This window comes from Urtica dioica, chromosome 2, assembly GCF_054948205.1.
Source record: "Urtica dioica subsp. dioica isolate 48M chromosome 2, U.dioica_male_clone48M_v1_H2, whole genome shotgun sequence".
Classification (NCBI taxonomy): Eukaryota; Viridiplantae; Streptophyta; class Magnoliopsida; order Rosales; family Urticaceae; genus Urtica; species Urtica dioica.
Genome location: NC_142757.1, coordinates 29,785,563 through 29,856,060, shown reverse-complemented (window position 1 = coordinate 29,856,060; position 70,498 = coordinate 29,785,563). Strand labels below are relative to the sequence as shown.

General features: G+C 41.4%; 6 protein-coding genes across 6 annotated transcripts; 2 read left to right on the top strand and 4 right to left on the bottom strand.

Moving 5' to 3' along the window:
* Positions 1-29,079: 29,079 nt before the first annotated feature.
* LOC149404288 (uncharacterized) lies at positions 29,080-31,951 on the top strand. The gene is made up of 9 exons (XM_089602827.1): positions 29,080-29,289; positions 29,370-29,452; positions 29,528-29,672; positions 29,748-29,808; positions 29,998-30,134; positions 30,467-30,542; positions 30,691-30,749; positions 31,235-31,289; positions 31,659-31,951. The coding sequence occupies exons 1-9, from the start codon at positions 29,227-29,229 to the stop codon at positions 31,700-31,702; spliced, it is 723 nt and encodes a 240-aa protein (XP_089458953.1). The 5' UTR covers positions 29,080-29,226; the 3' UTR covers positions 31,703-31,951.
* An 84-nt stretch (positions 31,952-32,035) lies between these two features.
* On the bottom strand, positions 32,036-34,060 carry LOC149404287 (putative ADP-ribosylation factor GTPase-activating protein AGD6). Its single transcript, XM_089602804.1, has 3 exons — positions 33,200-34,060; positions 33,054-33,122; positions 32,036-32,764 (listed from the first exon to the last, which is right to left on the bottom strand). The coding sequence occupies exons 1-3, from the start codon at positions 33,935-33,937 to the stop codon at positions 32,303-32,305; spliced, it is 1,269 nt and encodes a 422-aa protein (XP_089458930.1). The 5' UTR covers positions 33,938-34,060; the 3' UTR covers positions 32,036-32,302.
* Positions 34,061-34,833: 773 nt separating this feature from the next.
* On the top strand, positions 34,834-37,052 carry LOC149404286 (NAD(P)-binding Rossmann-fold superfamily protein). Its single transcript, XM_089602816.1, has 8 exons — positions 34,834-35,386; positions 35,608-35,839; positions 35,911-35,990; positions 36,076-36,229; positions 36,325-36,403; positions 36,492-36,576; positions 36,665-36,711; positions 36,808-37,052. Exons 1-8 carry the CDS (start codon positions 35,269-35,271, stop codon positions 36,979-36,981), a joined length of 969 nt encoding a protein of 322 aa, XP_089458942.1. The 5' UTR covers positions 34,834-35,268; the 3' UTR covers positions 36,982-37,052.
* Positions 37,053-37,176: 124 nt separating this feature from the next.
* LOC149404285 (uncharacterized) lies at positions 37,177-37,579 on the bottom strand. The gene has a single exon (XM_089602836.1). It carries the CDS (start codon positions 37,532-37,534, stop codon positions 37,184-37,186), a length of 351 nt encoding a protein of 116 aa, XP_089458962.1. The 5' UTR covers positions 37,535-37,579; the 3' UTR covers positions 37,177-37,183.
* Positions 37,580-37,728: 149 nt separating this feature from the next.
* Positions 37,729-40,793, bottom strand: LOC149404284 (Major facilitator superfamily protein). Its single transcript, XM_089602793.1, has 8 exons — positions 40,239-40,793; positions 40,092-40,155; positions 39,204-39,317; positions 38,825-39,078; positions 38,663-38,753; positions 38,474-38,586; positions 38,262-38,388; positions 37,729-38,184 (listed from the first exon to the last, which is right to left on the bottom strand). Exons 1-8 carry the CDS (start codon positions 40,559-40,561, stop codon positions 37,990-37,992), a joined length of 1,281 nt encoding a protein of 426 aa, XP_089458919.1. The 5' UTR covers positions 40,562-40,793; the 3' UTR covers positions 37,729-37,989.
* Positions 40,794-40,904: 111 nt separating this feature from the next.
* On the bottom strand, positions 40,905-45,931 carry LOC149404283 (Adaptin family protein). Its single transcript, XM_089602786.1, has 7 exons — positions 44,279-45,931; positions 44,082-44,213; positions 43,924-43,980; positions 43,729-43,845; positions 43,475-43,552; positions 42,277-42,420; positions 40,905-42,192 (listed from the first exon to the last, which is right to left on the bottom strand). The coding sequence occupies exons 1-7, from the start codon at positions 45,584-45,586 to the stop codon at positions 41,233-41,235; spliced, it is 2,796 nt and encodes a 931-aa protein (XP_089458912.1). The 5' UTR covers positions 45,587-45,931; the 3' UTR covers positions 40,905-41,232.
* Between the last annotated feature and the right edge of the window lie 24,567 nt (positions 45,932-70,498).

Genomic DNA, 70,498 nt, shown 5'->3' with positions numbered 1-70,498 from the left:
ACTTGATCAAACAATAAATAAACAATTCTACCATAAATATTTATTTAATTCTGCGAATACCCGTTTTCCAGAATTAATGCTGTCAATCATAATTACAGCAAGTGAGATGAATAATGATAAATATTATTATATGAATGTTCTTATCCGTCTTTATCAGAGCCGAATCGGGGACTATAGACCTAGTAATAGAAGCTTAACAAATCCGATGAAAACCACGAAATAGTCCTTTCCCTTTTTCATCGATTCGTCTAATCTTGGTCAAATACTCCACTTTGTAAGCCAAAACTGAACTATCCTTTATACTAGAATTATATTTACTCATCCTGACGAGTGTCCACTGATATAGTCAGTTCGTGATCACGATCCTCCAGGTTCAACCCATATCGAGAGAAGTCAATTTATTCCGTTATACCTCCCTTGATACATATCAGCCCTAAGCATTGTTGCTTCCCTAGCGAAAGATTCTTTCGAACGTTACTTACTTCGAAAGTGCGCGCATTCTATCGGTTTTGGAATCAACCCTTAGGTGAGAGAACATTAACCTTTTTTCAGGAAGGCTGGATTCCGTATCTGTAAATCATTTCCCACTCGAATTATGCTCTGAGAAGACTCCCAAGACATGAGCTGTGATTAGCATGAATAGCCTTTTAGCGAATGAGTCAAAGAGCTCAGTAACATAACCCAGTGTCCATGATCACTTCAAGATTTAGATCAAGTCTCACTGTGACCATCATAGCGGCCTCGGTTAGTGTGTCGTAACGGTCCTTAAACGACACATCTACACCAAGACCTGTCGAAGTCGTACACTTACCACAAGTGTAGAATGTTCCCACATATAGTGATCAGCCTTCACCTATATGTTTCACATATATGACTTAAGATATAGTTTTCCAGGCGTATATCAGTCATCGACCATGTTTTAGCACACCGCCCGAACTCAGGTGCCCAACACGTGACTCAGTTAGATACGGAAGCTATGGAATAATGAATGTTTAATAAATCTCAATAAATAAGAAATACCGCTTTCAATTCAAATAGATAATAAATGTCAAATTTTATTTTATTAATAATTTCAACGAGAATTTACATAAGTATCTTCTCGTGGGCAAGAATTCCTAACAATCTCCCACTTTGACCTAGAGAAGATATGGTAGGTATCTAAGGCCCATTCCTCCCACGTGTTTCACAAACACATGTTCAGATAGTCCCTTTGTCATTGGATCCGCAATGTTGTCCAACGTCGAGATCTTCATGACTACCACGTCTCCTCTACGAACTATTTCTCTTATAAGGTGGTATTTTTGCTCTATATGCTTTCCTCTTTTATGGCTGCGAGGTTCCTTCGAGTTTGCGATGGTTCCAGTGTTATCACAGTGGAGTTGCACAGGCTCGTTCATGTTAGGAACTACCTCCAGTTCGGCTAAGAAATTCTTAAGCCAAACAGCCTCTTTGGCTACCTTGGAAGCTGTAATATATTCAGCTTCCATAGTAGAGTCTGCGATACTAGATTGCTTAACGCTTCTCTAGACAATCGCTCCTCCATTGAGAGTGAACGCTGACCCAGACGTTGACTTCAACATGTCACGGTCTGCCTGAAAATCAAAGTCAGTGTATCCTTGTATCACCAAGTCATTACTTGTGTATACAAGCATCATGTCTCTAGTTCTCTTAAGATATTTTAGGATATGCTTAACAGCTACCCAATGTTCTTGACCAGGGTTTGACTGGTATCTACTAACAACTCCCACTGGATAGCATATGTCGGGTGTAGTACATAACATGGCATACATCAGACTCCCAACTGCTGAGGCATATGGAACTCGACTCATATCCTCCACTTCTTGCGGTGTCTTAGGACACTGCTCTTTCGACAGGAACTTTCCTGAACGAATTGGCAACAACACCCCATGGGTATTTTGCATCGAGAAGCGAGAAAGTACCTTATCTATATAAGTACCTTGAGATAGAGCTAGTAGTTTGTTCTTCCTATCACGAATGATTTGGATTCCTAGAACAAAGGCAGCATACTCCAAATCCTTCATTTGGAATTACTTTGCCAGCCACTCCTTTATGTCAGACATTACTTTAATATCGCTTCCTATAAGGAGGATATGGTCTACATAAAGGACTAAGAAAACAACTACTTTCTTCGAGTACTTGTAAACACAAGGCTCAGAAAGGTTTTGTTCTAAACCATAAGTCTTGATCACCTCATCAAACATTTGCAAACCTTGTGTTGTTGACCCTTTTCTATGAATCCGTCTGGTTGAGCCATATAGATTTCTTCTTCCAGATAGCCATTCAAGAATGCCGTCTTTACGTCCATTTTCCGAATCACATAATCGTAATGAGCGGCAATGGCCATGAGAATTTTGACGGATTTAAACATGGCTACAGAAGAGAAGGTTTCGTCGTAGTCGATTCCTTCTCTTTGGGTAAAACACTTAGCCACAATCTAGCCTTAAACTTTTCAACTTGTCCATCAGCTCATTTCTTCCTCTTATAGATCCACTTGCACCCAATCGGTCTAATTTGTTCGGGTGCATCTACAAGAGTCCAGACTGAGTTCGAGTGTATAGATTCTATCTCTAGATCCATGGCTTCTAGCCATTTTTCTTTGTCCAAGTCGACCATGGCGTTATTAAATGACACGGGGTCGTCGTCGTTCGCATCCAAGGCAACGACGTTTGCTTCAAAACCAAGATATCGGTCGGGCTCTCTAGAGACCCTCCCACTACGATGAGGCAGTGTAGCACTTGGACCAACGTTTGTGTTTTCTTCTTCATCTCCCACTCTCACAACAATTGTAGGTGGAGATGGATTCCCTTGGACGTTAGTCTTCGGGGTTGGTCTAACAGTTTCCTCGAGTATAATTGTACTTCGAGGTTTATGACTTTTAACATAATCATCTTTAAGAAAAGTAGCATGAGTTGAAACGAATGTTTTCCTATCAATAGGATCATAAAAAATACCTCCTTTTGTCCCTTCTGGATAACCAACAAAGAAACAAACGTTTGTTCTTGGTTTCAGCTTGCTCGATTTCTTTTTTAAAGCGGGACAACCCCAAATACGGAACTGACGCAAACCTTCAGGTGCTCCATTCCATAGTACTTTGGGTGTTTCGGATACAGATTTTGAAGGAACTTGATTTAAGATATATATGGCAGTCTTCAATGCATAACCCCAAAAAGATGTTGAAAGTGAAGAGTAACTAATCATGGATCTTACCATGTCTATTAGAGTTATATTTCTCCTTTCAGCAACCCCATTTTGTTGAGGGTTACCAGGAACCGATAATTGCGACTCAATCCCATGCTCAAGCAAGTAATCGGTGAACTCAGTGTCTAAGAACTCGCCTCCCCGATCCGATCGAAAGGTCTTAATAGTCTTACCCAATTGGTTTTCAACACAAGTATGAAATTCTTTGAACTTACTAAAAGTTTCAGATTTTCGTTGCATTGGGTAAATGAAACCATATCTAGAATAGTCGTCAATAAATGTGACGAAGTATTCATAACCGCCTCTCGCAGCTTCACTCATTGGTCCACAGACGTCAGAGTGAACAAGTTGCAGAGGTTCGGTGGCTCTTAATCCTTTTCCACCAAAAGATCGCTTGGTCATTTTTCCTTCAATACAGGATTCACAAACAGGCAGAGTTCCCACTTGAAGGTGTTTCAACGGCCCAAGCCTTGAAAGCCTCTCTAGCCTCTTTAAATTTATATGACCAAGTCTTAAGTGCCATAAATAGGTTTGTTCATCACTAGACAGTTTAATTTTCTTATTAGATGTGGGTTTAGCTACTTTAAACATTTCAGCATTAAATGAACATTTAATTTCAGGAGTTAATACATATAAACCATTATATAATAAGGCATCACATATTAATCTTCCATCTAAAGAAACACTCATAGTTTTCTCATTCACAAATAAAAAAAAATTTGTTTAAGTAATTCAGAAACTGAAATTAGGTTTCTACAGAACCCAGGAATAAAATAAACGGAATCTAATATCAAATATTTATCTCCCAATCGGAGTTGAACTATTCCTAAAGCTTTAGCCGTGACGGACTCTACGTTCCCCACTCTAAGCTGTAGTTCGTCTCCCTTCAGTTCCTTCCACGAGTCAAACACATGTAAGGTTGTACAAACATGACTAGTTGTCCCCGAATCAATTATCCAGGACGAGAGAGAATCTCCAGCATATAATGCTTCTAATACATGTAAGTGAGTGAACGATACATTACCTTCACACGACTCAGGGCTGATGTCATCATCATCAGGAATCACTATAAGTGATGGCTTTTCCATTACGAGAACATTCTCTAATGGTAAATCTTCTGGTGAAGGTGGACGAGGCTATGGTGCCAAACTCGGTTGCACCTGATGGTAAACATACTCTATCAAACCATCACGCCAAGAAAGAAGTTCGTTTTGAAACTTCGTCACCTTATAATCCGGGCAAAAACCACGAAAGTAAGTGACAAAGTCGGCGTATTCCTCGGCGAGTGAACTCAGAATGGTTTCAACCCGAGTTGCCTCATCAATCTTTGTGCCCCCGAGGCGGCTTGATTCATCCAATCCGACATGTTTCTCATATAGAGAACTGCGCATTCACCAGACTTCATTTTGTTATCCATAATATACTTCAAGAGATTATAATTCGAAGTCATGCTGAAATTAATAAAATACAAGTACATAAATTACTATTGAAAAGGAAAAACATTCATCATATTAATTTAGGAAATAAAAACATAATGCATAAGCACGGGGAAAAATACTAAAGATTTAAAAGACCCGGTTTTTTATATTCCAAGGTAATTCGACTAATAGTCACAGTCCGTTTCACTCTGGTGACGTAACGGAGTGCACCTAGGGAAAATGAGAACCATCTCAGATTAGTGAACAATCACAGTACATGTACCTTCATAACTATGCTCACTAACTACAATTTTAATAGGAATCGTTGGCCACATGAGCAACCACCGGTTGGTTCATGCATGAGTCGACCCTACATTTCAGTGAAAGAAATCTAGCCCATACGCACTAGCGAAACTAGTACACGCAGAGATCAACCCTCCCACCTATCGTCAGAGACACAACCTTGGTATTGGAATCAGAAAAGCCCTTCCGAATGGAACTGACCACCATGTTTAGAAAACCGCCGGTCACGAGGGGATCTTTCATCCTCACGGTGTTGTGTCAATGTTGGAGGCCTAAGACTCAATATACTTTTAGTATTTTAATTTCCTAGCATTTACTTTAATCTAGGTGATACACTCGTGTTTACTAAATCACATTAAAAGCTCGAGTGATTCTAAGCTACCCTTAAAAACAATAAGTTTCGATATAGCTTAGTGATTAGGAATTTTGTGACATTGTAATCTTGATTATCCTAATAGTATTCCTTCACGGAAAAGCTCCCAGTAAAGAAGGTGAGACACTAGGTCTTCTTAAGTACCTTCTCAGCTTAGCCTCTTATCGGCTTGGTGACAAAGCTCTCCGATCCGTTCAACTCATTCATTAATTAACTATCCTAATCCAATTAGACAATTTTAATGAATGAAAGCCCATGCCCACCAATTAAAATACGATACATGATCTAATTTATAGCATACAAGCATGGCATAGTAATTAAAAAAAAACAAGCAAGAGCATGCAAGAATGGTTTGATTCGGATTGATCGTTTCCTATTTGATTCTATAAAGTAAATCAAGATGAGCCCAATCATATTGGCCCATGGATTCAATTGGGCCCATTCTTATGTCCTTTAGAAAAATAAATCAATATCAAATTATTTAATTTTTCTAATTTTTTTTAATGAGTGGGCTTGTGGGCCCACTAGGGTTTCCGGGCTGAGGCCCGGATGAATCCTCTAATCTTGACCTAGGTCAAGATTAGACTTGAGGCTCCACCGGACCCCCGCCGCCACGAGGGCACGGCCCGGCACGAAGAGGACGGCCAAGACTTGTCACAAAATTTTGTGACAAGTTTTCTTGTGGCATAGTCGTTGAGGCTTTCTTCGTCCGTCATGCTTCTTCGTTGTGTGTCCGTCTCGTCTCTCGCCGACCGTTGTGGTCAAGAACGTCGCACCATCGGATTACAACAATAATAATAATAAAAGATTTACAAAAAATCCTATACCCTTTGAATTTCGGATGTACAAAAAACTAGAAAAGCGAGAATAAAAAATTCTACGATCAACCACAAATCACAATTCACATAATCATATATTGAATTGCATGAACTTCATATCAAAATATAAATTCATTCAAACCATATGAAATTTAATCACATGAACGAATCAATTAATTAAGTAAATCGACTACCTCTGATACCACTTGTTGGGGATGATTCTCCCATATAACCATATTAATGCGGTAAAGTAATTAATTACGCTAATCACGAGCTAATTAATTCATATTGATTATATGACAAGATCTAGATTTACGTTAATTAATTTTATACGAGAGCATATATGTCAAGCAACCGATTTAAGAGTAAACGAATACTTACATTGATTTTCGGCTCAACTACAGAACGCTCCTAAACCAATTGCGTACTCCTTGCGTCGTCTTAGTGAAGGACTCGAGGAGGACACCTTAGTCTTCTGAAACGTAATCTCCGAGACGAATAAGAAAGATGAGTGGGCACTGTCTTTATCTCACTAGATCACGAAACTAGGTGTTTCGAGATCTCGCTCTTATTTTACTAAGAATGGAAACGAATTTCCGAGGGGAAGGAGAGGTAGAACTGCACGGCCAAGGGAGGCTAGAATGCACGAATTTTTTTCACAAATTAATTGCCTTTTTTTTTGCCTTCCCATGAACCCCTATTTATAGTAGTAAAATGAGATATTCATGGAACCTTCCAGAATATATTATTTTCTTTTATTGTGTTCACGCTAGATGATTTAATCTAGGCCATTGGATCTCAACAAGTGAATCCTACTTTCTCTCATCCATCAGATCAATATCTATGGGATATTATTCTCTATTTAAATAGAGAATATTTTATTTAGTGAGATAATAAAGGAGAATATATTATTTCCCTTTAAATATATTCTCATATATTCTCCTAAATACTTTCCTTTAAATAGGGAGAGAATAAAAGACAATATCTTATATTATTCTCTCTCCTTTATTTAAACAACTAAAGAGAAAATATTGGTAAATACCAATTTGAAATTTTCGAACTTGATGGCACACGGCCAATGTGATTTGCGCAACTCCCTAGTGCCAAAACCCTAATTCGACTTTCCATGTGTGCAAGGCCCAATTGCTTAAAACTCAATTAATCATTTATTTACTTGGTCCAACAATAAACAAATAATTAATAATTGTTTATTTACTTGATCAAACAATAAATAAACAATTCTACCATAAATATTTATTTAATTCTGCGAATACCCGTTTTCCAGAATTAATGCTGTCAATCATAATTACAGCAAGTGAGATGAATAATGATAAATATTATTATATGAATGTTCTTATCCGCCTTTATCAGAGCCGAATCGGGGACTATAGACCTAGTAATAGAAGCTTAACAAATCCGATGAAAACCACGAAATAGTCCTTTCCCTTTTTCATCGATTCGTCTAATCTTGGTCAAATACTCCACTTTGTAAGCCAAAACTGAACTATCCTTTATACTAGAATTATATTTACTCATCCTGACGAGTGTCCACTGATATAGTCAGTTCGTGATCACGATCCTCCAGGTTCAACCCGTATCGAGAGAAGTCAATTTATTCCGTTATACCTCCCTTGATACATATCAGCCCTAAGCATTGTTGCTTCCCTAGCGAAAGATTCTTTCGAACGTTACTTACTTCGAAAGTGCGCGCAATCTATCGGTTCTGGAATCAACCCTTAGGTGAGAGAACATTAACCTTCTTTCAGGAAGGTTGGATTCCGTATCTGTAAATCATTTCCCACTCGAATTATGCTCTGAGAAGACTCCCAAGACATAAGCGTTGATTAGCATGAATAGCCTTTTAGCGAATGAGTCAAAGAGCTCAGTAACATAACCCAGTGTCCATGATCACTTCAAGATTTAGATCAAGTCTCACTGTGACCATCATAGCGGCCTCGATTAGTGTGTCGTAACGGTCCTTAAACGACACATCTACACTAAGACCTGTCCAAGTCGTACACTTACCACAAGTGTAGAATGCTCCCACATAGTGATCAGCCTTCACCTATGTGTTCCACATATATGACTTAAGATATAGTTTTCCAGGCGTATATCAGTCATCGACCATGTTTTAGCATACCCTCGAACTCAGGTGCCCAGCACGTGACTCAGTTAGATACGGAGGCTATGGAATAATGAATGTTTAATAAATCTCAATAAATAAGAAATAACGCTTTCAATTCAAATAGATAATAAATGTCAAATTTTATTTTATTAATAATTTCAACGAGAATTTACATAAATATCTTCTCGTGGGCAAGAATTCCTAACACAACCAATGCCAATGCCACATACCTAACATAAAAAGACCCGCAGAAGAGTTGTCCTCCATCTCGGCGCCATACCCATTCATGAAATGGTCTATGGACATCGTGGGACCAATGCCGGCCGCCCTTGGTGGACTAAGATTTTTATTAATCTTAACAGATTATTTTTCGAAATGGGTCGAAGCAGACGCCTTTGTCTTGATAAGAGATGTCAACGTCATGGCATTCATTTGGAAAAATATAATATGTCGACATGGAACTCTCCACGAGATCATAATGGAGAACGGGTCACAGTTCATATAAAAGAATTCATAAATTTTTGCTTCCACAATAACATCAAGGTGAAAATGTCAACACCCCGATACCCTCAGGGAAATGGACACGCGGAAGCTGCAAATAAGACCATAGTAGATTCCATAAGAAAAAGGCTCGATGCTAAGAAAGGACGGTGGGCAGAAGAGCTACCGGGCGTGCTATGGGCTTACCGAACTAGTCCGCGAAGGCCGACAGGGGAAACCCCATTTTCCCTGGTCCATGGAGTCGAATCTGTCATCCCAATCGAACACTAGGTGCAAACCCTTAGGGTGATGCACGCGCCTGAGGATGAGCCAAAAAATGATGAGTCAGTATGCGACACCTTAGATCTTGTAGAGGAAAAGCGGGATTCGACCCCAGCACGGCTATCCCACTATAGGCAATCAATTGCCAGATTCTATAATAAAGACGTTAACACGAGAAGATTTGATGTAGGAGACTTGGTCCTCCGAAAAGTCTTCCAAAACACTGCCGAGGCAAACGCCGGAAAGCTTGGGGCGAAATGGGAAGGCCCCTATAGGGTCACCAAAGTAGCACACCTCGGCGTCTATGAACTTGAAACACTTAACGGAATCCCGGTTTTAAGATCATGGAATGTCTAGAACCTTAAAAAGCACTATTGTTAAAACCAGTAAGAATCGAACTACGTCCGACTTGATTCCTGCATAAGGGTACGTAGGCAGCCTTCTTTTACAAAGGCACAGTCCTATACTTCTTAGAACCCCCCGACCCTCATTTTCCCCAAAAAATGGATCGGGAAAGAAGAAGAAATATAAAAAGATATTTCTGAGCTACGGAGCTCGCATCTCGGCCAACAACAACCTCGGACTAGGCCAACAATGCAAATACCTCACGACGTCTGTGGCGAGATCCGACATATCACAGCATCATCTAAATTAGAGGCCGCACTCCGAAAAGTCGACTGTTGTCAATGGTGCCCACAAGAAGAGTTGTAGTCTTTATTTTGTACATTTGATGTAATAAAGTCTCACGAAGACTCTTGCTTGTAATTGCTTATTCATTAATAAAAAGTTGAAACGTTCATTCATTCTTCCTTGTATGTTTGAAGCTTTATGATAAAACATTAGTCTTTAGTCCATAAACAAACTTAACAACTTACGAAGAGACAAATGTAGATTTGCATGAACAAACTCTTCGTAGTTTTCTTAAAACGATATATTCGCAATCTAAGGGTCAAAGGACTATTGACCTCAGTACGATTGTTAGGAGAATCTATGATGTCTGGTTATGGGGCATTGAGAGTTGGAGACTCTATAGTTCTTCTAGGTATCTTCCGAAGGTACTGAATTGACCAGTGCACTTCTAGAGACAAGATAAGAATAAACCATTTAACCTCTTATGTCTCGAAGTCACTACGTATGAATTGCATCATGCTTACTTTAATCCTGAAATGAGACATGCCATTTCACAGCTTACGTATTCTCATTTGAGAAAGTCAGAGTTCGGACTCACTTTGTGATTCCGAACAGGACCTATTGGTGAAGTACTAAGTTGTGAAGATGTCATGAGTAACTTTGTGAAGTTCTCATAGATATGGAATTCATGTACAAGATTGCTGAAATGCAATGTATATCACCTCATGCTTTGTTCCTTGTAGTGTGAATAAATGAACTGGCCAGTGTCCAAATTGAGTCTTGACTCTCTTGGATGAAACAATGTGACTTGTTACCTCCTCGTCAATACATTGTTTCTGACTTATTCACAAGCGACAAAGGAGTTGAGGAAATAACAGCTAGAAGGGTAAAATGTTAATTTCGTAAATCCCGACTAGCTGATGATATTCATGAAGGGTAAACATAGATAATATTCAGTGGATCCGCTCATCATAATTTGGTTGAATTCTTGAGTAGAAAATAAATTCATTTGAACCGAGAGATTTTCAGTGTCAACTCTTTAGTGGAGTCAGTTGACATTAAGCTAAACTTGGAAAAAGGTTTGTGAACTTTTGAGTCCAAGTATTTAGCTCAAGCTTTGTTCATTTGGATCCATGAGGTCACTGTCATGAATCACATCGAGTAGGAATAGTTAAACTAGAAGCTAAGTCAAAACAAGAACGAGACAAGTTTTACGAAATGAATGTAAATAAATTTTTTGACAAGGTCATTTAATGACATGTATCACTCGGCCAATATTAGTCTTATTGGGCCTTGTGGATTAATTTCATTTAATAAGAATTTTATTGAAAATTCTTAATGGACCATTTTCATGTTGTCATGAACAAATAAAGGAGCTTCTAGAAGCCCTTTCTAGAAACCATATGGGCGCCTACTACCCAAGAGAAAGAGAGAATATTTTGTGCATAAATGTATCGAGATACTTGCCAAAAGAAAAAAGAGGAAACAAATTTGCATGTGGATGCATTAGGGAAATCGGCCAACCTAGAGAAGGAACAAAATAGGAAACAAATCAAGGCTTCTAGAAGGCTTGTTTGGCCGTGTGTCTCAAGCGGGAAAGGAGGGATATTGTGCTCATGAATATGTGATATTCTATAGAAGAGGAAACTACCTTATTGAAGGTGAGACCTCTCCTATAAATATAGGAGCCTCATTTCCTCACATTTGATTCATCCAAGTTTTAGAGATTTGAGAGCTTCTCTCTCTAGACTTGGCCGACTCCTCTCTCTCTCTCTCTTTCTATTCAATTTCGTTTTTGGTTTTGGCACCTAGGTCCTCATTTGACCTAGTGTTTAGCTCTTCGACTTTAAGACTTGTTCTTAAGTCGTAGTGTTTAAAAGTGCCCACACACTAATTCCTTTTTCTCTCGAGTGATTTAGTGATAGAAACTTTCGTGGTTGCTCGAGTTGCCGAGGAAGGAAGAGAGACGTGCTGCGAGGGGAGACGAAGGTTGCAACCTTTTCCACAAGCTTCTCAACGTTCAAGCTTCTAAAAGGTTAGTAATCTTTAATGCTCATATTAGTTTTTATTTACATGTGCTTGCTCTTTGTCTAGGTTAGTAAAATGATTTTACTTGTTAAAAGAAATTTTTTAAAATTCCGCCGCTTACCGAAGCGTTAAACTTTTTCTTAAACCCTAGATCAATTCCAACAAATGGTATCAGAGCTATGGTCAAAGATATGCATGTACATGTATTTAAAATTATGAGCTTGAAAATCGTTTTCGAAAGTTTACTAATTTTGTGACAAGTTAGAAGTGTTTTCTTAGATGTTTTTTTAATTTATTGCTCTTGCCTTTAAATTATAAATCATGTTGATTTTCTATGAGTTTGGGATGATATTAAAAGACATTAGAATCAGTTCTAAATTTTTTTAATTTTTTATATTAAAAAAACGTGGTTTTAATTTTGAGAAAATTTCGAGTAAATTTTGTGACTAGTTATATTGTCTTGCTAGTTTCTTTTATTTACTTGAATCGTTTTATGCTTGTTGTTATTTCTTTTATACCATGTTATTACCTTGCTAATAAAACACAAATAAAAGCTTTAACAACTTCCTAAAACGTTCCGTTACACTAGATTCTTTTTCGCACCTAAAAAGACCGAACTTTAATTATTTATTTTTCTTCGAGCTGGAGTAAAACCTGCTGTAAAAGTGGCATAACTCTCTACTCGGAAATCGAAATTTAATTATTCTTGAATCAAATTAAAGGTATGTCTGTTCTCTTTCCAATTCCACCGGTTTTGGGTCAAAAAAACATCGGAGCCGCCAGATATGGCGATTTTACTCCGAGGTGCGCGGCTTTTCCGAAAGTCCAGTTTTTTTTAGAAATCCGGATTTTCAGCCCCACTACCTTGAGTTATAGAACTCTAATGAGAAAATTTTCTTGAGAAAAAATGTTTTTCATAAGATTATAAACATGATGTGAAAGATTAAAATATTTTGATTTTTGATAGTTTATTGAAATTGTATTTTTACAAAACTAGTTTGAATTTTGAAAAACCGTTTTCGCTTTCAAACTTGAAAAATATTTTGTCATCCAAATCAAATAAGTTTTCAAAATGTTTTCAAAACTATATCTATATCACATATGTTCAAAATCTATATGCTCTTGAAAATTTAAGTGAAGGTCTCCTTGTAGACAAGCCGAAAAAATAAAAAGATGTGTAATCTCAAACTTTCAAGTGTTCGAGTGAGTTGAAGTTCACACTTCCCTCATGCACTTTCCCGAAATAGAAAATAGGAAAAGATCCGAGTATGTCCCTTATGCCTTTATGCACTAACACTGCTCTGAACATGAAGATCTAGGATTCTTTTCTAGTTGTCCGCTCTATCGCTCTATAACTAGGAAAACCGTTTCCGAACTTATAAGAGTCGATGTACCAACTCCAAAAACTAAGTGAGAGAGTTATACTTGTTGTTTGTAACCCACGATCCCCAACACTAATGAAAGAAGCAATTAACGTGAGCCGCTCTTGCGACCCTCTCTTAAATGGGAGTACTCTAAGGCGTTTTTGCTTCGATCATTGCTCAATGAGCTACATTCGAGAGTGATACGATGAAGGCAAGGCCTCCCCTTGGGGGATTGTTTTTCAAAGTTGACCTTTTGGACTAAGTGGTTGGTTGCACACTTAGACTCAATCCCCAATAATCCTCCCTTGAGGCTCTGCGAAAGGATGTGAGTGATCAAACCAATTTAAAAGGTGGCTAGTCAAAATTGGTGTATTGAGATCTTGGCTAAGCATTAATGATGTGTCATTTACTTATAAATGGAGATTTTTTGCGGCCTTCTCTTGAGGGAGTAAATTATCATTTGGTTTATAACACCTTTGGATTTTATCAAGTCTCAAATAAAACTTAAATCCTAAAACAAAGACTAGTCGTAAACTTGTTTCAACTTTTATAGGCAATATGTCTCTCAACCCTCTCTCAACAATTCTTTCCTCGAATAAACTCGAAGGCGACAATTACATCGACTGGAAACGTAACCTCGACATAGTCCTTACTGTCGACAAGCACAAATGGGTTCTCACCACCCCCTGTCCTCAAGCGAATGAAGATTCGACCCAAGAGGAAAAAGACGCCCTGCAGGCCTGGCTCCGAACCGATGAGATTGCGAGGTGCTATATTTTAGCATCTATGAACAATGTGTTGCAACAACAACATCGTGACTACGAGACTGCCACCGATATGCTCTACAATCTCCATGAGATGTTTGGAGGGCAAAGACGTCAAGCTAGGCAACAAGCGGTCCGACAGTTTATGAACTGTCGCATGAAGGCTGGGACTCCCGTTAGAGATCATATGATGCTGATCATTAGCTATCTAAACGAAATGGAGATCCTAGGATCTGAGATTGATGGGGAGACTAAAATAGACATGATCTTGGAAACTCTCCCCGAGTCTTTTGATACCTTCAAGCTGAATTACTCCATGAACAAGCAAGAGTACATTGTTACCGAGCTTATGAAGGAACTTCAAACCGCTGAGGGACTCACTATGAAAAAGAGGGCTCAAGGAGAGGTACATGCTACTGCCTCCACCTCTGGATCTAAGAAGAGACCTCGCAAGGCCGAGAAGAAGAACCAACCTAAGGTTCAAATGAAGAAGAAGGCGCCAAAGGCTTCGAAGGTGGACAAGTCCAACGACAAGTGCCACCACTGCAATGACCCTGGTCACTGGCGTAGGAACTGTCCTGCCTACCTCAAAACCAAAGTAAAAGGTATTGTACTTATTACTGAAGCTTGTTTAGTAGCTGATAATGTATCATCGTGGATTATTGACTCCGCTGCTACTAACCATATTTGTTGCTCCCTAACTGGTTTTAGGAAAAGCAAAAGCTTAGAGGATGGCGACTTCTGCTTCAAGTGGGGTGATGGGAGCGTGGTGTCTGCGAAGGCTGTGGGATCCGTGACGCTATCTTTTGAAGATCGCACTTTAAATTTGAATAATGTTTATTATGTTCCTTCCTTTGGGAAAAACCTAATATCTGTTGCTCAACTTTTCGAGCAAGATTATTATTTAAAGTTTATAAAGAATGGAATTCGTATTTCTTTTTCAAATTCTTTTGTCACTGATGCATGTATGAAGAATGGTCTTTTTACATTTATCCCACTCAACCTTCGATTTTAGACATCGAAATAGATAATGATCTAATTAGGGAGCCAAAGAGGATCAAACTTTCTGAATCCTCCGATCTAACAAAATCAACATACCTATGGCACTTAAGACTTGGTCATATCAGTCTAGATAGGATTAAGAGACTTGTGAGGGACGGTCCACTCCAAGCCTCTGCAATAGGTTCACTACCTACTTGTGAATCCTACATAGAAGGAAAAATGACTAAGCGACCTTTCTCTGATAAGGGTCGAAGAGCCACTGAGTTGTTGGAACTAGTACATTCTGATGTATGTGGTCCGCTCAGCCAACAGGCACGTGGAGGATACGAATACTTTGTTACCTTCACCGATGATTACTCGCGATATGGTTTTGTCTATTCGCTCAAACACAAATCCGAGACCTTTAACGTATTTAAGGTCTTTACGACTTTAGTGGAAAAGCAAACTGGCAAAGTGATCAAAACACTTCAATCTGATCGAGGTGGTGAGTATATGTGTGGGGAGTTCGATGACTTTCTTAAAGAAAAAGGTATCGCTTCTCAGCTTACCGCACCTGGCACACCTCAACAAAACAGAGTGTCAAAGAGAAGAAACCGAACTCTTATGGAGATGGTTAGATCAATGATGAGTTACTCATCACTCCCTATTTCCTTTTGGGGATATGCCCTCAAAACAGCCGCTTACATTCTGAACCAAGTTCCGTCTAAAACAGTTCCTGGTACTCCTTATGAACGATGGACTGGCCGTAAAGTAAATCTTGGCCGCATCAAAGTTTAGCGATGCCCCGCACACGTGCTAAGTCAAAAGACTAGCAAGTTGGCTAGTAGCTTAGAATTGTGTCTCTTTGTTGGATATCCAAAGGAAACCAAAGGTTTTAATTTATATAGTCCCGAGGAAGACAAGACTTTTGTTAGCACGAATGCTCGTTTCCTTGAGGAGGACTTAATGAAGGATGCAAAACCTAGAAGCAAAATTGTGCTTGAAAAAAAGTTGGGTGAGGAAGCTTCTACCTCATCTGTAAGAACTGTTCTTACCCCAACTGAAACACAACCTAACTCTTCAGAATCTCGTCAAGTAATACTTCGACGTAGTGGGAGGGCTACTCAAAAGCCTGACAGGTACATTTCCTATGGAGACTCTCTCGTAGCCGTCTCTGACATGGATGATCCTGTTTCCTATAGCCAAGCGATGGCTTGTTCTGAATCAAACCTTTGGCTTGACGCCATGAAAGTTGAGATGCACTCGATGTATGTCAACAAAGTCTGGAAACTTGTGTTGGAATCGATCTAGGGTTTGAGAAAATAATTAACGCTTCGGTAAGCGGCGGAATTTTAAAAATTTTCTTTTACAAGTAAAACAGTTTTTACTAACCTTGACAAGTGCAAGTACATGTAATTAAAAACCAATATGAGCTAGAAGTTTACTAACCTTTCTTGAAGCTTGAACTTTGAAGAAGCTTGTGGAAAGTTTGCAACGCTCGTCTCCCCTCGCAGCACGTCTCTCTTTCTTTCCTCGGCACCTCGAGCAACCACGAAAGTTTCTATCACTAAATCACTCGAAAAGAAGGAATCAGTGAGTGGGCACTTTTAAACACTACGACTTAAGAACGAGTCTCGAAGTCGCAGAGCTAAACACTAGGTCTAATGAGGACCTAGGTGCCAACACAAGAAAAAATCGAAAATAAACTAGAGAGAGAGAGGATTTTCGGCCAAAGTTCTAGAGAGAGAGTCTCTCAAATCTCTTAAACTTGGATGAATGAAATGTGAGGAAATGAGGCTCCTATTTATAGGAGAGGTCTCACCTTCAATAAGGTAGTTTCCTCTTCTATAGAATATCACATATTCATGAGCAATTTCCTCTTTTTTCCCTTTGAGACACTCGGCCAACTCAAGGCTTCTAGAAGCCTTGATTTGTTTCCTATTTTGTTCAAGGCCTTGCCTTGTCTCTCACTTGGCCGATTCCCACTTTCCTCTTGGAGGAAATTTGTTTCCTCTTTTTCTTTTGGCAAGTATCTAAATACATTTATGCACAAAATAAACTCTCTTTCTCTTAGGTATTTGGGCGCCCATTCTCATCTAGAAGGAGCTTCTAGAAGCTTCTTCATTTGTTCATGACAACATGAGAAAAGCCCATTAAGAATTTTCAATAATATTCTTATGAAATGAAATTAATTCACAAGGCCCAATAATCAAGTTATGGCCGAGTGACATTAAGTCATCAAATGAACTTGTCAAAAAATTTATTGACATTCATTTCATCATATGTCTCAAAAGACAAAAATACCTTTTTGACTATTTTCGTTCTTGTTTTGACTTAGCTTCCAGTTTAACTATTCCTATCGATGTGATTCGTGACAGTGACCTCATGGACCCAAATGAACAAAGCTTGAGCTAAAAACTTGGACTCAAAATTTCACAAACCTTTTCCAAGTTTAGCTTAATGCCAACTGACTCCACTAAAGAGCTGACACTGAAAATCTCTCGGTTCAAATGAATTTGTTTTCTACTCAAGAATTCGACCTAATTATGATGAGCAGATCCACTGAATATTATCTATGTTTACCCTTCATGAATGTCATCAGCTAGTCGGGATTTACTAAATTACCATTTGACCCTTCTAGTTGTTATTTCCTCAACTCCTTTGTCGCTTGTGAATAAGTTAGAAACAATGTATTGACGAGGAGCTAACAAGTCACATTGTTTCATCCAAAAGAGTCAGGACTCAATTTGGACACTGGCCAGTTCATTTATTCACACTCCAAGGAACAAAGCATGAGGTGACATACATTGCATTTCAACAATCTTGTACATGAATTCCATATCTATGAGAACTTCACAAAGTTACTCATGACAGACTCACAACTTAGTACTTCACCAATAGGCCTTGTTCGGAATCACATAGTGAGTCCGAACTTTGAATTTCTCAAATGAGAATACTAAGGTGTGAAATGGCATGTCTCATTTCAGGATTAAGGTAAGCATGATGCAATTCATACATAGTGACTTCGAGACATAAGAGGTTAAATGGTTTGTTCTTATATTGTCTCTAGAACTGCACTGGTCAATTCAGTACCTTCGGAAGATACCTAGAAGAACTATAGAGTCCCAAACTCTCAATGCCTCATAACCAGACATCATAGATTCTTCTAACAATCATACTGAGGTCAATAGTCCTTTGACCCTAAGATTGCGAATATATCGTTTTAAGCAAACTACGAAGAGTTTGTTCATGCAAATCTACATTTGTCTCTTCGTAAGTTGTTTAGTTTGTTTATGGACTAAAAGACTAAGGTTTTATCATAAAGTTTCAAACAAAGAAAGAATGAATGAACGTTTCAACTTTATTAATGAATAGATAGGCAATTACAAGCAAGAGTCTTCATGAGACTTTATTACATCAAATGTACAAAATAAAGACTACTACTCTTCTTGTGGGCACCATTGACAACAAACTCCCACTTGACTCAAAGAAGGTGTGTGTAGTCCTTCATGCCTAATCCCTCACGATGTTGGTCGAAGACCTTGTTCCCTAGGGCCTTGGTGAATGGATCTACGAGGTTGTCCACCGTTGAGATCTTCTTCACTTCCACGTCTTCGCGCTGCACGATCTCTCGAATCAAATGGTATTTCCTCTCAATATGCTTAGAGCGCTTATGGCTTTTAGGTTCCTTTGAGTTAGCGACAGCCCCACTATTATCACAATAAAGGGTCATGGGCTCGTCGACGTTTGGAACAACTTCCAAATACTTAAGGAACTTTCTAAGCCATACAGCCTCTTTGGATGCTTCACAAGCAGCCACATATTCTGCTTCCATTGTGGAGTCAGCAATGCAAGATTGCTTAATACTTCTCCACACAACAGCTCCACCATTAAGGATGAACACAGATCCCGAAGTGGATTTCTTGGAATCCTTATCCGCTTGAAAATCGGAGTCGGTATATCCCGTCATAGTCAGGTCAGTACCTGAGTATGTAAGCATCAAGTTCCTAGTTCTTTGAAGATACTTAAGAACATGCTTAACAGCAATCCAGTGCTTGGGTCCAGGGTTGGATTGGAAACGGCTAACTACGCCAATGGCGAAACAGATGTCAGGTCTAGTGCAAAGCATAGCATACATGAGGCTTCCTACGGCAGAGGCGTAAGGAATCTTCCTCATGTCTTCAATCTCTTGTGCAGTCTTGGGAGACTGGTCCTTAGAGAGTGAAACTCCATGCCTAAAGGGTGTTTGACCCCTCTTGCAGTCTTGCATCGAGAAGCGATCCATCACCTTATCAATATAAGATGCTTGAGAGAGCGACAGGGTCCGGTTTTTCCTATCTCGAAAGATTTGGATTCCCAAAATGTACGCGGCTTCTCCTAGATCCTTCATATCGAATTGCTTTGCTAGCCAGACCTTAACCTCAGATAACTTACCCACGTCATTACCAATGAGTAGTATATCATCGACATATAGTACCAGAAACACAACTTTACCTTCGTGTATTAACTTGTAAACACAAGGCTCATCTATTGACTGTTCAAAGCCAAAGCTCTTTACAGTTTCATCGAATCTAATATTCCATGACCTAGATGCTTGCTTTAGTCCATAAATGGATTTAAGCAACTCACAAACCTTGGTCTCTTGACCTTTATCCACGAAACCGTCTGGAGACCAAGGTTTGTGAGTTACTTAAGTCCATTTATGGACTAAAGCAAGCATCTAGGTCATGGAATATTAGATTCGATGAAACTGTGAAAAGCTTCGGCTTTGAATAGTCAATAGATGAGCCTTGTGTTTACAAGCTAATACACGAAGGCAAAGTTGTGTTCCTGGTACTATATGTCGATGATATACTACTCATAGGTAACGATGTGGGTAAATTATCTGAGGTTAAGGTCTGCCTAGCAAAGCAATTCGACATGAAGGATCTAGGAGAAGCCGCGTACATTCTGGGGATCCAAATCTTTCGAGATAGGAAAAACCGGACCCTGTCGCTCTCTCAAGTATCTTATATTGATAAGGTGATGGATCGCTTCTCGATGCAAGACTCCAAGAAGGGCCAAACACCCTTTAGGCATGGAGTCTCACTCTCTAAGGACCAGTCTCCCAAGACTGCACAAGGGATTGAAGATATGAGGAAAATTCCTTACGCCTCTGCCGTAGGAAGCCTTATGTATGCTATGCTTTGCACTAGACCTGACATCTTTTTTGCCGTTGGCGTAGTTAGCCGTTTCCAATCCAACCCTGGACCCGAGCACTGGATTGCTGTTAAGCATGTTCTTAAGTATCTTCGAAGAACTAGGAACTTGATGCTTACATACTCAGGTACTGACCTGACTATGACGGGATATACTGACTCCGATTTTCAAGCGGATAAGGATTCCAGGAAATCCACTTCGGGATCTGTGTTAATCCTTAATGGTGGAGCTGTTGTGTGGAGGAGTATTAAGCAATCTTGCATTGCTGACTCCACAATGGAAGCAGAATATGTGGCTGCTCGTGAAGCATCCAAAGAGGCTGTATGGCTTAGAAAATTCCTTAAGTATTTGGAAGTTGTTCCAAACGTCGACGAGCCCATGACCCTTTATTGTGATAATAGTGGGGCTGTCGCTAACTCAAAGGAACCTCGAAGCCATAAGCGCTCTAAACATATTGAGAGGAAATACCATTTGATTCGAGAGATCGTGCAGCCCGGAGACGTGGAAGTGAAGAAGATCTCAACGGTGGACAACCTAGCAGATCCATTCACAAAGGCCCTAGCGAACAAGGTCTTCGACCAACATCGAGAGGGATTAGGCATGAAAGACTACACACATCTTCTTTGAGTCAAGTGGGAGTTTGTTGTCAATGGTGCCCACAAGAAGAGTTGTAATCTATATGTTCTACATTTGATGTAATAAAGTCTCATGAAGACTCTTGCTTGTAATTGCTTATTCATTAATAAAAAGTTGAAACGTTCATTCAATCTTCCTTGTTTGAAGCTTTATGATAAAACCTTAGTCTTTAGTCCATAAACAAGCTAAACAACTTACGAAGAGACAAATGTAGATTTGCATGAACAAACTCTTCGTAGTTTGCTTAAAACGATATATTCACAATCTAAGGGTCAAATGACTATTGACCTCAGTATGATTGTTAGAAGAATCTATGATGTCTGGTTATGAGGCATTGAGAGTTGGAGACTCTATAGTTCTTCTAGGTATCTTCCGAAGGTACTGAATTGACCAGTGCACTTCTAGAGACAAGATAAGAACAAACCATTTAACCTTTTATGTCTCAAAGTCACTACGTATGAATTGCATCGTGCTTACCTTAATCCTGAAATGAGACATGCCATTTCACAGCTTACGTATTCTCATTTGAGAAAGTCAGAGTTCGGACTCACTATGTGATTTCGAACAGGACCTATTGGTGAAATACTAAGTTGTGAAGATGTCATGAGTAACTTTGTGAAGTTCTCATAGATATGGAATTCATGTACAAGATTGCTAAAATGCAATGTATATCACCTCATGCTTTGTTCCTTGGAGTGTGAATAAATGAACTGGCCAGTGTCCAAATTGAGTCTTGACTCACTTGGATGAAACAATGTGACTTGTTAGCTTCTCGTCAATACATTGTTTCTGACTTATTCACAAGCGACAAAGGAGTTGAGGAAATAACAGCTAGAAGGGTAAAATGGTAATTTCGTAAATCCCGATTAGCTGATGATATTCATGAAGGGTAAGCATAGATAATATTCAGTGGATCCGCTCATCATAATTTGGTTGAATTCTTGAGTAGAAAATAAATTCATTTGAACCGAGAGATTTTCAGTGTCAACTCTTTAGTGGAGTTAGTTGACATTAAGCTAAACTTGGAAAAGGTTTGTGAACTTTTGAGTCCAAGTATTTAGCTCAAGCTTTGTTCATTTGGATCCATGAGGTCACTGTCACGAATCACATCGAGTAGGAATAGTTAAACTAGAAGCTAAGTCAAAACAAGAACGAGACAAGTTTTACGAAAATTGTCAAAATGGTATTTTTGTCTTTTGAGACATAGGATGAAATGAATGTCAATAAATTTTTTGACAAGGTCATTTAATGACATGTATCACTCGGCCAATATTAGTCTTATTGGGCCTTGTGGATTAATTTCATTTCGTAAGAATTTTATTGAAAATTCTTAATGGACCATTTTCATGTTGTCATGAACAAATAAAGGAGCTTCTAGAAGCCCTTTCTAGAAACCATATGGGTGCCTACTATCCAAGAGAAAGAGAGAATATTTTGTGCATAAATGTATCAAGATACTTGCCAAAAGAAAAAGAGGAAAAAAATTTGCATGTGGATGCATTTGGGAAATCGGCCAACCTAGAGAAGGAACAAAATAGGAAACAAATCAAGGCTTCTAGAAGGCTTGTTTGGCCATGTGTCTCAAGTGGGAAAGGAGGGATATTGTGCTCATGAATATGTGATATTCTATAGAAGAGGAAACTACCTTATTGAAGATGAGACTTCTCCTATAAATATAGGAGCCTCATTTCCTCACATTTGATTCATCCAAGTTTTAGAGATTTGAGAGCTTCTCTCTCTAGACTTGGCCGACTCCTCTCTCTCTTTCTATTCAATTTCGTTTTTGGTTTTGGCACCTAGGTCCTCATTTGACCTAGTGTTTAGCTCTTCGACTTTAAGACTTGTTCTTAAGTCGTAGTGTTTAAAAGTGCCCACACACTAATTCCTTTTTCTCTCGAGTGATTTAGGTGATAGAAACTTTCGTGGTTGCTCGAGTCGCCGAGGAAGGAAGAGAGACGTGCTGCGAGGGGAGACGAAGGTTGCAACCTTTTCCACAAGCTTCTCAACGTTCAAGCTTCTAAAAGGTTAGTAATCTTTAATGCTCATATTAGTTTTTATTTACATGTGCTTGCTCTTTGTCTAGGTTAGTAAAATGGTTTTACTTGTTAAAAGAAAATTTTTAAAATTCCGCCGCTTACCGAAGCGTTAAACTTTTTCTTAAACCCTAGATCAATTCCAACATCGACCTCATCCAAAAATCTTAAGGGAAACCTTTTAGATCTCTGACGATCTAAAAGACTTAACATAATCTTGATTAAATTCATTTGCGGACTTCGGCTTCAAATCTAAGGGGAAACATTTCGGACCAGTGGCAACCCGAATGACTTGACAGATTTTGAACGTAGAGCCATTACAAAACCTCAGCCTAATGGAAACTTTTTAGATTTCTGACGATCTAAAAGACTTAGCGAATTCTTTGAAATCTTTAAGGGAAACATTTTAGATCAAATACGAGCTATCTAAAATACTTAACGGATTTTGCAAGTCCAGTTATCTCAGGGGCGAACTAAATAATACTGTGAACACATTCGGATCGGTTGGACGGACTGAATGACACAAAATATAAACATTCATGCATGCAAAAGAAAATTTGGCGATCTAAAAGAGTTGGCAGATCTTAAGAAATGAAATTGCATTGCATAAAATAAAAATAATAATAATCCAAATAAAATAGGGGTACCGAAGCCCCCTATAATTGTCTAAAAAAAAAAAAAACTTCGCCCAGCGGGCCCCAAAAATAAAGTAAACATTTTATTGAAAACTAAAGAAAACAAAAAGAAAAATGGATTTCTTGCTGACGACTGGAGAAGGCTTAAGCTTGATCTCGGGGTTCGACTGGAGTAGGCGTGAACGTCGCCACCTCTTCGTTCCCCTCCGGGATGGAGTTGAGGACCTCATCAGTTCGATCGAGCATCGAACCATGCTCATTGATGGTTGCGGTCTCAACTTCGGTCACGGAGGTGTCGGTAGGAGATCAGTCCGAGTACGGGGTGAACAAGATGTCCTCGACCTCAGGAACGGCGATGGCCGCATAATCGGCCTCATACTAGACGATGTCATCCTCAGTATCCTTCATCTTGACCGCCCAATCTGAGATCTTGCTTTTTAAGGCCTCCGAGATCAATTCCTTGTTCCCCCGGCACTGTTCGAGTTTCTTTAGGATGAGGACGGCCTCATCCATCTTCTCCTTCTGCACACGATGCTTAAGTATCTGTTCTCGATACTTTAGCAAAGTCGCCTTCTTCGCTGCATGAACAGCCCGGTCACAATCCGTCTTCGCTGCCCTCTTCGACCCGGCGAGCTCTTCAAGAGCATCTTTCAGCTCTTTGTCCCGGGCCGCCAGATCGGCTAACAACTTCTCCTTCTCCCTTTGGAGGCCGTCAGAACGAGCTGTCCATCCCTTGATCTTTTCCTTCTTGTCATTGAGGTCAACGTATAAGAATTGGACTTTGCCAATGAGGCGTTCAATCTTACCGTTCGACCTCTCCAAAGGAGTGTCCTTGGCAATGAGATCGTCATGAAGGACGACGAACTTGTCGTTCATCTCCTTGAGCTCAGCCTGTGTGGACTCCGTCCCTCGTTGAACCTCGGCCAACTGAGCCCGCTCAGCCCTAGCATCACGGATGCCTTTTCATAACGAAAAACACCTCGGTTCAGCTGGGTAGAAAGCTGAAACACAATGAAATTTTCGTCAGCTCGATTGACAGATAATTCGAAAACCGGAAATCTCACCAAGTATATCAGATCGACTGCTAAAAAAAATAATATATATACGAATAGACACTTACCCCGGTGATGGCTGAAGCCATCATCCTGTACCAGTCCGTCTCGACGAGCTCAGGTACTTTTGGGAGCCCCATGTCGGGGCAGGTCAGCTGACGAAGAAACCCCGCCGAAGAATAGATATCATCGCACAACATGTGATCTTGCGCGTAGTGGAAGTTGATGATATGTTTCTTCTTCCGGGATGCAGACGGGGCGGCATCAGCTCGGCCTCCAGACTTCGATTTCGATGAGGACCTGCTTCCTTCTGCGGCGCCTTGCCCTTGTCGGCCCGAGCCTCCATGGCCACGGGGCTTCAAGGGCGGGTTCTTCTTCGTCCCTGCCGACGAGGTCAGGGGCTTGATCTTTCTTCTTCCTCTTCTCCCCTTCTCCAGGGGCTCCGCCATCAGTGATTCGATTCACTGGCATCTTTCTCTTCTTGGGTACCGTCACGACCTCGGCTCCTTCTGAGGCACGGCCTTCCTCGACCCCAGGGGCTTCGGCTTCCTAGACGCCCGTCGGAGCAACTTCGGTCGTCTCGGGTACCTCGTCAGTAGGCACCATGACGACCGAGATCTTGGACGTCAGAGGAACCCCGGTCACTTCGACCTCAGGATCATTGACGGGTGCCGACGGGGCTGGGGTCGAAGTCGAGGCAGTACCCCCCTTCTTGTTCTTTCTCACTTCACGAGCGCTGACCGGGGTGTTCATATTATCCCCTACGTCTAATTACAAATAAAAAAATAATAATAAAAACTTCAGAAAAAATAGCACGTATGCAATTGACTGTAAGAAGGAGGACGTAGTCGACGTTCGTCGAACTAACCTTCTTCGAAATCTTCTAAGATAGCCGGTGGGCAAGGCCAAAGTTTGGCCGAAATGAATCTGTAAGAAGTAAAGTTCGACCACTCTACTTCACCCTCCTGAAATATCGAGAGCTTCTCGGCGAACTCTACTCCTTGAGAAGGCGCCCTGATCTTTTCTGAAAAATAAAATAGATAAATGTTAGTTTATCTCGCTTACCCATAAAAAAATAAATAAAAGAATAAAATAAATTTCTGTGCATACTCGGCGAGCTCGCTCACTTCGACGAGAAAGAACGAGCTCGATCCCCGAGGGAGTGCTCAAAATTTATCTTTCGAAGGTAGGCCCAAGATCACTCCCTTGCCTACAGCCCTCGAAAGATAGAAACACTTTGGATCGTGTTTCGAATTTGCCTTAACAACACAAAGACGGACTAAATCCATCAGTGTGAGTTCGACTTTTTCTTCATGGGCCACAACTATTAGACCCATTACTATCCTAACGAAATTTGGGCACATCTGGGGTAGTGTCAACCCTAGAGTCTGGACGAAGTCGAATAAAAGAGGGTGAATAGGAAATCCTAGCCCGCATTTCTCTAGCCAAATTTCGTATATGCAACAAAAGCCCTCCACGATGGTATCGGCAGTAGCTCCGGGAGGGGGAAGAAGAATTTTAATTTCTGGGGGGATTTGGTATTTTTCGCGAATTCCCCTGAGGTCGGCCGAGGTCACGGCAGAGGGAAGAAGGATGTCCTCGTTTCCAAAGGGCTAAGACCCTGAAGGGCGAAGTCCTGAGCTCGACATCTAATTCTGAAGTTTCCTAAGGGCGAAGTGTTTAAAGATATGAACTCGTTTGAGTTCGCTAGTCGAGCTGAGATTGAGAAATAGCCGAAGTCTAAGCAAATTCAAAGAACTTAGAGAGAGAACTCAAGCTCGAAATAAAGAGAGAAGTTCAAAAGAGAGAATTACCTTTTAACCGCAGATGATGAGAATATAAATGAGAACAAGTGACTCTTCGACGCGCTTATTTTTACATTTCATTATTAACCAAAAATCTTGAAAAAATCTAATGATTTAGGAAAATGAATAAAATCAAATCGAAGATATTTCCTTGATATCTGCAAAGATATCAATAGACGCCCCAACTTTTCGACTTCGACTTACGAAGTGCAACCATCTCTCGCCACATGTGGAGAGAAGCACTTCCGCGCAATGCCACGTGTCACAAAATATTTGATTTCCCCCTTAAATTCGAGGTGGTTCGAATTTTCCGCGGTAAATATTTTCAAAATATTTGGGGGCTAATTGTGGGGGTATAAAAATTCAATTATTTAAATATTTATCTCGGATGAGCTTTGGCCCGACCAAAGCCCAGTATCCATTTGAAGATCGGCCCACGGAATCAATTATGGGCCTAGTTCGATCTCGACAGATCGGTCCAAGTCGAATAACACTTTCCAGCTCTTTGAAGGACTCCAGCTCGATCACGTCCACCTGGCTAGAAGAGGCGACCTCGCCGCGAAGACCGGAACTGAGACGACTTCACCCTTGACGAGGAGAACAGATCAAGAAGCACGTGTCTTCAGTGAAGAAGCTCCGCCTCGTCTATACATAGAAGATAAGATGTCGATTCGCGAAAAGAAGATTACGATTTTTTTTATCTATCAATCATTATTCATCACGCTTGCATCATTTTCAGTGTTGAGTTCGCCTTCGTGAGCTCGTCACTTCGCCCCCCCTTTGTAATTCAGTTTCACGATCAATAAAGTTATTCTTATTTCCTTCTTATTTTATCATTCTCATTTCTATATCGTTTCTTATACGACGTCTTCTGAAACCCTCATTAAATAAAAATCAAATATAAATATATTATTATTTGTGATTATTGATCGACCCAGAATTCGACATCAACAAGTATCATCCTACAAAATGAACCGGAGCTGCACTAACTGTACTATTAGAATTATATGTAGTCAATCATTAAACCTCCATTGATACACTCATTACGTACATGACTACTGATCTTCTAGGTTCCCTTGAAAAGAGAGTTGTGTAATACTATTATACCATTCGCATGCTATATTTTAGCTTCAAGTAAAATTGATTGAAAAAGAGAAAAGAAAACCATATTATGCAATTATTAATTGGATATAGAATTAACCTTTAGGTTAATGAACATTACATCTCATTTGGGGAGCTAGATTTCGTATATGTGAGTCTCATTCTATAATGATAATACCTCGAACTCCCAACTCAAAACTATATATGCCCTAATTAACTTTACTCATTAGAATTAAACAAATTAGACAATACTCATTATAATTAAATTTGAACCGTACTCATTAGACTTATTGATTAAGAAAACATGTAGATTTGTTTATTAAAATTATGGATAATTTTATTTTAATATGTACATTTCGCAAGATAAGCAAAAATTTGTTTTTATTTAGGATAGCGAGTTATAAAGTTATGTGTTGAGAAAATTAATCTGAACAAACAAAGCTAAACTAACCCGATTATTATTTTTTTGTTTGGTTTGATATTAGCTTTTAGTCGAGTTGATTTGGTTTTCAAATAAAGAATTAGTTATATCGATTCGGATTGATAGCACATGAAAAATCAATTAATCGCACACGATTACACCCCTAATAAAAGGTTAGCCCACCTAGACTAAATAACCTTTTGCAAATAAATGCCCATGCAAAATTTGGATTAGTTCAGCACTCAAATCATGATGACTAAAAAAATCTTCTTAAAAAGCTCTCAATATATCTCAAAGACTTCCTTGAACTTGTACGCGGCTAGTTTGCAATGAATTTGAATCGATGAGCTTGAACTGGTTGGCTCCTCCACTTCGAGAGTAACCACAAGAGAATACGAATAAAGGTGTACACGAGCTCATAAAAACCGATCGAGGAATAGAACTGGCTGGCTCCTCCACTTCCAAATTCGCACGTTTTTAATACATTTTTGATGGATGATTTCTTTATTTTGGTGAGTTTTGTGATGAAGAATTCGATCTTCATGTTCTTCGCAAGAGAGAAATTCTAAAGAGGAAATGATTTTTTGGTTTAAATTTTATTTTAACGTGATTTTGTGCTGAATGAGATATTAGGCATTTAAATTTAACAATTAATAGGAGAGAGAGAGCGAGAGAATTTATTTGAAAAGAAGATCCCAAAATAAACATATTAATTTGTTCTTTCATTTTTAATTTTTAATTTGAAAATAGAAAAATAAAATAGCAAAATCGGAAGTAATAAATTGGTTCAACTGCTACATCATAAGAATTGTCTATTTAAACAAAAATATTTGACTATTTTACATTTTCAAGTTTTTTTAATGGTAGCTTTGCTACCGGTGGGCCTCCATTTTAGAGGTCGTGTGAAATTACCAACTAGTCTATACTAGATAAAGTTTCAAATGTCATTTTCGATGCCGCTTCGAATCTGCTAATTTACGGAAAATCGACACGCCGACGAAAAACTGAATGAAAAATGTGAAAAATGGCAATATGTCGTTTTCCATGGAAAACCGAATGAAAATAATCTTACCTAATAAGTTAAATATATATATATATATATATATATATATATCTCTCTTTTAATTTTTAAACAAAAAATTTATGCTAATTATATTTTATAATCTTCAATATCCAATTGTTTTTGCCCCAATATCATATCAAATACTCTTGTTAATTTCAATCTCAATATATTCATACCCAATATATATATATATATATATATATATATAGTTGTATAAATATGTATATATATCTGTATAATTTATATATGACATTTTTATAACTTAATTCATAATATTTATTATTTTATTTGATTTATATATTAAAATTTTATATTTACACAAGTTGTCCTGGACTTAAAAACCGAGAATCGGGTAAATTTCTCAAGAGAGAGCAAAATATCTCCATTTTCAAAATTCCCTTGAAATAGCACCAAAAGACGAAGGTTTTGGTATATTCGCCGCAGCTGCTCAATAATTAATTATTTATGTTTTTTGGTAGAATCGGAGTAAAGCGAAATGAGCTCCGGCGCTGGCATGGCATCTACCCCCCAGAAGTCCGAGTCGACCTTTAGAAAAACGGTGATACTCTTTAAATACAATCTCACTCGCTCGCCAACGGTTTGTTTGTTTGTAATGATCTTCTTATTTCTTCTCGTTAGATAACATTGTTGGATTGGTGGTTGGTGAAGAGCCAAGACGGCAACAAGACCGGTATCTCGGTCTCAGGCATCACCTCGGCGCAGTAGGTTTTTTTTTTGGGTTCGGCATCTTGCTTTTATGGTTTCAAATAATGGCGATTGTGGGTCTGTTCGAACAGGAAGCAAGTCGTGAGAGTGTTCTCGTCCGCGCCCATAGCCAAGAGGTTCGATGTGTTTACGCTCGAGACCGACGACGGAGTGAGCGTCATCCTCAAGGGCGTTATCAACACCCAGAAGTCCATTGACAATGGCTTCCCAAAACAGGCATGTCCATTCTCTCTTCTCTCTCTCTCTCTCTCTCGCTCGCTCTCTATATCTGAGTGATATTTCTGGCCGCAGGTTGTGAAGAAGTTCTGTTTGGGGTTCCCTGAAAACTGGCAGCAATATGCACTTGAAACCAGTACTTCCTTACTCTGCCTTTCTATAAATAAATGTTAAACCTTCGTTCATTCACATGTCTCAAAAGGCCGAGGTTGACCTTCTCGTTTCACAGCTGGAATCCCCAGCCTCCGGTCCTTTGCAAATTGTCATTCACATGTGAGTTTGTTCTCTTAGTTCACCCTTTTTGTGTTTTGCTCATTACTTACAGACGTGCCACAAGGTGATGCCAAACAGAAAAGTACAGTTGGGAAAAGACCAGAGAGGAAATCTACTGGAACTGTGCGTCAAAACAATCCCAACACACCTCGTAACAAAATAAAGAAGAAAATCATCTTCGAGGAACAAGTAAGGAAGTTGGTCTACACTTGCTATTCCTTATATTCTTTTGGATTGATCGGTTATGTTCTTTTAACTATGTAATTTGTGTTTCTATCCTGTGTTGCATACAAAATATCTGCATACTTTCACATCATTTACGCGCGTCTTGGTCTTTGTTTAGTGAGTTAACTATTTCCTTGATTACATATTCATGCCTTTCTCTTGACTGAGATGTGTTGGAGATGTTACTGAAGTCTCGGGATCATCAAATAAGAAGTTTTCTCAGAAATTCAAGACCTTGGAATAGCATTTCTTCATAGCATGTATTATTTGTCATTTGATGTTTTGTTTTACTCTAGGGAACATCGAGATCTCAGCAACCAGAAAAGTATGTACTTTCACCTGAAAGTTTGAGTGTTGGAAGATCGAGATCTGGTGAGACTTTCCCCACCTCATTATTCTCAGTACCTTGCATATCTCTCTAGAAATTCTTTCGTTAAATGTTGAAAGGGTTTATTATTATTATTATTTAATATTTTTTACATATAATTATGCTGACACTTGCTACTTATATGTGTTGTAGGGCGAATACTGCTGCCTACTTTAGAATTCTGGCGGAATCAGATCCCAGTTTATGAAATGGTCAGTGTGGTAACTGTTTTTTTTTTTTTTTTTGGATTCACAAGTTGCTTAGCTTTCCTGTCATACACTAAAAAAACAAAATGTTAGGATTTTTATGTATCTTCTATTTCAATACATGACAATTGTTATTCTTACGACATCTTGTGTTTATCTTGCTCCATGGCTGTTTTGTGTTTTGAGTGTGCTGTGCTTGAATTTGGAACGATATTGTCATTCTAGAGTATAGGCTGTGACCGAGCTCTTTGATGAGCCTGTTCGTGAGTATTTTCAATCTGAATATCTGGGAACTCAAATATCAATTTTATGCTTAAAGCTCGGGTTGTTTACACCCTAAGTATAGGGCGCCATATTAAGTTTTGTGTTGCATTTACTCTCTGTCAAACTTAAATTAAACTATTTATGATTATGTTTTTACCTTTTTGTTTGATCCGTAGGGGATGGGGGTATATAATATAATGTTTTGTTTTGTTATTATGGTAATTCAGGATCGTACTGTTTCTGGCATATGGGAAGAGCGATCTGTGCCTGTCCCGGAGAGAGGTTTGCACATTGTTATATTTTGTATAGAGCCAGTCGTTTATAATTATGTTAATAGTTTTCCAGTAACATTCTAACTTGCATTTTATGTTAAAAAAATACAAGTTCCAATCTTTTTTAGGAGTTGAAGTGAAGCAACCAAGTAGTTTAGCATCTTGAATATCCATAAGCATGTCATCTTACCTCCTCAACTGCGTCTATATTCCCTTGAATTTTTAGCTATTTCCACTTAACTTTAAGCTCACTTTATCAATACTAGTTCATACTATTTCTTTTGGTTAAAATGAAGAATGAACACTAATGTACCCTTTATGTTGTCTGCTCGAGATTAAAACATATTTTACATGCTTAACCTTTTGTCTCTATTGTAAGGGAGTCGATCTGAACCTCGGAAAAGGCGCCGGCAAGGAAGGTGAATTCAGGTTCTGCTTTTGCCTCTAGGCCATTTTGGAGTTAGTTTTGGTACATCATACAGTAAAAAGAGTAGTCTTGAGATCGGTAATTATCTTGTAGTATCACCTTAAAAAAAAAAAAAAATTATCTCGTAGTAGACGATCTGTATTTATTGATACTAGACATGGTCAGCTGTTTTTGGAAACCGTGATTGCATATGTACAAATGAAGCTTTACAGCTTTTTTATGAATCAACTGATTAATTTATGTTCCGTGCTTGTATATGCTCCTTGATAGAATTTGAAGCGGAAAATATGGCCAATTGATGGATCCGTACTAATACAGGCTTGCGCATATAGAATAAATATGTAACCATATGATATCAAATTAAAAAAAAAACAAAAAAACACTTTCAGCTTCATGACAAGCAGTTCTAATTTGAATCGCCTTGTTGACACAAACATGGAATAAAATATCTTGAAACAGACACGCCAAAGTTGATGCAGAATAGGTTACATTTTAATAAATAAGAAAAAACAAAAAACAAGAATGGAATATACTATCTTGAGAGAAAAAAGTTTAGATTTGTAATAGGTGGAGAAAAATGAGGTAGCCCTGTGACCTCAGTGAAATCCGCCGCCGGTCCATGCAGAATCGGACTTGGAAACAGGCTTGGAGGCATCGGAAGAAGCAGACTGGTAGAAGCCATCGTCAAACCCATCGTCCCACCCGGCCCAACCATCATCGGCCTTGTTGTTCTTGGTCTTGTTGTGGGACACTGGTTCTTCCTTGTTGCGCTCGTCCTTTTGGTCCCAATCATCCCACGAGGTGGAGGAGGAGGAAGTCTGATCCTTGGTGCTGTTGAATTGTTGGTAATAGCCGGCGTTGCCATTGCTGTTGTAGGTATTGTTGTTGCTGCTGTTGTTGTTGCTGTTTGATTCTTTGGTGAACTCTTCGACTTTCTGGGAGGCCATAGCCATGACACCTTTCATGAGTCCCCAGGTCTTGTGTCCGATTTCAGTGGTCTTCGTGGTCACCACGTTCACCGTCTCGTTCACCTTGTGATCGTACCCTCCCTCTTTAACCTAACACATGGTCATCACAGACACCAACATTCCATTCTTCTCTTACTTTAGTTACTATCTAGTTAATTGATGTCTAGAACCCGGCAAGTGTTCATAGCAAGGAAACAATGAAACCGAAATCCAAAGGAACTCGCATCGGTAGAGGATGGATTCTATATTCGATATTCCACATGTACACTAGCTTTAATTTTTTTAATTTTCATGGTATTTGAGTCATCCAAACAAAAAAAACAAGAGAAAAATATTTCAATCTTCCAAGCAAAAGAAAATCCCAAAAGTAGAGGCTTACCTTTGACGAGATCTCGGCTTGGACCACATTGGCGGCCTGCTGTGCAGCCAGAGACAGTCTCCCAAACCCCTGCAAAAGCCACCCAAACACAAAAAACATTAGATATCAACCAGCCATGTAATCGATCGATCAATTCATCCATTCACCTGAGACACGACGGACATGACATCGCCGCCGTTCCTCTGGGGAGCAGAGGCGGCGTTGGAGGGGGCAGGGGTAGAGCCGAAGCCGACGTACTTGCCTCCCTGGGAGGGGGGCAGGCCCTCGGGGCGGGACTGATTCTCGGCCTGCCTCCGTGCGAAGAAGCTGTCCTTGCTGGCGGCGGAAGCCTCGAGGTCGGCGCGCGTGAACATGTCCTCGGTGGACTTGGAGCGCGCCGGGGCGCCTCCGCCGACGCCGCGCACGTTCCCGGCGGACTGGTTGCGGCGAATGTCGGCGGCGGGCGGGGCGTCCCAGGAGTCCCACCCGGAGGCGGAGGCGGAGGCGGAGGGGGGCTTCTGATCCTTGACTACGGGCGGGTCCCGCCAGGGCCTGCCGTCGGCGAGGGCCTGGATGCGGTCGCGGTAGACGGAGGCGGCGGAGGAGTTGTACTTGGAGACGATGTCGGTGGTCTTGGGGACGCCGTACTGAGCGAAGAAGGCGTTGAGGCGGTCGTTGCCGCCGGACTCCATCTTGCGGATCTGGATGTCGGACCAGGAGTCCATGGTGACGGAGCGGACGAAGGAGATGTGGACTCCCAGGCCGCGGTGCTTCCCCGAGCACTCCAGGCACATGAACACGCCGTACGACACCGACGCCCACTGCGGGTTCTTCTGCGCGCAATCCACGCAGATCTTGTTCCCCGTCTGCGCCTGCAGCTCCCGAAGCCGCCGCGACGCCGCCATCCAATCAGATCCGATCCCGATCCGATCGCTTCCGCTTTAATATGAACACCCCCAAATTCAACCCCTGCGCTCTCTGTCTGGCGTTTTTTTTTTCTTTTTCATTACTTGTAAAAATTACTATTTATATTATATTTTTATAAAAATAAATTAATTTGGGCCAGGTGCTTTCCGCTCCCATCTCTCGTCCACAAGTCATCCATGTAAAAAAAGGATTAAGCCCACTACCACGTAAGAGAAAGTGAATAGAAACCAGAGCCCAGAAGCCCAATAATACGCATTTGGGGGTACAGCCCAATAACCACTTGGGCACTAAAAGCGTAGGATTGTGTCCTCAGGATCCAATTCGGATTCAGATGTGACTCATTGTAGTGGAGTATAATAGGCTCATGACCAGCTGAGAATTTTCAACGTCATATCACTTCAACGCATTTATAAGCGAAATTGACACACAGGGACTACTCGACTTTCCTTGTCCTAAAAAATAGTACCAATTTATTGTAAGATAAAATGGACAAGGACTTGTACGGTTGGGAGGAGTAAATGAACATGCTTTCTGATCTCTCTCTTCCTTACCCTACCTACGTAATACTGTCATTATGACGAAGCTTCATGTACGACAAGGGATGGATAACTTATATGGAATGGGTCGTCTACGATATGCGCGCACCTTAAAAACTATATACCAATTTAATTAACAAGAATAAATCTAGGGAAATAAAATTTATGTGCATAAAAAAGACAGCTGTAACTTTTCTTCCACCTTTAGTTAGTTATTTATTTATTTGTTCTTTTTATTTTATTTTTTATATTTGTACATATAAATCTACATATGGTCAGAATCAGGAGGAGTAGATTTATCCACTACAAACAAAAATACTACAATAATTGTCCCACGATTTACATTAGATATTGAGCATAACAAGTGCAGAGCACGTTGAATATTCAGGCGGGATTATCATCAACTACAAACGACACTACTACAAATTGTGGAGAAAAAATTAGGTGAATATTTATGAAACAAACTAAAGAAGGAGAACGTAACATGCGGGGTTCGGCTAAAGAGGCAAAAAATAGTTAAGTTGACATTAGGTAATAATACTACTACTACAAATCTAGGTCACTTGGGTTCATGAATGCATGAAAGTTGAGGAGAGCATTTATAAGTAGCGCGTGGTGGGAGAACCAAGTAGTTGAGTGGTCGTTGAGCTTTATTAAACCTCACCTTTTCACAACCGTGTAGAAGTATTCTCTGATAGTCTGATTATATATTACTCTGCCTCGCTCTCATTGGCTCACGTAAGAATATACGAAAAAGAAAGAGAAGGAGCAATATGAGCATTTATTCACTTATCACCGGAAAAGCCGGCCCGAGCGGCTTTGGATCCGCCTCTACCGCCGACCAAGTAACCCAAGGAATCGAGGCCTCGAATCTCACCGTCATTGTCACTGGTCATACTTCCCATATTATATATTTTCTCATATCTATGTAAATTATATATGGATAATAGCACTACTGACAAGAGCTTTTGTTTAGCGCTGACTTCAGTTTGTGGTAGTTCTAGGAATAGTAAAGAAGCTGGTGATACATATTTGGATATGGTGTGGCCCGCCATATATATAACCTGGTTGGTTTGTAAATATAAAAGGTTAGAGGTGTGTGTTGGTGACAGGCGGTGGCAGCGGGATCGGGCTCGAGACGTCCAGGGTTTTGGCTGTACGAGGAGCCCATGTGGTGATCGCCGCCAGAAACACCGACGCCGCGAATGAAGCGAAACAGCTCATCCTCAAAGACGCCCCGAACGCCCGTCTCAACGTCCTCAGCCTCGACTTGTCCTCCATCAACTCCGTCACACACTTCGTCCGCAGCTTCAACGCTCTCTCCCTCCCTCTCAACATCCTAATGTAACAAACATCACCAAAACGATACCTCTCTCTCTCATATCTTAATATCCTCTATTGCTTTTGCACTTCAGAAACAATGCCGGAGTTATGTTCTGCCCTTTCAAGCTTTCCGAGGATGGGATAGAGATGCAGTTTGCCACAAACCACCTTGGTAAGTAAGATCTACCTAGCTAGGCTGTTTTCTCTTTCACCATCTCGATCTCAATGGAGCGATGAATGTTGTTTGTTTTTGCAAGGTCATTTCCATTTGACGAACCTCCTCCTCGAGAAAATGAAGGAGACGGCAAGAAGCAGCGGTATCGAAGGCAGGATCGTGAATCTATCGTCCATAGCTCACGTCCACACTTACGACCAAGGAATCCGGTTCGATAAGATAAATGACTGGAAGAGGTATACATATACCTATATACATAGTACATACAACAAGGGTAGGCTATAGGTTTGTGATGTTTGACCAACTGGTGTACTTTGGCTGAGCCTCGCAGCTATTCTGACAAGAGGGCGTATGGGCAGTCCAAACTAGCAAACATATTACACGCCAACGAGCTGTCACGGAGATTGCGGGTAATGTTTGAAAAAAGAATTATAAGTAGTTGTGGTCTTGTTGAGTGATCAAGAGGGGATATGTGTGTTGATTGTTTAGTCTTCTCAGGAAGAGGGTGTGAACATAACGGTGAACTCGGTCCACCCAGGACTCATTATGACGCCTCTCATGAGGCACTCGCCTCTTCTCATGAGTACGTTGTTGCTTTAATTTTTTTTTTCTCTCTCTTCACGTGTTATGTATGTAGCTGTACTCACATCACACACGCGTGATTCAAGCAGAAACATTAAAGTTCTTCACTTGTATCCTGTGGAAGAACGTGGCTCAGGTAATTTAACTTGTTAGTTATTAGAACTGACTATGGAACTGGCAAGCGTTCCTTCCAGTTAAATTGATTGATCGAAAGTTGATTGTGGTGTATCAGGGAGCGGCAACAACGTGCTACGTGGCGCTCCACCCGAAGCTCAAGGGTACAACCGGAAAGTACTTCCTGGATTGCAACGAGTTCGAGGCAAGCTCACTGGCCAGAGACCAAACACTGGCCTCCAAACTCTGGGACTCCAGCAACAAGCTCGTCAACGCCGCTTCTCGTTCCTAGTTCTCTTTGTTTCGTAGCCAAGGGGAATCGACTGAAACATGCTCACCCTTTCTGTTTGTGTTTTTCAAAATATACTCCATCTTATTTCTCTCTACGTGTAACATGAATGAAGGATACAAGACAAACAATAGATGACTAATATCAATGAAATGATTCCAATTCCCTCTAATGTTAGTAATAAGCAGAGCAAAGTGTATAAAATTCAGAGAGGCAGATCGTCCGCCCACAAGGAGACAGCACGGACCAAACACGCAGAGGCGGCGACAACGAGAGCGGCGAAGATGGGAGGGACTATGAGATCGATGTTGGAGGCGGCGAAGCGATGGGCCGGGAAGCAGAGGATCTCTGCCGGGATGTCGAGTGGGAGTCTGATCGAGAGGTCGGGATATTTGCACGGAGACGAGGAGTGTGGCGAGATTGCGGAGACGAAAGCTGCTTCGGGGGAGAAAGACGCCACCGCCACCGCCACGGTGAGGACCGCCGTCCACCCGGCCGCGTACGCCATCAACGGCCACCGACACGACACAAATGACACCACATCCATCAACGCCATGTTCGTTTGGAGAAGAAAACCAAACCCCCCTTAAATAACACACATAATCGCAGCATTACCTAATCTCAACGACTCCCAAGACAGTCTTATGTTTCAGTTTTAGTTTAGGTGTACTAACACGGTTTGACTCCTGACCCCACCAGATTAGCTGACCAAATTCGATTGCATCTCGTAGCGCATGACGTCAAGTAGTATCCTCGCAATCTTATAAAAACGTTTATTAACACAAACAAATGTGCTCTTCCATGTGAGGCGTGACTCAAAGGGCCACTTCGTCAGGACACCATCACCACCGCCCGCCCACACATGGAAACAAGTCAAATTTAAATTGTATTTATTTCTGGGACCACCCATGGATCCAAGCAGGAAAACGACTGATGTTAATATGGGAAATACTTTACAGCAAGCAACGTGGCATCAACAGTTTTGTATGATGTGGTTTTGGGATCACAATATCACATCACGGATTGGGTGCGTGACGAAAACGCCTTCTCCGACACAAGAGAGAGAAAAAGAAAAGACGCGTATGAGACGCACAGCCCAGCAATCATAATCAACACCATTGCCTGCAACGAGATGTTTGGAGTGAGAAAGAAGACGAGCGCTATTGCCGCGCTCTGCCACACTTTCAGCTGCGCAAACGCTCCTTCCTGCTCCCAGTCCCAACACACATCATTACTTTGTCGAAATCTTGAATATCGCATTTCATTGGCATTGCATTACATACCGTGTCCTGCTTGAAGAGCATCCCAAGTAAGGCGTTGAGCTGTGTGTTAAGAACCCCATCGCCGATGCCCAATAGAGCTGCCATCACAAATGGGTATAAAACACCCACTCCTGCTCCGCTAGTACCGCTGCATAACGAAGTTGTTGTCCGACATTATAAATCAATTCCATTTGTATTATTGAGACTTATGCCAAGAAAAATATTTAGTAAACCTGTATTTTAGGAGAATCCAGAGGAATACAATAGCTTGAGCAAAAACACCGCCAGAAACTATGAGCGTGATGGACTCGAGACCAGAGGTGAGCCGACCGGCAGCCAGTGAAAACTGCGAGACAAAATACAAAAGTTGAGGGCATAATTCTTTTTATGATGATAATGTGAAGTTCTGGGAAAGTGCTTACAATGGCATCAGTGGCCCCATAGAGAGCCATAGTAGCTCCAACACCAGAAACACCCAGAGAGGGAGTTACGATGTACTTGGTGAACTCGGCCCTGCAAACAAGACATGGTTTTTTAGACCTGAGGGTAATGATGTGGAGTCGTGTGAGCGTGGAAGCAGCTACCAGACAAACGCTTGTTGCAGACCAGAATATGCGATGAGAGGGACAATGAAGAGCATTCGGACATTAAGGAGCGGAGCGAAAAGGGAGGTTGAGAGGGAAGAGGAGCGTTGTTGCGAGTGGTCGTGTTGTTGTTTATGCAAGAAGCACATGAGGATGGTACCCAAAGTCATGCTGCAAAGAAACACCACAAACAGCAACGTGGTTTGAGTGTGTGTGCCTCTAAGCAGTGCAAGTGAGATGAGGTTGCCCACGACCTGCGTCCCAAATAATCAAAACAGCGAGTGAATGCATGAGAGAGAAAGAGAGAGAGAGAGAGAGAGAGAGAGAGAGAGAGAGAGAGAGAGAGAGAGAGAGAGAGAGAGAGAGAATTGGGAGTTACCTGGTGAGAGGCAAAGACGGCCCAAAACTCGCCGTTGAAGCGGCCAATGACGGTTGTTTCGGGCAAGTGGTGGTGTTGTGCATGAGCACGGGCGGTGGAGGTCAGATATGTTCCCTGAAAGATGGTCCTCACTTAGTCCCTCTCTTTTGGAACTCGAAAATGCATGAAAAAGAATATTAAATCATTTTCCTTATGGATAATGTATAACTAAATGCTGAATTTTCGGAGTTTCATTCTCCGCCTGTATTTTATTTCTAAATTTTCAATCTAAATGTTTTCTTTTTAATTTTCTGCACAACCCCAAATATTTGAAATCCTCTTCTCTGCCGAGGAGGCGGACCTCATCCTAAAATCCCAACCTCGATGCTGAAGACTGTTGTGATGGTGAATACTTGGTCAAAAGTGGATACCCCTCGGCCTCGATAGAAAATTCCAGACCGCTTCCACTAGATCCCCCCACGTACAAACTGGTGGAAACTATTTTGGAGCCTCCAAATCCCGCTGAAGATCAAGAATTTTCTTAAAAAAACCAGCCACGGTTGGATCCTGACAAGAAAATACATGGCCGCACGGAGTAAACCAGAAACTCCAGCGCACTCTCTCAGGAATTTGCATAACTTCGACTACCTCTTCCTCTTCTCCATCCTATCTTGGTTCGGACAGGCGTACCACAACAAAGTCATCCACCTGATCGAAGACCTCTCAAAAGCCACCCAACCCCAACGAAGCTCTAGTCATAGTCAACGTCAACGCTGTCCTAAACGAACCCAGAAATCGTAGCAGCTCACCTTCTTGCAAAACTTGATCTAAAATATAATTAACAAGTAATTTGGACTGACAATATCTGTACAAGCAAGGGTTCGTGATTGAGTGGATGATGTGACGCACCTGGGCAACCCATATTATAGAAGCGGCAAAGCCCATGTAGAGAGAGGCGGGGATCATAGTATACCTGGCAGGCATTAAGCATGGTGATGGTGACGGTGATGGTGATGGTGATGGTGGAATTGTAAGGCCAAGGTAAAAGGCACTGACCATGAGGGGACGAGGTTGGCGGCGATGAAGAGCCAATAGCCCGTGGTGCCGAGAAGCAAGGCATTCTTGGAGCCGAGAAAGCGGACGACAAAGGAGGCGAAGAAGGAGAAGAGCATGAAAGAGACGTAGAGGACGCCGAGGGAGGTCGTCCCCAAGCCCGCCTCGCTGTTCACACTGCTCTCCAGATTCTGGGCAGCTCCGTACGCCAGGAACACCAGCAGGAATGCCGCGCACAGTATGTGGACGTCTCTTCTTCTCCCTCTCCCAGCCTCCCACCCACCCTCCTCCGCCACCAGCGGACAATCCGATTCTTCTACAAGCATTCTTCCTCTTCTTCCTTCTTTCTCAATCAACCAATTTCTCTTCTCTACGACTTTTTATATCACCTCTCTACTCTTGACTTTCACGAATACCTCATTTGTTAATTAAAAAAATATGAGAAGACACGACATCATGCCTGTACACCATGCGTCTCTATTTTGTACACCCAATAAAACGAGTCATTCATTTCAAAGTTGGTACTGCTCTCGTCCATAAGACATATGTTGCTATATAATTAGCTTTGGTAGTCCGAACATAACACACCATTTGCTTAAAATATGTTTACCATAAGATGTACTCGTGCCGTGCCCTTGTGATTTTCTGATGCAGGTTGTTCACAGAGTGTAACGAAAAATAGTCATTTATTATTAATACATTTCTGACTTTTCAACAAAATATGCCGGCCACCCATTAAGATGCAGGGGAAATAATATTTTTTAACTCGGGAGTCCAAAACAAACAAAGCTCTCTGTTGCCAAAACAAAACAAAAATCTCACCCAAAATTACACGAGAAAGGAGAAAGGAGAAAAGAGAAAAGGATAATCAAGTCCATCCACCGTATGAATTTCCATCACCACCAACTCAGTCTGTCCTAGGTTTCTACAACTTCTATCTCTGTTCACTCCACATGGCTTATTTTGTTGTTATGGAATACAATTTTAGGGAGAATTTTCAGCCAAGCAAATCTCGAAACAAGTTGGGGTTGTCACTTGTTGGGTTGACACCCATCTGCCTCACCAGCGCATCCTTTTCCAGTGACTTTTTTGCACTCGGGCCCTTGCTTGACTGAGTGCCCGCACCACCGTTGCCAACCCCAGCGGGATCGGCTCCATCTCCATACAGCCCCATCAAATCAGGACTGTCCGAACTGCGATCCGAGCCGCCGGGGTTCGATGATGAGTCGAGAAGCCCTTCCAACTGCATGAACGGGTCAACAACTGTAGCACCACTGGCAGCCACGTTTCCTTCACTGAAATCCAGCAAATCGGCCACCAGGGCTGTTCTCTCCGGGGCCGCTTTTGCAGCCTGAGCCTTCTCCACTGAACGGCTGCTGCTGGTTTTATGGCTTGCAGAAGCAGAAGGCTTTCTTTCTGGTTTCGCCGAACCCCCAAATAACGAAGCCGCGAGCCTCTGTTTTTCTGGGTTAATCTCTACCGGTGGCTTTCTTGTATCATAAGTTTCTCGCGCTTTGGAACTCACACCGCCGGTGGGGACATCTTGCGCAACCCCGTTCGCTGCCTTTTGAGAAGCAGAAGTAGAAGCGGACGACTGCGATGCCGAAGATGAGTATGTGGGCCTACCCCACTTCTTCTGGACGCCATCGAGCCGGAGTTTCAGTTGTGGATCTGACGCCGAAGTTGCCTGATGGCTCTCTGAAGGATAAGAGGGTTCGGGTACCGGAACAAGTTCGGTTGAAGAGCTGAGGGGAGCTACCCTTGCTGGAACAGGTGGCTTTGGAGCCTCATATGCCTCAAATTTCAGGCCGTGGCCTCGCGTTTCATGTTGCTCTTGGCCTCCGAAGCTACTGATGCTTATTGCTCCAGATCGCTCGCTGTCTGCAATGTACGGCTGAGCACCTTTTTCAATTGATTGATCAACGTAATGATTGAGAAATGAAAGGCCTTTTTTAACCTGCATATAAATCACACTTCGTACTTACAATAACAATCTATATTCCCCAATATTTTAAGCATAAAGATGGAAGATATATATGACCTCGACGTCTTCACAACTTGCATCTAATGGCATGCTAGCCGCAAGAGCATGAGCATCCAAGCCAACGACAGCTTGCAATTCGTATGCCCGTTGCTGCAGGTCTGTTGAGTGGGAGGCTGCAAGTTCTTCAACCAATGATTGACACTGCAAAGAGTAACAGGAGATAAGATTATATTTTAAGTCGAACCTTGTGAGGACTACTATACTACTTGTACCGAAATGAAATACAAGGTGAAACGCATGAAACTGAAATCATAGTTTCAATTTCACCAAAGACTAGTGGAAGATTGCTCCAATATCCAACTAAAGGAAATCTTAGTCATTTGTGCCCCATGTTTGATAGCGTTTTTTTTTTTTTTTTTTTAAATGGAAATGATATCCATCTCTTGAAACAATATCAAGTATATGTTCACCATTCAGAATCCATATATTATCTCTCATTTCAGAGCTGATCCTTTTATTTTTCCTCTATCCTCGATTATTTTCTCTTTATTATAGTGTCCCTGGACTTTCAACCCCAATAAATACTCTTAAGGTTGTTGTTTACAGACATGCAGTTCTTTTTCCCAACAATTTTGTTTACACACATGCAGTTCCTTTTTTCTATCCTCGATTATTTACACACATGCAGGTCGTTGTTTACACACATGCAGTTCCTTTTCTCTTAGGTTCTCTATCCTCAATTATTTTCTCTATCCTCGATTATTTACACACATGCAGTTCTTTTTCCCAGCAATTTTCATGTCCTTTCCTTTTTTTTTCTTCCAATAAGTATTTGATAACCAGGGTGTCCGGGCTAGACCCAACTAATATCCACGAGGCCCTGGCATTATTGACCGGGGGACTACCCAAGTGGCCCCAGTTGTTGGACCTAGGGGAAATCGAACCGGGGATGTACAAGGTCCCAAGAATCGCCGTTACCTCTAGACTGACCTCTTGGGGTTAAAAGAAGCCTTTATCTTAACAAATACTTCTCCTGATACAAGAGTCAGTCAGATGATAAGCCCCCTAAGCCACACATTCATATACTTAGTCCTTGAACTGATTTTCCTACTTTTATCTTTAGCACAAAGTATCTTTATCATGGGAAGAAAGATACCAAATAAAATTAAACTAAATACATAGTAGATGACGATTGTGAAAGTGTCCATAAGTCCGAACGTCAGACTGCGTTTGCCAACGGAAATGAAATACTCACCTCAGGCAGCAGATCCACTTTTCTACCCGCCGATATTTCAAATGCATATATCTTCATGATTGCGGTAATAGCATAAGCCTGTAAAGAGCAGAGCAGCACTGTATTGGTAAATTTATAGACATACAAAGTGTGGAAAGTTGCAGGGAGATGGGCTTTTGTATCTGTAAACACAACGTGCCATAACAACACAAGACAGACAGATAGAGCTAGAGAGAATCTCCTATGAAGGAAAAAAAATATAATAAAGAAGTTACCCTGACAGTTTCGTCATTGGAATTTGCCTCTGCGACGTCACATAACTTTCCAGCGATATACGAAGCAGTGTACTTCCCATCAGCAGTTCCATATTCCCCCAGCACCCAGCAAATCACCTGTAATGAGACCAAAACTTGAGTTCATTGATATTTCATTCCAAGGTGCGAGAAAAAAATGAGTGAGGGAGACGATACCTGAAGAAACAGCGATGGGAGTTTCGGCTCTCCAAGAATACGCAAGTAAGATTGAACCTGCACAATCACGAGAAGAATAACGCATGAACTGAGACATTGGAGACTGCATTTAGTTCAACATCACTTATAGAAGGTGTAGAACGTTGAAAGTAACATACGGCAGACGATCTGAGCTGAGAATCTGCGGTTTCGTCATCCTCTCCGAAGCCTTCAGCGATCAACCTCATCAAGTTATGCGCAACCTTGACGTTCACGAGGTCCCCAGCGTGCTCGAAGACTTTGTTCATGGTCTGTGGAGCAAGAGGTGTAAGTTTTGAGAGGAAGGTGTGGTTAAAAGGAGGTAGAGTGTGGGTACCTGGATGAACCAGTTGTTACTGGGCGCGAACTGCTCGGCGAGCTCGACGCAGCGGGAGGCGATGTAGGTCTTGTAGTGGTTGTCGTTGAGGGCGACCATGTACTGGATCATGCGGTCGGCGATGACGTGGACGTTGGAGGAGTTGGTCATGCGGTAGAGGAGGTCGAAGGTCTTGCGCTTGAGGGTGTCGTCGGGGTCCTCGAGGCAGTCGATGACGGCGAGCTGGTGGAGGTCGGCGATGTGGGGGCTGGTCTTGATGAGGCGGGAGAGGGAGTCGATGCCCATGTACTTGAGGTTGTGGGAGTCGCTCTTGAGGAAGCGGGCGATGACGGCGGCGGCGGCCTCGAGGAGGGGCGGGGAGGGGTGGAGGGCGGAGACGCAGGCGATGCCCTCGTAGAGGACGGCGTTGGCGATGTTGGAGGAGGAGGAGTCGCCGCGCCCCAGCAGGTCGGAGAGCACCGAGAAGGCGGCCTCGCTGGAGGGGGGCGCGAGCAGGGCCAGCAGCTTGAGCAGCTTGACCTGGATGAAGGGCGCCGGGAGGGAGTGGTAGTCGTAGGCCTTGGGGAGGCGCCGCTCCGCCACCTGCTTGAGGATGGCCACGAGGGTGGGCACGAGGTCGCGCAGGGGCCCCGGGTCGGCCGCGGCCAGGTCCGCCAGCGGGCACAGCGCCGCCCCCATCACCCCCGGGTCGGTGTCGCAGAGGCGCTGCCGGAAGTGGTGCAGCAGGTGGGACACGCACGCGGGGGCGCGCAGGTGGAAGCGGTGCAGGGCCATCAGGGCCTTCTTCCGCACCGCGTCCTTCGGGTGCGACAGCAGCTCCACCACCGACGGCAGCACCGCCGGCACCGTGTCCTCCGAGATCAGCTTGCACACCGCGTTCAGCGCCGCGCACACCACCAGGTAGTTGTCCGACCGCAGGTCCTTCTGGATGGTGTTCACGATCAGGATCAGCAGGTCGTGCGACTCCGACAGGAACAGCGTCACCGCCAGGTACCCCGTCCTCTTCAGCGCCAGCGACTGGTGGTGGGTCATCTTCACCGCATGGATGTACCCGAACGACGCGTCGTGCCCCAGCATCTCCACGTACACCAGCCTCATCAGGTACTCCTTCATCCGCCGCGTCGGGATCTCCGCCTCGCTCAGCCGCCGCTTCAGCGTCTCGATCTCCCCTACCACGATCCTGTCCTCCTCCGCCTTCGACCGAGCCTCTCCGATCGACTTCACCAGCTCCAGAAACTCCTTCGACTGCCCGAAACCCCCCTGCGACCCCATCGCCAGCTCACGCCCGATGCTCTTCAGCTGCTCCATTCACTCAGATCTATATCTTTGATCGATCGTCTTCCGATCTGATCTTCTCCTCCACCACCAACCAATTCTTTTCCCTGTTTCTTTATTGAGTTTGCGTTTTCAACACTCTCTCCTGCTACCGCCGTGAAACTCTTTTTATTTGCCCTCCACGCCACCGCTCGTGTGACAATTCCACTTGCAAATTACAATTTACTTCTAATCACTCGTACACACCATCTTCCCCATATTACTTTACTTCACTTCTCTAAACTTCGATTCATTCATTTGTCTATTTTTTTCTATTACGATTGGGGAAATCAATGATAGGAAATGGTTTTTTTATTTTCCATCCTAGAGTTCACCGTAAGTTTTTAAATTTACCCATAGATTTCAAGGAAAAATAATCTAACTGTTTATATATATATATATAATGATTTTCCTTTAATTGTCGTAATTGTTGTTTGAAAAATTAGGAGAGATAGCGAAAAAAGAGAAAATATCAAGAGCATATCTCGTGTTTAATCGAAATACGAGATTTATTCATTCGATTTTTAGAAATATCATATATATCTCTTTAATTTAATATAAATGATATATTATTCCCATAAAAAATGTTATATTACAAAATATCACTCTTTTCGTTTATTTTTTATAAAAAAAAAAAAAAAAATTGAACTCCCCAAAATACCCTTCATGAAATAATTTTTTATTTTCTATTCTATATACAAAAAAATTAAATTAAAAATTTCTTTATAAAAAGTTAAGAATTTTTTTTATAAAGAGAGATTTTGATTTTTTGAATAAAATAGTAAGTAAATATTTATTCTATTAAGGTTATTTTGGGGAGTTCAAATTATTTTTTTTGTAAAAAATAAACGAAAAGAGTGATATTCGTGATATAACGTTCTTTTAGGGGAGGTATATTTCATTTATATTAAACTGAAGGGATATGTCTGATATTTTTATAAATCGAAGGCATAAATCTCGCATTTCGATTAAACACGAGAGATACTCTTGATATTTTCCAAAAAAAAAATAGTTGAGAAAATGCACGAAAAATTATTTTATTATCGTTATATATGGAAGTAGTGAAAATCAAATCTCTGTCTTATTTTTCTCAATTAAAAAAATACGACGGATTCTCATTTTCACTCTCATATTTTTTGGATTCCAAACAGACTTTAAGTATAATAACGAGAGATATTTACCCGAATATTACAATTTGGGCAACACTTTACCAAAATCAACCTAAATCCCAAATTTTACTCATCTATTACTAAATCACTTGTGTAAACTCTTATATCTTTTCCCCCTTTCTTCGTTCGTGCAAAACTTTTATTTTTTCTTATGCTCGATTCCTTCTTTTTTCTCTCTTGCGACAATTCTCCATGGCGTTACGCCACTTCTCGATTCTCTTCTACAACGCCTCATCAGCGAGCATTGCTTCTCTTTTCTTTGCGTGGGTCGTTCTCCTTGCAACGATATCCCACACCGTGCGGTTGTACTCAATGACGACCACTCTGCCAGTCTCTACCACTATGCCGCCATCATTGACTGTCGTTGCTCCGTGCTCATGTCATTTTGTCTCTCCAATCCCGACAGATTTCTCGGCCGACTAGGTTAGCGTTTTCAATTTCGGGTTTTTTGTCGTTTTGGATTTTTTTTTTTACTTTGATTGAGCAATGTGCTCCAGTTTTTTATATCAGATATGATTAAATCTTGCCTCCCATGGAGGCCGACGTCTCCGCTGCTCTAAAGAAGACCAAGCTCCTCAAGGTCTGCTTCGAGGCACTTGACCAGGCAAGCACCTCCAATCCCAGTCTCCCCGGCTTAAGCAATGTATTGACAGATTGAATATTCATGATTTTTCTTCATTGAGCTCATATTTATGCTCAATTTGATTGTTGAATCCAAAAATTATTTTGAAAGTTGTTTTTAAGATGCAGAGCCTGAGTTTTTGTTGGGTATTATTTCCTTTTAAGCTATATTTCAGTATTTTGTTTGTAGACTTTTTTTTTCATTTTTTTATTCATAATTTTATTTAGGATTAATTATATAAATCCTCTTTGAACTCTAAGTCGAGTCACAAACCACTCTCTCAACTTCATTTTGCCGCAAAATTGGCTTTGAACTCACGTTTTGTTTATGCATTCCCTCATCCGTCAATAATTCTAAATTACTGTTCAATATGTAATCACGTTTTAGAATTGATTAAAGATATCGATTTTTTTTTTTGTCGAAAATTATGCAGAAAACAATGCGCTGATGGGGCTTTTGCGTCTTTTAGAGGCAACCGAGAATCTGAAGCGACAAGCGACGATTAGTGTTCGAAGCAGCAAAGAGGACTATGCTCCAAAGATTCTCTTTCAAAAGAAGGTCATGGAGGCTTTGGAGAAGTCAAAGGTCCGCATCGAGTTGCTCGACGAGCTCTCTTCTTCTTGTTGGGGAATCAAGCGCGTATCAGACACGAACAATCACTCTGATACGACTTGTTGGAAATGATTCTCCCATATAACCATATTAATGCGGAAAAATAATTAATTACGCCAATCATAAGCTAATTAAATTATGGTTATAATTAACAAGATCTAGTTATGTTTAATTCATTTAATTCACGAGAGCATATTTATCAAGCAACCGATTTGAAGAAAAACGAATACTTACATTGATTTTCGGTTCAACTACAGAACGCTCCTAAACCAATCGCGTACTCCTAGCGTCGTCTTGATGAAGGACTCAAGGATGACACCTTAGTCTTCCGAAACGTAATCTCCGAGACGAATAAGAAAGATGAGTGGGCACAGTCTTTATCTCACTAGATCAGGAAACTAGGTGTTTCGAGATCTCGCTCTTATTTTACTAAGAATGGAAACGAATTTCCGAGGGGGAGAGGCAGAAAATTTCGCACGGCCAAGAGGGAGAGCCACGAAATTTTCCACAAATTAATTACTTATTTTTGCCTTCTCATGAACCATTATTAATAGTAGTCAAAGGAGATATTCATGGAACCTTCCAGAATATTTTATTTCTTTTTATTGTGTTCACACTAGTGGATTAAATCTAGGCCATTGGATCTCAACAAAAGAATCCTACTTTTTCTCTCATCCATCAATTCAATATCTATGAGATATTATTCTCTATTTAAATAGAGAATATTTTATTTAGTGAGATAATAACGGAGAATATATTATTTTCCTTTAAATATATTCTCATATATTCTCCTAAATATTTTCCTTAAGGAGAGAATATAAGACAATATCTTATATTATTTTCTCTCCTATATTTAAACAACTAAAGAGAAAATATTGGTAAATACCAATTTTGAAATTTTTGAACTTGATGGCACACGGCCAAGGAGATTTGCGCAAATCCTAGTGCCACAAACCCTATTTCGAATTTTCCATGTGTGCAAGGCCCAATTGCTTAAAACCCAATTAATCATTTATTTACTTGGTCCAACAATAAATAAATAATTAATAATTGTTTATTTACTTGATCAAACAATAAATAAACAATTCTACCATAAATATTTATTTAATTATGCGAACACCCGTTTTCCAGAATTAATGTTGTCAATCATAATTACAGCAAGTGAGATGAATAATGATAAACATTATTATACGAAAGTTCTTATCCGCCTTTATCAGAGCCGAATCGGGGACTATGGACCTAGTAATAGAAGCTTAACAAATCCGATGAAAAAGACGAAATAGTCCTTTCTCTTTTTCCATCGATTCGTCTAATCTTGGTCAAATACTCCACTTTGTAAGCCAAGACCGAACTCTCCTTTAATACTGGAATTATATTTACTCATCGTGACGAGTGTCCACTGATATAGTCAGTTCGTGATCAAGATCCTCCAGGTTCAACCCGTGTCAAGAGAAGTCAATTTTTCCGTTATACTTCTCTTGATACATATCAGCCCTAACCATTGTTGCTTCCCCAGCGAAAGATTCTTTCGAACGTTACTTACTTCGAAAGTGCTAGCAATCTATCGGTTCTGGAATCAACCCTTAGGTGAGTGAACATTAACCTTCTTTCAGGAAGGCTGGATTCCGTATCCGTAAATCACTTCGCACTCGAATCATGCTCTGAGAGACTCCCAAGACATAAGATGTGATTAGCATGGATAGTCTTTTAGCGAATGAGTCAAAGAGCTCAGTAACATGACCCAGTGTCCATGATCACTTCAGGATTCAGATCAAGTCTCACTGTGACCATCATAGCGGTCTCGGTTAGTGTGTCGTAACGGTCCTTAAACGACACATCTACAACCAAGTCATGTCCAAGTCATACACTCACCACAAGTGTAGAATGCTCCCACATAGTGATCAGCCTTCACCTATGTGTTCCACATATATGACTTTAGATATAGCTTTCTAGGCGTATATCAGTCATCGACCTCGTTTTAGCTCACCGCCCGAACTCAGGTGCCCAGCACGTGACTTAGTTTGATACGGAGGCTATGGAAAATAGTTGTTATTGATTCTAATTGTTTAGAAATCACCCCACTAATCATATAATGCTAATAAAGCATTTTATTATCGAATTTAGTAATAATTTATTCAGTATCTTCAAGTGGGCAATATTCTCAACAATCTCCCACTTTGACCAGTGAAGATAAGTTTCCTTCAGCCAATTTAATTCTTTGCCATCATTATAGACGGTTTAGACTTTGACCCAGGATTGAGATTCCCATCATATGGATTCCCACTTTTATCTATACTCTATCATTTATGTCGATCTGACATATGTCCCATTTTCATATTATTATAGTTCATGCTTTTTTGCAAGTGATCTTTGACTTACCATTTAAGGTCAAGTCAAATTGTTCATAGTAAATAAATTTACTTTAGAACAAATTAACACTTCGCATACCTTTAGATTATACACCAGACTTTATATCTAAAGGTAACAAGTCTCCCTATCAAGGTGTACATCCCTTTGGTGCCAAAACAGGTTGCACCATTGCATGGTTTGACCTCATCACCATTTACTATAGTGTGATTTATTGAACGTGTTTAAATAAGAACTTTATTGACCTATTTCCACTACTTGGTTATTTATTGTTGATCCTTGTTTGTCGTGTTCATATTCAATATATATACACATGACTTTGAGGATGTACTATATTTAAATAATTAAGTATCTCACTATTTCCAGAAATTACAGTGTTTACAACACATGTAGTTATTCTCGGAAATACGACATTGTCTAAGGTCTAATTATTAGTCCCTTTTTAAAGACAATGTCAATAGCCTCAACATTGAGCTCATACCTTATATCAATAAGTATGTTTGAGACATAATGAAACGAGCATGTCGTTTCTAAATTTAATTTTAGAACAGTTAGCTCAGTCAATTTAATAGTAATGACTTTATTCATGACACTTGTTTAGGAGCTACACTTATCGATCATTCTCAAAATATTGATTATAACAAACATCCATGTACAATCATGATTAGTTTGTTAAGTACTTAGGATCTACCTTTCATATTTCAAAAGGTTTAGTAGTATAACTACTTCGATCCATGTCTTTATGTTATTGGAACTTCATTATCAAAGGACAGTTCATCTTCAATTTTGAAGATCCCAAATGAAGTGGTTCGTGGTATCAGAAAGAAGAGTATCATTGATGATAGTGTCTGTCCTTAAGGGCTCAATCCCTTACCTTATAGCTTATTAAAGCTTAAACCATTTCATTAATCCTTTTATAGATCTCTCTATTCCTTTAAGCTAATAGCTTAACATGTAGATCTATTAAATATGGGCTAATAACTTTCAGACAAGTTAGTTTGATCGAGAGTGATATCTCAAGATCATGTCATTCCATTTTAAGGAAAGTTTATTGTTGATGAGAGTGACAAGGATCCATTCTAGGATGCTCCCACTAGGTTATTGATTTTAACGACAAGATAATTCAAAATTATCCTTCCTTTCAATTCATTGATTTATGTGGCAAGGTAATCATTGATTACTCTTCCACTTTAATTATTGAATAATAGCATATACATTCTGGTTAAGGATGCCATCTTCAATGATGGGTTTAATCCTATGAAGGATGTTGCTATTTATTGAACAACAAGTGGCTAGATTTCATTAAAGAAAGCTTCCTCTCTTTTTTTTTTGAACAATAGTGACTAGAATCCAATTAAGGATGCTCCCACTCAATAATATTGGTTATTTAGTGACTAGGTTCCATTTATGGATGCTCCACTAAGTCAATGAATAAGAGTAGTTAGGTTCCAGCTAAGGATGCTCCTACTCGATTATTGAATTTTAGAGTGGATAGGTTCCAATTAAGGATGCTCCCACTCAATCAATAAATATAGAGTGGCTAGGTTCCATTCAAGGATGCTCCCACTCAATCAATACGAATATTAGTGACTACGTTCCAATTAAGGAAGCTCCCACTAATTTAATTCATCATCAACACTAACTTTTAGTTGTGTCTCCTTTATTACTTATTATTCGCACAAGTCATTGTCGAATAATGGTAATAATTATTTAGACGCTTTCAAAGCTCTAAATAGTTCTTAAACAATGAAACATATTCAACATAAGAATTTAATGAAGCAATAAAAGCTAATTAAATTCTAACAGAGATAATAACTTAGAAAATATTTATATTTATTTATTGTGCTTCTATATAGCATACGAACGGAAAAAAGTGACCTTCATATTCTATACCTTTTTCATAAGGACATAAGCATTCATGCATATTCAAATATCATAAAAGCAATCAAGGCATTCAATTATAGAAGGAAATATTTAAAGACACAACCATGTGTTCATAAATAATGTAATAAAACATAAAGAAAGAAAGATTCATCCTATCTGGAATAACCATAAAGGCTACAGTCCAGAAAACCTCGGATTATTAAATGACACATCCCATGTTCAAAAATAAATCCAAAAATGAAAGTAATAAAACTAGCGGGAAATTAGATCTTCAAACGGAGCATGAGCTTCTCTACAATTCGGGCTTGAATCCGACATTGTTCAACAAGCTCGTCTACACACGTGTGCTCCATCAGATCTGCTCTGCAACAAGAAAAGAAGTATGCTCATGAATAATTATCCTCAAAACATTTTTAGGATATCTTTAATCATGAATTTTAAGGTACCATACCAGCATTCTTCTTGTTTTTCTCAAGCTCAGCCAAGTACAAAGGACAATGCCTCTTCCAATGGCCTTCAGTGTTGCAGTGGTGGCATTTACCAATGTTTTCTCGCTTCTTCTCTTTTCCTTTTCCACTTCTATTGAAGTTCTTCCTTTCCTTCTTAGCGGGACCTTTTCCCTTTGAAGTATTCGGGCGTGCCTTAGATGACTCAGCACCAGAAGTCAACTTCTTCTTGGTTTTAGGCGAAGAACTCTTGTCAGCATAGAGAGCTGACCCTTTGTTCTTCCCATGTCGAGTGATAGACTCGAAAGTCTGTAGTTCATTCAACAGCTGAGACAGTCCATACGTCAACTTGTTCATGATGTAGTTCGACGTAAGCTGTATGAAGTCACTCGAAAGGGAATTCAGGATTATTCCCACCTGAGTAACCTCATCCATCTGTGCCCCGTGGAGTTCAGCTTCGGTGAAGTAGTTAGTCATCTTCATGACATGATCCCTCACCGGAGTTCCCGCAGTCATCCTAGTGCTAGTGCACTTACGGATGAGCTCAATGTGGGCTTGCTCGCTTTGCATCCCAAACATTTGTTGCAACGAGTCAAGGATCTCCACACAGTCTCCTTCCCTTCCATCTTAGTTCGCAACGCATCAGATATGCTTGCGAGCATGTAGGCCACCGCCTTGTTATTGGCAGTAGTCCACTTGTCATAGTCCTCCCTCAAGTTCTTGGAGGCACCCTGAGCATGAAGAGGAGGTCTGTCTTCAGTGAGGATAAACGAATGCTTTCACTCATAAGCACAATGTTGAGATTCGACTTCCACTTAGGGAAGTTATCTCCAGTCAGGACATCTTTCGACAACAGGGCCATAATAGGGTTTGACATAATTACTAAAAACATAAAAGTACATTTATTAGCAATATGAAAAGAAACAACCATCAATATAATTTAGGAAATAAAAACTATAATGCAAACATGCACGGGATAAAATACTAATCAAAAGAACCCAGTTTTTATATTCCAAGGTAATTCGACTAATAGCCACAGTCCGTTTCACTCTGGTGACGTAACGGAGTGCACCTAGTGAAAATGAGAACCATCTCAGATTAGTGAGCAATCATAGTACATGCACCTTCATAACTATGCTCACTAACTACCAATTTTATAGGAATCTTTGGCCACATGAGCAACCACCGGTTGGTTCATGCATGAGTCAACCCAACATTTCAGTGAAAGAAATCTAGCTCATACGCACTAGCGTAACTAGTACACGCATAGATCAACCCTCCCACCTATCGTCAGAGACACAACCTTGGTATTGGAATCAGAAAAGCCCTTCCGAATGGAACTGACCACCATGTTTAGAAAACCGCCGGTCACGAGGGGATCTTTCATCCTCACGGTGTTGTGTCAATGTTGGAGACCTTACGACTCAATATACTTTCAGTATTTTAAATTTTTCTAGCATTAACATTAATCTAGGTGATCCACTCGAGTTAACTAAGTCATATTAAAAACTCGAGTGTTTCTAAGCTACCCTTAAAAACAGATGTTTCAATATAGCTTAGTGATTAGGAATTCGTGACATCTAGTCTTGATTATCCTAATAGTATTCCATCACGGAAAAGCTCCCAGTAGAGAAGGTGAGACACTAGGTCTTCTTAAGTACCTCTCAGCTTAGCCTCTTATCGGCTTGATGACAGAGCTCTCCGATCCGTTCAACTCATTCATTAATTAACTATCCTAATCCAATTAGACAATTTTAATGAATGAAAGCACATGACAACCATTAACATACGATACATGATTTAAGTTATAGCATACAAGCATGACATAGTAATTAAATAAACAAGCAAGAGCATGCAAGAATGGTTTGATTCGGATTGATCGTTTCCTATTTGATTCTATAAAGTAAATCAAGATGAGCCCAATCATATTGGCCCATGGATTCAATTGGGCCCATTCTTATGTCCCTTAGAAAAATAAATCAATATCAAATTATTTAATTTTTCTAATTTTTTTATCGAAAAAATTAATTAAGTAAGGGCCCATTCTAATGTCCCATTTAAAATAAATCGATATCATAATAATTTATTTTGTAATGTTTTAAATAAAAATCATTAGAGGTCAGCCCATACAATTAATTAAATAAAACATTTAAAAACTTAATTTTTTTTTTTTCGGTAAATTTTTTTTAATGAGTGGGCCCGTGGGCCCACTAGGGTTTCCGGGCTGAGGCACGGACGAATCCTCTAATCTTGATCTAGGTCAAGATTAGACTTGAGGCTGCACCGGACCGCCGCCGCCACGAGGGCGCGGCCCGGCACGAGGAGGACGGCCGAGACTTGTCACAAAATTTTGTGACAAGTTTTCTTGTGGCGTAGTCGTGGAGGCTTTCTTCATTCGTCATGCTTCTTCGTTGTGTGTCCGTCTCTCGCCGATCGTCGTGATCAAGAACGTCGCGCCATCGGATTACAACAATAATAATAATAATTACATAAAGCCTATACCCTTTGAATTTCGGGTTAACAAAAATCTAGAAAAGCGAGAATCAAATATTCTACGATCAAACCACGAATCACAATCCACATATCATATATTGAATTGCATGAAATTCACATCCACATATAATTTCATTCAAACCATATTTAAATTAATTACAAGAAAGAATCGATTAATTAATCATAACATCTAGCTCTGATACCACTTGTTGGGGAATCAAGCGCGTATCAGACACGAACAATCGCTCTGATACGACTCGTTGGAGATGATTCTCCCATATAACCATATTAATGCGGAAAAATAATTAATTACGCCAATCATAAGCTAATTAAATTATGGTTATAATTAACAAGATCTAGTTATGTTTAATTAATTTAATTCACGAGAGCATATTTATCAAGCAAACCGATTTGAAGAAAAACGAATACTTACATTGATTTTCGGTTCAGCTACAGAACGCTCCTAAACCAATCGCGTACTCCTAGCGTCGTCTTGATGAAGGACTCGAGGATGACGCCTTAGTCTTCCGAAACGTAATCTCCGAGACGACTAAGAAAGATGAGTGGGCACAGTCTTTATCTCACTAGATCAGGAAACTAGGTGTTTCGAGATCTCGCTCTTATTTTACTAAGAATGGAAACGAATTTCCGAGGGGGAGAGGCAGAAAATTTCGCACGGCCAAGAGGGAGAGCCACGAAATTTTCCACAAATTAATTGCTTATTTTTGCATTCTCATGAACCCTTATTTATAGTAGTAAAAGGAGATATTCATGGAACCTTCCAGAATATTTTATTTCCTTTTATTGTGTTCACACTAGTGGATTAAATCTAGGCCATTGGATCTCAACAAGTGAATCATACTTTTTCTCTCATCCATCAATTCAATATCTATGGGATATTATTCTCTATTTAAATATAGAATATTTTATTTAGTGAGATAATAACGGAGAATATATTATTTCCCTTTAAATATATTCTCATATATTCTCCTAAATACTTTCCTTAAGGAGAGAATATAGGACAATATCTTATATTATTCTCTCTCCTTTATTTAAACAACTAAAGATAAAATATTGGTAAATACCAATTTTGAAATTTTCGAACTTGATGGCACACGGCCAAGGAGATTTGCGCAAATCCTAGTGCCACAAACCCTATTTCGAATTTTCCATGTGTGCAAGGCCCAATTGATTAAAACCCAATTAATCATTTATTTACTTGGTCCAACAATAAACAAATAATTAATAATTGTTTATTTACTTGATCAAACAATAAATAAACAATTCTACCATAAATATTTATTTAATTCTGCGAATACCCCTTTTCCAGAATTAATGCTGTCAATCATAATTACAGCAAGTGAGATGAATAATGATAAACATTATTATACGAAAGTTCTTATCCGCATTTATCAGAGCCGAATAGGGGACTATGGACCTAGTAATAGAAGCTTAACAAATCCGATGAAAAAGACGAAATAGTCCTTTCTCTTTTTCCATCGATTCGTCTAATCTTGGTCAAATACTCCACTTTGTAAGCCAAGACTGAACTCTCCTTTAATACTGGAATTATATTTACTCATCGTGACGAGTGTCCACTGATATAGTCAGTTCGTGATCAAGATCCTCCAAGTTTAAACCGTGTCAAGAGAAGTCAATTTTTCCGTTATACTTCTATTGATACATATCAGCCCTAACCATTGTTGCTTCCCCAGCGAAAGATTCTTTCGAACGTTACTTACTTCGAAAGTGCTAGCAATCTATCGGTTCTGGAATCAACCCTTAGGTGAGTGAACATTAACCTTCTTTCAGGAAGGCTGGATTCAGTATCCGTAAATCACTTCCCACTCGAATCATGCTCTGAGAGACTCCCAAGACATAAGCTGTGATTAGCATGGATAGCCTTTTGGAGAATGAGTCAAAGAGCTCAGTAACATGACCCAGTGTCCATGATCACTTCAGGATTCAGATCAAGTCTCACTGTGACCATCATAGCGGTCTCGGTTAGTGTGTCTTAACGGTCCTTAAACGACACATCTACAACCAAGTCCTGTCCAAGTCGTACACTCACCACAAGTGTAGAATGCTCCCACATAGTGATCAGCCTTCACCTATGTGTTCCACATATATGACTTTAGATATAGCTTTCCAGGTGTATATCAGTCATCGACCTCGTTTTAGCTCACCGCCTGAACTCAGGTGCCCAGCACGTGACTCAGTTTAATACGAAGTGCTATGGAAGATAGTTTTTATTGATTCTAATTGTTTAGAAATCAACCCACTAATCATATAATGCTAATAAAGCAATCTTATTATTGAATTTAGTAATCATTTATTCATTATCTTCAAGTGGGCAATATTCCCAACACTTCTGCTTCGTCTATTTTTGTTCTATTGAAAAAAAATACCCGAGTATCAAAGACCTTCCTTCTTCTTCTTCTTCTTCACTCTTCATTTCATTCTATATCATCTCTATATATATCTCTCTCTCTCTCTCTCTCTCTCTCTCTCTATCCCCCTCTATCTATCTATCTATCTACGCAAACCTCCATCGTCTTCGCGTCTTCTTTGTCCGAATCCCAATCTCCATCCAAACCGCAGACCTTTAACGTTCATAAATTCGTTGATCCATCTTCACATCCCAAAGCCCCTAAAATAATAACCCTAATCCAAATCTGTTCCATGTCCCACCCAAATCAGTCAATGGAACAAAGACAAGACAAACCAATCAAATCTGAGCACGTTGTGGGCAAAGATACGAAAGCCAAAAAGAAAGAAGAAGATTCGGTGGGCATAGAGATGGTTCAACGAAGTTTCCGGAGGCGAGGATGAAGTAGTGGCGGTGGAGGAGGAAAACGAGTTCGCCAATGAAACCGTCTGTAAGAGCCGGAAGAGGTTGGCGGTAGCCCATTTGGAGAAGCCGAGAGAGATTTCAAGGAGAGAGAAAGAGAATGGCGATGACGAGAAGACAATGATGGCGATGATGATGATATTGATGAGAGACTAACATGAGAGAGAGACTCGTTGGCTGATTCTTTTATTTTAAAAAATTGTTTATCTATTTATTTATTTATTTCAGCAAGATTACTAGCTAGAGAGAGAGAGAGAGAGAGAGAGAGAGAGAGAGAGAGAGAGAGAGAGAGAGAGAGAGAGAGAGAGAGAGAGAGAGAGAGAGAGACTTACCTTGAATTTGTTGAGGTAGTGGGATATTTATAGGGGTTTATTTGTTTTTAGGGTTTTTTGGTGGGTTCCATGGAGAATTTGCCTTAGAATATCTGCAAGTGACTTGGGCGAGCAATTCACGTTCTCGAGCAGGTTGCATGCCTTTGTTGATGCGGAAAACTCACTCGGGAGGATATGATTGGTCCAGAGCGAGGGTGATGCTATATTTCGTGGGTGAGATAGGATTTGGCGGAAGGAATGAGACCGCGTGTTACGACAACGTGATGTTGGCGAGGATTCCTTCTGGGCGGGAACCGCGTGGCGGCAGTATCACCTTCCAGACCCTTTGCCATACGACTTGGGCCTTTTCATTTTGGCTTCCGCTTCATTATATGCCATTTATAGAGTTGGGAGTAATCCCCTTTTTTGTTTAGCAAAATAACGACCAAACAGTAGCCCCACATGTCATTGTGCGACTTGTCGTACGATGGTCTAATTTTTTTGGGTCTTTTAGCTATATAGCCATTTGACTTATAGCGTTTTGTATGATAGCCAAACTTTTGTTAATTTTATGTAAATAGCCACCTTAACTTATATACGGGACTCAAAAAAACAAAAAAAAAAAACCAAAAATAAGCGAGAATGTTTTTTTTTTGGTATTTTTGTCTTTTTGAGTGCCATAAATAAGTTGAGGTGATTATTTACAAAAAAATTATAAAAGGTTGGCTATCTAGCAATTCTTAGACTTTCGGTGGCTTATTTGGTAATTTTTTTTTTTAATTTTGAATTTTCGGCCCTAGGCTTTCCGCTCTTTTTGACCCATCTTTGTCTCTTCGATCGTGGCCTACGAGGTCATTCCTTCCTCTCCCCATTTTCAACACTTGGGAAAGGTATTCTCTTTTTTTTTACTCTATTTATATTATATTTACATTTTTTTCTTTTCCTTCTTCAATTCGCTCACCAACACCATTGATGGGTCCTCGGACGCGTGCGGTTGGGTCCCACTCTCTTTACCTTGCCGACCTTGAAATTACACTTGATTACCTTGAGGGCATCATAACCTTGAACCCCCAAAGGATTGAATTTGATGATCTGTTAAGCTCTTTCACAAAGGTTTATGTGCTTCCCTCTCCTTAGGATTTCTCCCTTGATAGGGAAAACTTCATCGCGGAGGACCTCCGCTTGTTGCCTTCAACCGGTGACGTAACCTCGATCGGCAGGGGGGACATCGAGCGGTGCAGTGGATCATTCGCCAAACCTTGAGTTCGTCTACGACTGAAAAGACATCGGCCTATTGGGCTGTCCTTTCTGTCTGGAACTCCAACCGGCTCGGTGAGACCCTAGATCATTCGCCAAAATTTGTGAGGGGGTCAAAAGAAAAATAAACTAAAAGACTCAAACGAATAAATATAGTACTAGATGACAAAATAAAATGCCATGTTAGACTTCATTTGAAAAGTCAACAGAATATACACCCATGTGATTTAAACACGTAAACAAATAAAACTTAATGATCAGTCAACAAATCACCACAGTTTAGTATAGCACCATTAATATATAAAATGACAAATATCATCGAGTCATCTCAGTCAAATATTATAGTCAAGGAGGAGAATACCTTATGAAAAAGTGTATCTCGACGTCATTCATTGGGATGCCACAACATTCTACAACCAGAACATATATCTTCATAAATATTGGGGATGAGGCTTCTCGGGATCTTTGGCGTGGAAGGCATGGACCCCGCTGCAACCGGGCTGGTTCCGGGTGTGAAGCTTTTCACCATGGGTGGAGAGCCTTTGTGTGGCGGCCTTGGAGCGGGCGAGAGCAACTCAAAGCTGGGCGGCAAGGCTCCATGCCCGGCAGCGACTACACCAGATCTGGGCGAGGAGTTTTCCGCCGAGGCTTCGAGCGAAGTGGTTTTTGGGGATTCGCTCTTCGACGTGAAGGTCCTTCACGGTGAGGACTCAACCGCCGAGGGCAAAAACCCATCCGCAGACAAGAAGGCCCCCATTGGCGATTTGGTTTCAATCCGGGGCGGGATGGATATTGGTGGAGATCCCGGCCCATGCGGAGAAAGAATTAGCGGAGACCCAAGTCCGAGCGTAAAGGGACTTGGCGGAGACCCCGGCCCGAGTGGGAGGCGAGTTGACAGAGACCCCGGCCCGGGCGGAAAGGTTGATTTAGAGCCGGGAGAGAAGTTATTCTCGGGCGGAAAGAAATTTCTTGGTGGTGAGAAGTCTTCGGCTTCAAATCTCTTTGGCAAGAGTAATGTCGGCGGGGTGATCCGCGCGGGCAGGGGCCTTTCGGGCGAGGCGATTTTCATTGGCGAGAGCCTTCTAGGCGGGGAGGACTTGGATGTGCTAAAAAGGGTTCTTGGCGGGGATGACTTAGACAAGAAGGATTTTTGTGGAGACAAGGCTTCGTCTTTGGGCGGAAATGGTGTCCCGTCTCTACGCGAAGAGACTCTACCAGAGACTTCACCCCCAGGCGAAGAGATTCATGACAGAGAGAAAGCTTTGTCTTCGGGCAGCAATGATGTCCCGTCTTTGCACAAAAAGACTTTGTTTGTGAAGAGAGAGATATTTAACTTCCAGGCGGGAAAAACACCAGCGGGAAAGCTCATGTCCTGGCCACGTTACGTTAGGCGGGATACTTCCAGGCTTAGGGAATCTCGATGAGAAGGGCTCTGCTCTTTTGGGTGAGCCTATGTATTATGCTGAAGGAGCTTTGACTCCGAGTGGGAGAGGCCGGTTTGTGATGAGCCTTGACTCTAGCGATATGGTTCTTTAGGGGAAGATGGTCCTTTGTTGGTGAGAACTTCGCCTGGTGGGAAGGTGCTTTTCGTGGTTGACGTAGTTGTCGAGGTGATCACCATATATGATGAGAATTCGGACTTTGGTGTCGCAAAGGCTTTGGCATGGGGTTCGAGGAGTGGGAAGAAGCTTTCAGACGTCGAGAGCATGCTTCGTTGAGGTAATGATGCATTTTTCATGGTTGGAACAATTTTAGCCAAGGACTCCCCTTTGGAATTAGTGGAAAGTATAGGCATGTCCGTGTCTAGTGATGACGATGTTTTAGGAAGTGTGTAGGGATTCATGGAAGGAAGAAGAAGAACCCTTTAGCATTGAGGGATAAATTCAGTGCCTCTTCAAGACCGCGGCTCGGTGATTAATCTGGTTTTGGTGGAAATGTACAATTCTTGAGGCCGTTTCGATCATTGTGCCATCGCTTGGGGACATAGGGTGTAATCCCTCCAAGGTTATACGTTCTTTCATGTCGATAACGTCAAGTGCGGTCTTCAGTTTTCGATTCATCAACTCATATGCGAACTTCTTTTGGCGTATCAACTTGCACCAGGTCAGCTGAACTCGAAGAGTTATTGGGTCGTTGACGTGCATTGGATCCTTTGGTTCGAGAAAAAGGAGCGCGAGCTGACTCCAGACTAGTTTTTGTCAGTGTGTCGCGTGAGTCTGACCCATCTAAAGAAAGGGTCATTCTACATTCTACATAGAGAATTGAAGAAGGTTTTTGTTGAAGTTCCTAATAAGATCCGGGGTTGGGCGAACGAGTGGTTTGACACTTGTACGAGCGACTTTAGGGGGGCTCCGGGAGAGTTTGGGATGGGTGTGCTCATCCCGAAGCCACTTGAATATTTGGAGTTAAATTCGTTCTTCGACTCTTGTTTGGACGATGAAATCACGCCGATCAGTTTCTCGATGAGGTTCTGTGGGAGAGGGCCGGGTGATTTGTTGGGTATCCGCTGTGTGAGGCTTCAATGGGTCTTCATGGATCGCGGTCACCTCGGTTGTGTATGGTCTTGTTTATTGATGAGTCTTTGAGGACCTCCCCGGATGTTTCGGTTCCTTCGCCGGAGGGGGTGATGGTGCTCGCACCGTTTCTTTTAATTACGAGCCCTATTTTCTTTCTTTCCCTTTTATGCTCCTGACACTCATTTCTCTCTTTACAGATATCGCGGTCATGCGTTCCGAGGGGAATCGATAGCAAGGTGACAAATTGGCAAAAGAAGGGAATCGGGAGCGGGGTGACATATCGGTGAAAGAAGAGAATCGTGAGCGGGGCGACAGACCGAATGGCAAAAAACCTTTGGGCACGATGAAGACTCATCCACTTGGGCCGGGTTTCGGCCCCTGCATTACTCGGGCTTTAACTCCGCCGAAGAAACCCTTGAGGTTACCACAAGTGCGAGTATGGGGCAGTTCAAGAGGCAGCTAAAAAAAGGGCAAGGCCGAGACACTTTCCTCCACCTTGAAGCGGCCTAGTGAATACGTTCCCCCGCTTATTCCCTACAATGGGTTACCTTTAAAGCGGTAAAAGACGATCTTGAGTGAAGACGTTCCGCCGCTCGTTCCCTCTCATGGGGTACCTTCGAAGCGGCAGAAGACGATATTGCGTGAAGACTGTTTGCCGCTCGTTCCCTCTCACAAGGTACCTTCAAAGCGGAAGAAGACGGTCTCGTACTCGACAGCGGTAACAATTATTTCGTTTGGTTCTCGCCCATTTTACAACTTGTCGGCAAAAACGTCAAGCTTTCTTTCCGCGCTCCCTCACACATAGGTGAACCAGATTGAAGAAACCCTTGGGGTTATCACAGGTGCGAGTGTGGGGCAGTTCAAGAGGTAGCTAGAAAAAGGGCAAGGTCGAGACACTTTCCTCCACCTTGAAGCGGCCTAGTGAATACGTTACGCCGCTTATTTCTTATCACGGGGTACCTTTAAAGAGGTAGAAGATGGTCTTGAGTAAAGACTTTATGTCGCTCGTTCCCTCTGATGGGGAACCTTCGAAGTGGCAGAAGATGATATTGCATGAAGACTTTTCGCCGCTCGTTCCCTCTCACAAGGTACCTTCGAAGCGGAAGAAGACGGTCTCGTACTTGACAGCGGTTACAATTGTTTCGTTTGGTTCTCGCCCATTTTACAACTTGTCGGCAAAAACGTTAGGCTTTCTTTTTGTGCTCCCTCACACATAGGTGAACCAGATTGACAAGGAGCTGGCGCTCGAGCTTAAAGATACGATCGCATTCAACGTTTGACATGTATACTCTATTCTCTTGCTTTTAAATATTTTGTGGGTTCCATGGACTCTGTATATTGATTGTTTTATCTTCTTATGCAGCTTCTTTATTCAGTTCTTGCCTCGAAGCGCAATCTTAGTGACGCGGTGAGGGCTTTAATGAACACCGAGGAGGCGCTCAATGCCGTGCGGGTGACGGGATAGAAGGCTGCTCAAGAGGAGGCCGATGGCCGAGTGAGGACAGCTGTCGTCCGGGCGAGGAAGGTCGAGGACCGAGTAAAGGAGGCCAAAGATCGGACAAAGAAACTCGAGGACCGTATGAAGGAAGCCGAGAACCGAGCGAAGGAAGCCAATTACCTAGCAAAGGAAACCGAAGATTGGGCAAAGAAGGCCAATGCGGACGACAAGGCTCGGGCACAAGTGCCCCGTGAGGACGATGTCGTCCGAGTTTCGAAGTGCGTTTGTGAGGCAACGCTTGATATCGACGTGACGAAGACGAAGTTTGAGAAGTTTAGGCCGAGCGCTGTTGGTGATTATTGCACCTTGATAACCATATTAGTTGCGAAATTAATTAATTACATTAACAAGAGCTAATCACTATTATGGTTATCTAACAAGATCCAGATTTACTTATTAATTATTCATGAAAGCGATATCAAGCAACCAATAAGAGCAAGGTTTAAAGATTCAGAGAGACTCCCATGATTTGGGTCAGCTACAAAATCTTCAACATTTCACTCCTCCGTCTTCAGTCTTATAAAGACTATCTTAAAACTTTAGATCATCGACGATCTACACTCGACAATGATGACACCGTAGTCTTCCAAGGCGTAATCTCCGATGCGAATAAGAAAGATGAGTGGACACAATCTTTATCTCACTACGATCTAGAACGAGGTGTTTAGATCTCACCGTGTTTATGGGATTGGAATCACGGAATTCCAAGAGGGGAGAGAGCTCTTGGTCGAATTTTTCTAATGCAAATCACGTGTTTTTTTTCCTTCTCATGTACCCCTATTTTTTAGTATTGGAAATGATATATTCTTGGTAGTTTTCAAAATATATTATTTCCTTTTATTTTGTTCACACTAGTGAATCGAAGCTTAGCCCTTGGATCTCATCTCATGAATCCTACTTTCTCTCTTAGCCATCAGATCAATATCTATGGGATTTTATTTTTTGTTTAAATAGAGAATGGATCTCATCTCATGAATCATACTTTCTCTCTTAGCCATCAGATCAATATCTTTGAGATTTTATTATTTGTATGAATAGAGAATATTTAATTATGAGAAAATAAAGGAAATATCTAATTTCCTTTAAAATATTATTCTCTCTAAATATTCATGGGAGAGAATAAAAGACAATATCTTATTTCCTTTTAAATATTATTCTCTCCTAATATTCATGAGAGAGAATAAAAGACAATATCTTATTTCCTTTTAAATATTATTCTCTCCTAATATTCATGAGAGAGAATACGGGACAATATCTTATTTCCTTATAAATATTATTCTCTCATAATATTCATGAGAGAGAATAAAGGACAATATCTTATTTCCTTTTAAATATTTTTCTCTCTCCTTTATTTAAACAACTAAAGAGAAAATAGTGGTAAATACCAATATTATGATGGACGAATTTGACACACAGGGCAAAGAGGGATGACGCAAATCCTTGTGCTCAAATCCCAAAAAAATTCGTCCACCTCATTTTATACCAGGCCCATTTGCTTAAAACCCAATTAATTATTTATTTACTTGGTCCAACAATAAACAAATAAGTAATTAATTAATTATTTACTTGACCAAACAATACATAATTAATAATACCATAAATAATTATATAATTATGCAAATCCCCATCTTTCAGAATTGATGCTGTCAATCACAATTACAGCCTGCGAGATTATAATAATGAAACATTATTATTCGAAAGTTCTTATCCACCTTTGTCAGAGCAGAATCGGGGAGTATGGACCTAGCTAGTATTAGAAGCTTAACAAATTCGATGAAAAAATAAAAAAGTCCTTTCTGTTTTCTACATCGATTTGTCTAATCTTGATCAGACACCACCTGCAAGCCAAGACTGAATCTTCCTTGGTACTAGATGTTACCGGTCCGTCTCGGCCCGATAAAGCGGCGACGGCCGCGATAGCGGCCGTCCTAGGACTCCCCCGATGCACGGCCGACCCAGAGCCGGCGCTCGGCCACGGCCGACTCAGAGCTGGTGCCCGGCCATGGCCGGCTCAGAGCCGGCCCTCGCTCCATGGCCGACTCAGAGCCGGCCCTCGCTCCATGGCCGACTCAGAGCCGGCCCTCGCTCCATGGCCGACTCAGAGCCGGCCCTCGCTCCATGGCCGACTCAGAGCCGGCCCTCGCCTCCACGGCCGACTCAGAGCCGGCCCTCGCCTCCACGGCCGACTCAGAGCCGGCCCTCGCTCCATGGCCGACTCAGAGCCGACCCTCGCTCCATGGCCGACTTAGAGCCGGCCTTCGCCTCCATGGCCGACTCAGAGCCGGCCCTCGCCTCCACAGCCGACTCAGAGCCGGCCCTCGCTCAATAGCCGACTCAGAGCCGGCCTTCGCCTCCATGGCCGACTCAGAGCCGGCCCTCGCCTCCATGGCCGACTCAGAGCCGGCCCTCGCCTCCATGGCCGACTCAGAGCCGGCCTTTGCCTCCATGGCCGACTCAGAGCCGGCCCTCGCCTCCATGGCCGACTCAGAGCCGGCCCTCGCCTCCATGGCCGGCTCAGAGCCGGCCCTCGGCCAAGGGGTGCCTAAAACGCCCCTTGGTCGCCTATAAATATCGGGATCCCTCCCCTGGTCCAGGTAATCCGATTTTGAGTACTGAAACGCTGTCGAACTTGTAACTCACTCGTTTCTCTCAAGTCTCGGCCTCTAAACACCTAAACCCTCTATATCCACCTCAATCATACTAATGTTGAGCGTCGGAGAGGTAAACAGAGGCAACCCCTCTGTTTCCCCTTTGTAGTTCATCGTTACCTTCTCTTGCAGGACCAACGACGGACGAGGCAAACACCAATCACAGCTAAGGGAAGACTCGGGATACCGAGTCCGACACACTCAAGCCCGAACGCGACCACTTGGTCCGGCCTTGGGTCGAAGCGTTTGGGGCTTCTAAATAGTTGTCCGAAAACGAGCGACAACATTTAGGCGCTAGAAGGAGGGGATCTCCCGACCTTGGCGGCACATTCCCTCTACCACTCTTCTTCTACCTTCGACGACAAAACTCTCAAGAGATGAGTCACCTTCCCACCACCTCCGCTGGTACTCGAGCGACGAGCTCAAGGTACGGTCTCTGAAACCTCGCGCACCGTCTTGAAGGGCAACCTCGTGATAACGAGAGCCAGCCCCAAGACCCGGTGAATGACCCCGAGGCCGCGCTCCGAGAGGACACGGCTCGGCGGCTCGCGGAGCTTCTAGACCCTCCCGGCGTTGACGGCTCGCTCATCGCCAATCTCCTCGGCTACGACATCGAAGATAGATCTGCCCGAGACGACTCCGACCCCGACTACGTGAGGGAGTCAAGAACCGACGAGGCGACGCCAAGCCTCGCCCCGTCGCAATCCGAGAGGACGCACGGCGGCTTGGCTGGACCATTGCACCCGATGCGGCAACAAGCGCGATCACACTCCCGAGGACTCGCCCCTTCAGTTTCAAGAGGCGGCCGGACACGGCCCCTCGCCGAGGAGAGAGCGACCTTGGGGGACGATGGGGCCGATATCCGAAGCGCCCGCCGGACAATCCTGCAGAGAGCGGCCTTGCCCCGCTGGGGACCAGGCGTCCAACGAGCGCCAACAGGCAACTCACGCGGTTCCGGCGGTCAGCCCAACTAACGGGCTTGACATGGTCACGATGATTCAAAGCCTCCAAAACCAAATCATCGAGATGAGGGAATCGGGAAGGCAAAGGCCGTACGGAGGGATTGAGGAGTCATACTCTCCCTTCGTTGCTCAAATCTTCGCGCAGCCTTGCGTGGGGAACTTCAAACTGCCGTCCATTCCCCCTTACGACGGGCAGACAGACCCAAACTTCCACATCCAACACTACGAGACATGGATGACAATGCAAGGACAGTCGGACGCGACCCTTTGTCAAGCCTTTAGCCTGAACCTAACGGGGTCGAGATTTGAGTGGTTCCGAAGCCTGAGACCGGGCAGCATCTCGTCCTTCCGGGCTCTGCGAGAGGCTTTCCTTGCGCGATTCGCCACTCTCGTGGCGCAAAAGAAATCAAAGACCCACCTCCTCTCCATCCGGCAAGGGAGAGACGAGACATTGAGACAATACCTCGCTCGCTTCACCGAGGAATCTCACAAGGTCCAAGGTTTCGACGACAAGGATGCCATCACGGCAATCACCGAGGGAGTTCGCACGAGCGACTTCCTCAAGTCTATTGTTGGAAAAGTCCCGCGAGACATGGCGGAGCTAATTTCAAGAGCCCGCACGTATATGGGAATCGAGGACTATCAAGATGACCGAGATGGCCGAAAATCAGGGGGACAGGGTAGTCGCCGCCGCGACGACCAGGATGGAGATCGTCCCGACCCTCGAAAGAGGAGGAACAAGGGAGGCAAGGCCCCTAACGTCCGAATGTTACTGTTGGAATTGATCTAGGGTTTAAGAAAAAGATTAAACGCTTCGGGAAGCGGCGGAATTTTAAAAAATTTCTTTTCAAGTAAAAACAGTTTTTACTAACCTAGACAAAGAAGCAAGTACATGTAATTAATAACCAATATGAGCTAAGAGTTTACTAACCTTTCTTGAAGCTTGAACCTTGAAGAAGCTTTTGGAAAGTTTGCAACGCTCGTCTCCCCTCGCAGCACGTCTCTCTTCCTTTCCTCGGCACCTCGAGCAACCACGAAAGTTTCTATCACTAAATCACTCGAAATAAAGGAATTAGTGAGTGGGCACTTTTAAACACTACGACTTAAGAACGAGTCTTGAAGTCGCAGAGCTAAACACTAGGTCGAGTGAGGACCTAGGTGCCAAAACAAGAAAAATCGAAAATAAACTAGAGAGAGAGAGAGAGAGAGGAGTTCGGCCCACCACAAGGTCTAGAGAGAGAAGCTCTCAATCTCTAACTTATGTTGAATGAATAGAATGAGAGGAATGAGGGTCCTATTTATAGGAGAAGGGTTGGCCTTGGAAAGAAGTAGTTTCCTCTTATTTTCCAAGCCTTTATGAGCAATCTTTATTGCCCATTCCCATCCAAGTCACACGGCCAACATGTGCCTTAATGACACCTTGGATTTGTTTCCTCTTTTATTCCTTGCTCTCTCTAAGCTTGTTTGGCCGAAATCCCATGTGCATCCATATGCAAATTTGTTTCCTCTTTTTCTTTTGGCAAGTATCTTGATACATTTATGCACAAAATATTCTCTTTCTCTTGGGTATTTTGGGCGCCCATCTCTCATCTAGAAGGAGCTTCTAGAAGCTTCTTCATTTGTTCATGACAACATGAGAAAAGCCCATTAAGAATTTTCAATAAAATTCTTATGAAATGAAATTAATTCACAAGGCCCAATAATCAAGTCATGGCCGAGTGACATTAAGTCATCAAATGAACTTGTCAAAAAATTTATTGACATTCATTTCATCCTATGTCTCAAAAGACAAAAATACCCTTTTGATAATTTTCGTTCTTGTTTTGACTTAGCTTCCAGTTTAACTATTCCTATCGATGTGATTCGTGACAGTGACCTCATGGACCCAAATGAACAAAGCTTGAGCTAAACACTTGGACTCAAAAGTTCACAAACCTTTTCCAAGTTTAGCTTAATGCCAACTGACTCCACTAAAGAGCTGACACTGAAAATCTCTCGGTTCAAATGAATTTGTTTTCTACTCAAGAATTCGACCTAATTATAATGAGCGGATCCACTGAATATTATCTATGTTTACCCTTCATGAATGTCATCAGCTAGTCGGGATTTACTAAATTACCATTTTACCCTTCTAGCTGTTATTTCCTCAACTCCTTTGTCGCTTGTGAATAAGTTAGAAACAATGTATTGACGAGGAGCTAACAAGTCACATTGTTTCATCCAAAAGAGTCAGGACTCAATTTGGACACTGGCCAGTTCATTTATTCACACTCCAAGGAACAAAGCATGAGGTGACATACATTGCATTTCAGCAATCTTGTACATGAATTCCATATCTATGAGAACTTCACAAAGTTACTCATGACAGACTCACAACTTAGTACTTCACCAATAGGCCTTGTTCGGAATCACATAGTGAGTCCGAACTTTGACTTTCTCAAATGAGAATACTAAGGTGTGAAATGGCATGTCTCATTTCAGGATTAAGGTAAGCAGGATGCAATTCATACATAGTGACTTCGAGACATAAGAGGTTAAATGGTTTGTTCTTATATTGTCTCTAGAAGTGCACTGGTCAATTCAGTACCTTCGGAAGATACCTAGAAGAACTATAGAGTCCCAAACTCTCAATGCCTCATAACCAGACATCATAGATTCTTCTAACAATCATACTGAGGCCAATAGTCCTTTGACCCTAAGATTGCGAATATATCGTTTTAAGCAAACTACGAAGAGTTTGTTCATGCAAATCTACATTTGTCTCTTCGTAAGTTGTTAAGTTTGTTTATGGACTAAAAGACTACGGTTTTATCATAAAGCTTCAAACAAAGAAAGAATGAATGAACGTTTCAACTTTATATTAATGAATAAGCAATTACAAGCAAGAGTCTTCGTAAGACTATATGACATCAAATGTACATAAATAGACACTACTACTCTTCTTGTGGGCACCATTGACAACAAACTCCCACTTGACTCAAAGAAGATGTGAGTAGTCCTACATGCATAATCCCTCTCGAAGTTGGTCGAAGACCATGTTCTCTAGGGCCTTGGTGAATGGATCTGCCAGAGATCTACTTCACCTCCACGTCTTCGCGTTGCGCGATCTCTCAAATCAAATGGTATTTCCTCTCAATATGTTTAGAGCGCTTATGGCTTCGAGGTTCCTTTGAGTTAGCGACAGCCCTACTATTATCACAATAAAGGGTCATGGGCTCGCGACGTTTGGAACAACTTCCAAATACTTAAGGAATTTTCTAAGCCATACAG

What these genes read in the sequence shown, in the direction of transcription:
- LOC149404283 (XM_089602786.1), bottom strand. Translation starts at nt 45,586, where the DNA reads ATGGAGCAGCTGAAGAGCATCGGGCGTGAGCTGGCGATGGGGTCGCAG. An exon ending in GTAACAACTGGTTCATCCAG is followed by an intron (nt 44,214 to 44,278) that starts GTACCCACACTC and finishes CTTGCTCCACAG; the next exon opens with ACCATGAACAAAGTCTTCGA. An exon ending in AAGTGGATCTGCTGCCTGAG is followed by an intron (nt 42,421 to 43,474) that starts GTGAGTATTTCA and finishes TACTCTTTGCAG; the next exon opens with TGTCAATCATTGGTTGAAGA.
- LOC149404285 (XM_089602836.1), bottom strand. Translation starts at nt 37,534, where the DNA reads ATGGCGTTGATGGATGTGGTGTCATTTGTGTCGTGTCGGTGGCCGTTG.
- LOC149404284 (XM_089602793.1), bottom strand. Translation starts at nt 40,561, where the DNA reads ATGCTTGTAGAAGAATCGGATTGTCCGCTGGTGGCGGAGGAGGGTGGG. An exon ending in GCCAACCTCGTCCCCTCATG is followed by an intron (nt 40,156 to 40,238) that starts GTCAGTGCCTTT and finishes AATGCCTGCCAG; the next exon opens with GTATACTATGATCCCCGCCT. An exon ending in TGGATTCTCCTAAAATACAG is followed by an intron (nt 38,389 to 38,473) that starts GTTTACTAAATA and finishes TTCGTTATGCAG; the next exon opens with CGGTACTAGCGGAGCAGGAG.
- LOC149404286 (XM_089602816.1), top strand. Translation starts at nt 35,269, where the DNA reads ATGAGCATTTATTCACTTATCACCGGAAAAGCCGGCCCGAGCGGCTTT. An exon ending in TCTCACCGTCATTGTCACTG is followed by an intron (nt 35,387 to 35,607) that starts GTCATACTTCCC and finishes TGTTGGTGACAG; the next exon opens with GCGGTGGCAGCGGGATCGGG. An exon ending in AAGATAAATGACTGGAAGAG is followed by an intron (nt 36,230 to 36,324) that starts GTATACATATAC and finishes TGAGCCTCGCAG; the next exon opens with CTATTCTGACAAGAGGGCGT.
- LOC149404288 (XM_089602827.1), top strand. Translation starts at nt 29,227, where the DNA reads ATGAGCTCCGGCGCTGGCATGGCATCTACCCCCCAGAAGTCCGAGTCG. An exon ending in GCAATATGCACTTGAAACCA is followed by an intron (nt 29,809 to 29,997) that starts GTACTTCCTTAC and finishes CATTACTTACAG; the next exon opens with ACGTGCCACAAGGTGATGCC. An exon ending in TGTTGGAAGATCGAGATCTG is followed by an intron (nt 30,543 to 30,690) that starts GTGAGACTTTCC and finishes TATGTGTTGTAG; the next exon opens with GGCGAATACTGCTGCCTACT.
- LOC149404287 (XM_089602804.1), bottom strand. Translation starts at nt 33,937, where the DNA reads ATGGCGGCGTCGCGGCGGCTTCGGGAGCTGCAGGCGCAGACGGGGAAC. An exon ending in TCATGTCCGTCGTGTCTCAG is followed by an intron (nt 33,123 to 33,199) that starts GTGAATGGATGA and finishes TGGCTTTTGCAG; the next exon opens with GGGTTTGGGAGACTGTCTCT. An exon ending in AAGCCGAGATCTCGTCAAAG is followed by an intron (nt 32,765 to 33,053) that starts GTAAGCCTCTAC and finishes ACCATGTGTTAG; the next exon opens with GTTAAAGAGGGAGGGTACGA.